A 68,833-nucleotide genomic window follows, 5' to 3' on the forward strand; every position below is an offset into this window, starting at 1 on the left:
TCTCAAGTTCTTTTGGGTAGATGCAATGTATCAAATCCCCGAAATTAGGATTGTGTAAAAATAATACGTCATCTTTACAGCGGAAACTGAGATTAAAGCTAAACGATATTCTTTCTTTCGGATCAGATCAGCTATAAAGTCAGTCAAACATACATTACTCTATATAGTATTTATATAGCATTACAGTTAAGCATATTTGAATTCGTAGCAACAGCTAGAAGCAGCATAGGGATAACATTTATTATAGAAACGATGATGATTGATGATAGGTAACTTAGGTCAGTAACTATGTAATACTAATAATATAATATCAAGTACCTGCCTAGGTTGTTGTTAAGAAATTGCTAGAAGCGTCTAGGGTCTGACTATCTTCATCGCTTATTTTTGTGTAGTCAAGAATAAAAATCGCAGGGTACAAACCCGAAATTGACAGCTCGATTTTCAGCTTGACCAAATAATCACTCCGCTAGAGGCGCTTATTCTGACGTGTCGGGGACGCCATGAAATAGATTTGATCACTGATCATACTACAGTTGTCACTAAAATTAGCATTATTGCAGGCTTTAAATTGCAATAAATCACAATGTCTGCTCAAGAGCAGATGCGAGCAATGTTAGATGAGTTAATGGGTACAGCAAGAGATGGTATGTGTGATGTTTTATGAGTTTTTGCACACGAAGAACGTTGGCCCGGAAGAAAGTCGAGTATTTTCCCATTATCCGTCCGGGTCGTTCATTAAAATAGATTATCATCATTTATCTCCACATGTAAAGAATTTAGTCAAATATACTTTTTGAAATTACTAATGACCACAACTTCCATCTTTTATTTAAAAAGGCGACCGGTCTTTTGAGTCTAGGAGGCCGTTTGTTTTTATTATTGACCTTGACCTTCTAGGGAATACCATTGTGAAAGTAAATCATGTCAATGAGTTATAGACCGTCTTCCAAATTTGGAATTGTACGGCCCTACTAAACACAAAACTGGTACTAAAATTACTCCTATAACAATTTTTTAAATGAAATGTGTATGAATAATCAATGATAATTTTCTGTTTGTAGAAAGTAAGACTGAAGAGCATTGTTAAGCTTTAGAAATCAATTTTCCCCATTAATATCTCCACTGCTCTTCACTTTGTGACCTGCCATTTTACCTCAATTAGTGGAGGAAAGTACAATGTATGAATTAACAAGTTGTTTTTTCCAAATTTGGAAGATCATCTATGAAATACACCAATTTTGTCTTATGCATCCTACATTTGTAATTTTAAAGTTTAAATGACTTTCAAATTCAAATTGTTCTTGTCAATCTTGGTGTGTGTAAATCGTGGCTTTAGTAATGTGGTTTGCATTATCCTAAAATATAAATCTTTTCCAATATTTCTGGTGTCTTATGCTAAACTCTTGCTTTTGTATTAGCTTACAGTGATTTTTTTTTACAGGTGTTTCAATGTGTAACTGTTAAATTTCACCATAGTTGCAATTTTACATTATCTTTAATTAATTTAATGATGCCACACACTCATTTTTATGAAGTGATAATACTCATAACTTAACTGAAAATTAGAATATAAATATAGTAGATTTTTTTTTGTTTTTATGCTTCTCAAATCAATTGTTCAAACTGAAATGAAATTATTAAAACGGTTACACATTAAAACTGAATATACATGGGTTTTAATTTTTTCCATCCCTATTTTTCAAGGGACCCTTTTCATGTGGTCAAGTGTTATCCAGTCAAATTTGCCAAGGGTTTTAAGGTGACGAAGTCCAAGCCGTGAGTTTACATATTCAATAGCTTTCATTGCAGAGAATTAATTCTTTGATTAATCATGTACATTTATGTTTCTTCTATTTGCACAAGTAGCAATATTCAAGTTATTCTTTCAAAGGTAAACAATTTACAAAAATGTAAACAGGTAAAGTAATACACATGATGCCTAACCGTAGAGTGAATAACTTACAGGTAAATTTTCAAGGTGATATTAATACTGTACTATATAGTTTGTTAAAGTAAGAGTGAGATCGTTTCTTTTAATGGTTACTCTTTTTAATTGCTGAGCATGTTGGCAGCTTTGAGGTGATATTTACTGTTGCAGGTTTGAGAGAGGTAGGAATCTAAAGCATGTCAATGACAGCAGATTTAACCAGGGATCGCAGTGTGTATCTCAATGTAATGTACAGCACAATATCATTGATTTACTTGTCAAAAAATTTGGTTTTCTTGTCAAAGATCAAAAGTGTGGATTTTAACTAAGTTTACATTCTGTTGCATAACAAAAGACCAACATCGTCTATTTTAATGACATAGAAACTAAATTTATTATTATTTTCATATTTTGCATACATTGTACCAAATTTTGATTGATATTCACATTTCTTTAGTACAATAAAGCAAGTGACAAGTAGGATTTTGGAAAATTTGGGTTGCATTTTATTATTGTTTTGTTCAATAGCTATGAAGAACTCCTGCAAACTGTAAGTACATTTTTGTTTGATGTCAAATATGTTTATACTATTCCTTTTATGTCTTCTGTTCCTGGCAATTATAACTGTTATGGGTCAAAATTATCAAAATACTTGCATGTAAGAAAGACACACTTGAAAACCAAATCTTTTGTCACTTTTATGCATATATGTTGCAAACTCTTTGAATGACAAACCATGTTTTTTTGGTAAATAACAAATTAACTTTTGTTTGTTTGATTTTTTTTTCAAAAACGGTACTGAATGTGAAAAAAATAACTTGTAAAAAACTCACTTTAGCATATTACAGTGTGTAGATTTGCAGCATGTATTGTCTGGATAAAATTATGTTTTTAAATCTTTATTTACATTGGATGATACAATTAGCTGGTATATTTGAAAGCTATATTGCTTCTTTCTAAGTTTCATAACTGATTTATATTCTATATGATTAACAAGTTCATCTAAATAATAAGGAAAATCATAATATACATGTATAAAGAACTTTTTCTTTAGTACAATTATAATGCTTCTCATATGCCAGCTATACTGACAGTCAGCTCAAAGGTATTAAAGTTTGGATTTGATTGATGCTATCTAACACATTTGTCAAATGTCTGTGATTTCCAGGAGACCGTTCCCGTTACAAGGTGAAGTTTGACGATCCTCGGGTATGTAAGAGTTTCCTGCTAGGCTGCTGTCCTCATGATATCTTGTCTAGCACGGTAAGTGTTTGTAGTCTGTATCTGATTAGCAGGGATGCTGGGTACGTACATTTCAGCAATACAATTCATGTTTAAAAAGTATTAAAGATTGTTTTTAAAGTGATGATAATGCTATTAAAAATTTTATAGTAAAAGTACACATATATGTAGTTTTATGCATCTATAAAACCGAAATGGTAGTGATGAAAACTTCATTTAAAAAGGTAACTGTTAAAACATTTATGTATTTTTTATAGTTTTAAAATGTATAAAGACACTTAAAGCAGTGTTCTCCCCATAATTTTTAAGTAACACAGGGCTTACTGGCATAGCACAGCTCTTATGGGGCCAAAAATTAAATATCCTTTGTTTCCCCAATCCAGCCCGACCCGAAAAAATTGTCTCGACCCAAATGATTTTATTGTCAATTTTGTGTAGAAATTATTTTTTTGTTGTTAAAATCCATGCTGTGGTGCTCCTATGAAATGGAGGAGTCAAATAAATAAGATTGGGACACTGTTCTTCAAAGCGCCTTTGTAATTGACATAGAAGAAAACGCCTCAGTGATGCAACTAGGGTTTCTCGGATCTTTACCATATCCTTTAGATTGTTCGTAAAATTAAATAAACACAGACGCCATTCTGTCGTTTTCTGTTGCCATTTTTTTTTATGGCTGGAATCTTTTAAGAAAATCTTGGTAACAAATGTGTTGCGGAGATTTTCAAAGAGGACCATCCTACACTAGTCTCGTAAAAGCAGACAGTTCATACTTCTCTCTTGGTAGTGGGTGGTAAAGGGTTATTTTCATGCACTGTCCCGTGAATTTTTTATCTTTCGTTCATGGTGACTAGCGTTGTTTATTTTTCCAATCTTGATAAACACGCATCTGCATATTAAGCCTGCCACTAAAATTAGCAAGAACACCACTTGCATCGGCATGGTTAGGGTCTAAAATGTGTAACCCCTTCCCGTATCAACTTTTCCCCGTACCCAAATATTGTTTTGCTAAAATATTCATTCTGACGGTATGTTAAGAATTGAAAATTGCATGTGATGTGGAAAAGTCCATTTCAATTTCTAATGAAGAAAATGATGTATATTTTTCTGACATTTCTTGTTTTATCGGTTTTCTGAAGTCAAAAGGTCTGAAATGTGTGATCGGAATTTACCGTAACGGTATCCAACTATTTTTTGACTGTTTCTCACTGTCCTGTCCAAAGTTTACATTTTTCTAACATTATTAAAGAGGTTCAAACTTCACCTTAAGACTATGGATAAAGTTTTGAAAGATTTGATATTGTTTTAAAAAAGAAGTGATTGAGTTTGAATTCTGTAATGTACATGTAATTAGCGTCAATCCACGTACCAGCAAAAAATGGATACAATCTTATCCAGAATGAAAAATAAAATCTCATAAACATAGTCTGATGGGATTTTAATTTATCATCAATGAAAGTGTTAATTATATTATGATGTTTTATTGTCAAATATGCAATACATTAGTACAGATAACAAAAATACCGGACTTTGATTTTGGGTACAGGAATTTCGGGTTACCCATTTTAGACCTTTTGAACACAGAAAATAAAAAAAAATCTATTTTTTCGATGAACATTTTAAAAATCATTGATTTAAGCCTAACCATCACGTCATTTTGCAAATGTGTACCAACTTGCAGCTAGAAATATCAAGTAATAATGAAGAAATTGGCAAAATAGTATTTGGGTACGGAGAAAAGTTGAAACGGGTTACACATTTTAGACCATACCATCAGCATGATAATTAAGTGTAATTCTTTCATAACATACTGATAAAACATATTTCAGATTGCTGGACACTGAGGACATACTATGTCAATTGTACTAGGTTTATCCTCGTTCATATTTTTCAGATACATTTTTTAATCGTGCATGTGACTTTCTAATTCCCAAGAACTAAGGGATTTATTCGCTTTTATTTTTCATGCACCATGGAATCAATTATTTGCTTATTTAGAGCACGATACCGCCTTTACCAATCACGTAGCATTTCAAAATTATTTGGATTTCAATTAAATTTCGTACATGTAGGAAAACATGTTATCCTGAGATGAATGGTGATTTTGAAAATTTGATTGGAGCAGCCATTTTCAAAATTGCTGTTATTTTCCCGTTATTTTTTATTTACATTTGATCGATTTTCAATAATATTTGGTTTTTGTAATAAACATGGTATCCTGTCAGAGTTGAATGATAATGGTGGATAGGTTAATTATAAACCTTGTTTTACTTCATTATCTGTTTTTTATTCTGAATTTTTGTGTAAAGCTTGCTATATAACTCGGTAATAAAAGAATAGTTTTCTCTGCGTTCTGTGCAGCTGTTGGGGCAACAAAGGACAAGGAGGCTCTTAAAACACATTGTTTTGTGTTACCAGTGTGCAGAGACTGCATTATTATTGGCAAAATATCACCTTAGAGAAATCCAATAATATAAATGATTTCAAAATATACATAGGGTTTTATTTGATATATCTGACATGAGGAAATGATAAATTGATACACCCTAGAACTTAAAATCCTGGTCTATAATGCTGGTTTACAAGTACCAAAAAACAAATTTCCAATAAAATAAAATATTTTACCTACCTACCTACCCACACCTGCCTTGATAGGGTCAGGTTTGGGGAAACAAACAATTATTTTTGGCTTGGCCTTCCTCCAAAATTATAGCACAGTGCCCAAAGGGCATTCTTACTAAAATTAATTACTGATAGCACAGTACTAAGAAATGATAGTGCTGCAAAGTACAGCACAATTATGGCCTGGGGAGAACACTGCTTATAGTTATTCAGAATTTTTTAATGTTGATAATTATCATTATGTATTTTTCTGTTCAACATTTTCCTGCAAAAGGTAGTGTACAAGTATAAGTGTTGTATCAATACAAACCTTCCACACGTTAAGTCTCATACTTTGTTAAACAGATTTTGCTGACTAGGTTGGGTTTTATGAATGAATTTCAAGTTTCTCTTTTGAAAATGATAATAACCTTTTTATTGATATTTTTTTTCAGAGAATGGATCTTGGTGAATGTCCTAAGATACATGATTTAGCCCTGAGAGCTGATTATGAACAGGCCTCAAAAAGGAAAGATTACTACTATGATATTGATGTAAGTATGGCTTGAATGTATTAAGGCATAACATATCTATTTCTGCCACAGAAATACTTATCTCTCACAATGTTGCACTATTTATCTGTATGACTGTATCTGTTACATGTCTAAGTAGGAAAACAAAAGTATATTGCTCATTATTTTGCTTTAAAGATGGTGTTTGCCTGTGAAAGTTGGAGAAACAACAAGAATTTATATCAAGTATGGTGACCCATGTACAGTTTGAGTGAAAATGAAGGTTTTTGAAAACAAAAGAAATAAATATCCAGATATTCATCGTCATTCTCCTGCAAATCTAGAGATAAAAAGCAGGCAAAGCATACTTTATTGTGTTCTAGTTTTAGAGGCTGTTTCTATTTTTAAAAGTATTATCCACTAGGATGAATATTTTTGAAGAGCCCCAACTTTTACCAGCTAACTGTCAACTTAAAGATCAGGAATTGTGTTATGTATGATTGTTATAGTCTTGTCATGGAAAGTGTTCTCTTTACAGGCAATGGAACATCTCCAAACATTCATCCAGGATTGTGACAGGAAGACAGAACTTGCAAAGAGAAGACTTAAAGAAACACAAGAAGAACTCAGTGAAGAAGCAAATTCCAAAGTAAATTTCTGGCTTACAATGGTTTTTATACACCCATTTTTATGATAGATATCTAATGGATCATCAATACAACTATTTGTTGTATGTTAAAGTTAATACACTTAGAATGATTTTAATATTTTGGGGGAATGAATGTTTATCATCCCTGAAGAAAGCTCTCATCTGTATTAGATTTTCATATGAAAATTATGGGACTTTAAACTAGAAAGACCTGTTATCAAGCAAATTTAAAAGGTATTTGTTGTTGAAAGGTGCAGAAGCTGTATTGCATGTTATGAGAAACAAAGAAGTTATTTATTTTATTACATTCTTCATATTATGTCTGAATAACATGTTTTCAGGCAGAATGTATTCACAAACTAGGTGAAGAGATGGGAACATTGCTGGCAAAAGCTGAAGTGCTTGGAGCTCAGGGAGAAGTAGAAGAATCTATGAAATACATGGAACAGATTGAAGAATTAAAGAAACAGAAAGCCATGGCAGAGGTCAGAAACAATAACTTTTTTTTTTTTTTTTTTAATTTGAAATATAAAATGATATTAACTGAGTAATAAAGTTCTGACTGCATTAAAATTTGGGTGCTGGGAGTAATCCCTAACAGGCATTTTTATACAGATTTGTTTTTTTCTTTGTTGACATGTACTTAAAACCAATTATTTCATTTACATGAAGTTAGGAGTTAGAATATATGTGTTGGAAGTTAGATGAAAAAAAAACCATTTGTATGAAGATGATCTGTATTACATGCAAGAATTGTGTTATCTACAAATCTTATTCTCTCCTTACATTTCAACTTTTCCTTGTTAAGGGTTAAAAAAATGAGAAAAAGAAAAGAAATTTTGAATATGCTTGTGTCGTCATGATGATTCTTTTTATAACCTTCATCCCTTTGAAATTACACTATCATTATTCAACTTTTGTTGTCCTCGGATGCATCGGAATTCCTGCTTACAATTTGTTTACCAGTGCAAGATTGTTTTGCCTAAGTCTGATATGCAAGTATGTTTCATTTTCATATCTTCCAATTTCAGACAGAATTCAGGAATTCTATGCCTGCATCTAGTTATCAGCAACAGAAGTTACGGGTGTGTGAAGTTTGTTCAGCTTATCTTGGTATCCATGACAATGACAGACGTTTAGCTGATCACTTTGGTGGAAAACTTCATCTGGGATTCATCACTATCAGAGAAAAACTGGAGGAGCTAAAAGTATGAAACTTATGTAATTTTGTATTTTAAATATAAGAATGTGAACAAGAATACATGCATTCTGTATTGTTTTTACCTATGTCACCAACTGTGAAAGCAAGTCTAGTAGCTGCTTCAACTCATCATTCTATCTCTTGGTCTATCATGCTTAGTGGGTAGCTATTACATGTCTGTTAGAAATGAACATTATTCAAACTTTTCACTGTTGTCACTGTATGTTGCTGACAGTACCTACTTCACATTATCCATTTTTCAAACTTTTTAATGGAAAAGTGTTGTTTTAATATTTTTTTTTAGGGAGTCAAGTGGTGTTTCTACTAGGTTTATGTACGAAAAAAACGATGATTCCATAAAAAGTGGGGTACTTCATTTAAAATCCTAAGGTTTTTGCTGTTGTTTTTTTTTTTTTTTTTTTTTCATTCAAAGCTACATGTATATTGTTTTTATTTGAATAGAAAATAGTGTCTGACAGAAGAGCTCAGAGAGAAAAAGAACGAGAGGAACAGAAATTAGTACGAGATGTTGAAGAAGAGCGACGACCCACTAGAAGTAGAAGTAGAAGCCGTGGGGACAGTAGAAGGAGGTCTAGAAGCAGGAGTAGAAGGTATAAATATGAATTCCTAGGCATTCCTAATAATATCCTGAAACATACCAGCCTGCTAATAACATTATATGAAATCACTTCACTTGATCTGAAGTCATTTTGTCCCTTTAAGTTTTGTAGCCAAATGATGATCAGGTGAGCATGTACTACTGCATTTCTTTGTATGAGAAATCACTGTCTCATTTGGTCTTCCTTGCTCCTATTTTTGTTGTTAAAAAATAAAAAAACTCAGATTGAAATTGGTGTCGTAGCTTTTTTATATAAAAAACTCATGTGATATACTGCACAAAGAAATCCTGCATACACACCAAGTTTAAACTTGACTTTTAACCTGTTTAAGAGTTCATGATATGATTTATAAAAATATCATCAGACATTATTTGGAACTTTCTGAGTCTGTTTTACCAAACATTTTGAACTTTTCACAGAATAATTTATAAAGTATTTACTTTGTTCAGGTCACGTTCCCGATCAAGGAAGAAGAAACACAGACATTCCTCTAGATCTAGGTCAAGAGAAAGGAGAAGGAAGAAGCACAGGTAGGTCAAAATCTTCAGGGTTTCACCCATTTAAATCTCATAAGTGCAACTTCTCCTGAACTGCTCAATGTATTTTGATGAATTATATTGGAAGGTTAGATAAATGAAGATGGGTATCGTCTGTTGCATGAAAAGGAAGATAATCCAGCTTAAGTGTTTCACTTATCAAATCCACCTGATGCAGGATTGAGCATGTGAGCTTGCTCTCAATATATCTAAGTTTATTTTATTCTTAAGACATGTCTAGAGAGCAAAATTATTTTATATTCTTTTGGTGTTTTAAGCCTTTGTGGTTTTTGCCTGACCCGTTATATCTTACCAGGGTAAGGTAATCTTAAAGGCTTTTACATACTGTAATGGTACCTATTTTCCTGTGATACTTATTTCCACCAATTTCACGGTTGTGCTCTATATGCCAAAATAGGTACATGTTCAAGAGAATTTCTACCATTATTCTTCATGCAAAAACTATTTCCGCAAAATAAGTACCCACATATCTGTTCATAGACCTATAATGGCAAAATTAAGTACAGTGACAGTAAATACATGACAGTTGTACTTAAGTTCATTGTTTTTGTACATATATGTACTCTGTCGGTTGAATGATTTTTGATTAAATCTTTTTTCCCCCATTCAGGAAAAATTTAGACAGAATTAAGTTCACAACAGCTGACATTTTAGAGTTGTTGAGAAATAAGAATTGAATTTTCTCTTAATAGCAGTACAAGTTATTTCTCCAACCAGGGTAGTAATTTGTTTTCTTATTTGAAGTTTGTAATTTTCAGAGTATTTTTTTTAAAACCTTGCAACTAATGTGTTTCTTATAGGAGATCAAGATCTAGATCAAGAAGATCCAGGAGTAGGTCAAGACGTTCTAGAAGTAGGTCGAGGTCAAGGTCTCACAAACGGAAAAGGTCAAAACGATCCAGAAGTAGGTCAAGATCTCGCAGTAAAAGTTTAAAAGATGAGAATGGTTCTACATCACCAGCACCTCCCCTTCCCCAGGAAAATAGGTGGGTTAATACAGCAAGTCCAAAGTTTGTTACTACTGTGAAATTTGTGGCAGTTTTATTTTCACTATTTTTGTGGTCCAATCTGTAGTGCAAAAACATGTTGCGAATATCTTCTTTAAAGAACATTACAGTATTATTTGAGGAATAATCACAAGTTTTAAACTGTATGAAAGTTTATTATTAGCAAAAAATATATGTAAAAAAAGTTAACCATTTTACAGTATTAAATGGAACATTCTTTATTATATATTATATGTATAATTAAAAGTCTAAAGGAGGGCGCTATTCAGCAAACTTAATCAGTATCAGATCGTTGAGTCATGACAAGGCACAAATAAAAATTTTATATTTCTAGAAGTTTTCCCAATGATACCGATCAAGATGTTACACTGTAAGAAAATATATAACAAACAAAATTTTCTTGTCAGCTATTGAACTTCTTTAGTGCTTTAAACAATTTGAATCAGTTTTAAAAATCTTGGCTCCTAATGTATGGGTTAATTTCAAATTTGGTTTGTTGCTTTTTATGGATGGGGCGGGATCAGGACAAAAGCCCCCCCGTGAGAAATTATTTTATCAATTATGAATAATGTTTCTATTAGTACTAAAAGTGTAAAATTTGTAATTTAATTTCTAAATTGTTAACATTTTTACTTTTTGTTTCTTTTGAAGACAATATTCTATCAATAAAATGATGACAATTGTCGAATATACACTCTTTATAAAGGAAATATATCTATAAACAGTCATTTTGTTTTCTTTTTAAAAAGTGTATTATTGGCAGCTTTTCTTATTTCATTGATGAAGTATCAAATGATTCTGATAATAAGGAATACAATATCAAATATAAAATGAATGTGCCCTGGAAAAAAAATACACAGAAACTGAACCATTTTATTACATGACAGAAACTTCCTAAAAATACTAATTAGAATTTAGAAAAAGTACACAAACAATAGAAACAAACAAAAATGAAAAAAAAAACATATACACTAACCATGTGGGATACCATTTTTTCCCAACTTGCCATTCAGGCTAGTGGAATATTGATCTTGATAGCCAAATAAAATTCAACTAGCCAAATTTTTTTGGTTTTTTTCTGTACTGTCATCTGTTTTCTCTTGGATTCATCTATCTCCTGCCTTTCTTTTTCTTTCTTATACTGTCTTTTCATTTGTTTTTAAATTTATCAGAAACTTTTTTGAATATTCCCTCCCATTGAAGTTTTTCATGTACTTTACAGTAACAAAATAAGTATTCCATTTCTGAACTCATATTTTAGAAACACAAACACAAATTGACAAGTGTAAGCTAATGAGAACTTGCCAAATTACACATCTACTGGTATTTAGTGAGCTGGCGAGTGGTGGTTTCCCACACTGATACAGAAATTGAACCATTTAATACAAACAAAAACTTCCTAAATACACTGAACATAATTAAAAAAAAAAAACAAAACACAAATTAAATGCATTACCAATATAAAAGGTTCTGTCTCAACAAATGAAAAATAAAAAATACACCCCCCCCAAAAAAAAACAATCAAAAGTAAACAAAAATAAATATATATTTTTACATTAACATTAAGCTTATTATAAGATGGGGCTTTTGTCCTAGACCTGGATGGGACATAGGTCGTAAGCAATTTTGGTTGCTGTCTGATAATAATGAGAATGGGTATGGTGAAGGGAAGTAATTTGTGAGACTTGGCCATTTCTTACTACTGTTATATGGTTTAAAATAGAAAGTTAAACCACAAATTTTGGCACAAAATGGTTGGAATGATTACACATTTGTGGCTTCCTTTCAACTGGGGGTATACCTAGCACTTTAACCTGTGCAACTTCATGTTTTTGAATGGTATTTTATATTTTGATTTTATTTTATAGGCTATTAGAAAGTGGAGAAATGTGAATACTGAACCAGAGTTAAATGAACTTTAAACCTGATCATGTGCTATGCTAACTAACTGAATTGTGTCATGTGATTTTTATGTCAGATTGATCTGACCACAGTATCAGAAATTAAAACATTCATCAGTGTTGTTTTGAAGTAGTTAATGAATTTCTACTACATGTACTTTAATGAGCCAATGCCAATATGGGTCAAAATAAAAATATGAATTATTGGAATTATGTACATCTAAATTGTGAAATTTTGCAACATTATGACTATCAAAGATTGAATAATATAAATTTGTGTGTTCAGGAATTATTTTTAAAATATATATGTTGCAGTTAAGAATGAAAATGTTGAAATGAAACATTGTTGCTGCTCTAGGATTATAATACAAACCTTGCAAATATGTTTTAAAAATAACTATATTTCCTTTCAAACAACTTGGACCATTTTTGTGGGATTTTTGAAGATTTAATATGAAAACAATTAGACTTTGTAAATTTATAGATAATGCACTTGCATATATGCAAAGAGTGTTAATGCCCAAGTTATACATATCAAGTAACATAAATTATTGTATAATATTGATAGGGTAAGGCTTAGGTTTATTAACTCACATCATTTAACATTCACTTAATAGCTTTAAAGTTGTTGTTTTTGTGTCTGTTAGTAAAAAATCTAGCTTTCTCAGAAAAATGATCTTTTTCCTAAGCTTACTGGTAATAAATCTGAAATGTGAAGTGTAGTAAGTTGGAGATTATTAAAATGATGCCAATTAACACTTGACTTGTAGGCCAACTTAAGCATATTTTAGGTTCCCAGGTCCTCTTTCGGTAGTACCTTGTTATCCTCGCTATTTTTTCTGGTAAAGCACTTTTGTCCCCTTAAGGTTTCAAAAAAAATAATGTGAGACCAAAGAACTATCTTTGAATGACCTTTAGTGTATTGATTTTCACCAGAATTTAATGTGATACAAGATCCAAACTCTTTTTAAGATCCATTTCTTATAGTACAATCTTGATGCAAGAAGCAGATAATCTTTCTATTGAGTCACTGATGAAAAGAGTTACATATATTTGGTCCTTGATTGTAGTCTGTTTGCATTGCATACTTTATGTGTTAGATGTATATGCATTTTACAAGTTGATTTAATGTACATTAAATGATTTTTATATAGGATTTATTTTATTTCCTTAATGCATCATCACAGGTCAGTGGTTTTTAGTCCCATTCCGGCAAATCAGTAATCCAGCACTTTGTATTGCTTGCAGATAATCATTTGATATTTGGTACATTACTTAACCTTGGGAAGTTTTTAGCTCACCTGGCGTGCTTCGTTGTTGTTAACAATTTTTCAAAACTCTTTTCCTCTGACACCACTTGACCAATTGGAACCAAACTTGGTATGAATTTTCTTTGGGGTATCCTGCATAGAACTGATTTGGCGATTTTTGATCCGTTGAAAAACATTGTCACTCTTACTAAAAATAGAACATAGGGATCAGACAGTAGTTTTTTGCCTCTTGGAACCTCTTGTTTGTTAATTAATTTTGCATGAATTTTGCATTTTATTCTCTTCAACATTAATTTCATATGGTAGGGGATTTGAATGCTGGTATTTTCTGACTGGCAATTTGACACACAAAACGAAAGGTTTTTTAGACATGGTCAAACTAAGAAATGAATATATAGGTTTATATAAAGGAACAGAGTCTTGTTCATATTCCTAGTGGAAATAATATAACACATCCCCACGTGGATGAATAATATCAGCTCCAGATCATCCAGTGGTCATCAGTGAACAATGAGGAAATCCTTGCAACATTATACACAGATACAGCAAAAAAGCTGGTAACAGACATGATTTTGCTCATTGACTAAGTAGGAATAAAGGGATATAAAGTTTTGAAAAGCAGCTTTCTGCCAGTTTGCTGAAATATCTGTTACATTTAATGCTGAAATATTTGATAAAATAATAGGAATTCTTATTTAAACAGAAAGAAAATCATGTCTGCACACAGCAAACATTAGTTTACTATACATCATGTATTTCTAAAAACACCAAATGGTATTGCACCCCTCGAGAGAAAGTTAATAGGAAGTTATTTCATGATGGGGATAGTCAAAGCAAATGATAAAGCATGCTTAAACTGAATATATGAAATTATGCAACATCAAGTAATTAAACTGTAGACTATTTACATGATTAATATTAAATACAATGAAAACTGTTGCATGTAATATCTGCATTATACAACATCAGAAAATATGTGATTGTATGTTATGCCCTTGTCCTTCCTGGGCAATGACAAGTTTAAGTGTATCCAGTACCCAAACTTAATCATGTTGGTTATAATTAGGGTCATTAATTAGAACTTAAGGCACAAGGCCACATCACATCCAATGTTAGGCATCCCACATAAAGCTTTTGTATATTTATCAGTTAGGTACAGAAAAAAAACAAGTGAGAAGTACAGACAGACAGATGAGGATAAAACAGTGACCCAAATCCTTCTGAGTGGGGGTATAAAAATGTACAACAACTAGTTAATAAATGTTTATATTTTATTAACAAAGTCAATATAAAATAAATAAGTAACAAGACAAATAAAATGGAAAAAAATCCAAGTAAAAGTGCTGGTAACAAAACAATACATGTGGCCTTCCCAACAAATAAAGCAAATCATAACAAAATAATTACTGGAAAAAATAAAAACTGCCCAACAGTTGGAAACAATATCAATATGTATGATGAACAATTTATGTTTAAGTGACAAATTAGTTAATTTATAATCATTTTTGCAGCAAATTGGCAGTTTCCTGTGAGTTATCACCCCTTACAAATGTTTCATGGTCTCCTGGTACCCTATGTATAGAAACTTTTTCCATGCAGACCTGAAATAATAAAGCATATGAATGAATTCATTTTTGCTACATGATAATTTTTTATTAAATCAAACTTTCTCTCATAAGTTTGAAATGTAAATAAAAACTGTTTACTGTTATCAATATGCTGACAATGTTTTTAATAGGGTTTGTAAGTTTCGTTCTAGTTTCCCTTCCAGAATTTCCGATGTACAAAATATTGAAATTCAAAGACCAATGTACATTTTACTGCTAATACTTCTAGGAAATCAAAACACTGCATCACAATTCCAAATCTTCTATTTTATGCTTTTCTCGACAGTTTTATCCTTTAGAACTAGATATTTGTAATTTCTTTATCAGTATTTCTACGCAAAAAGATATTTTGCTTTTAATATTGAACTGAATGCTAATGTTAATGATGCATCTTCATGCATTTGAATGGTAGACTAGGACACATTCTTATGAAACCATGGAGTCATGGGACAAGACTTGCATACCCTATACATGTACCACTGATTCTGATTTGTTTTGTCCTTTATATGACTGGATAACACTATGTGTAAACAGGACAACCAGAGAACACCAACTCTCCCTTTGTATGTTACATGCTTCAATTATATTTGGAATTCAATCATCATTATTTTTGTCTCTGTATATTTTAATCTTGTAATTTTTTTTTCGGCATTAGTGTATTTCTCAAACTTTTATGATTAAATATGAGTCAAGCCTTGGTTTTCAATAACGTGTGTTAAACTTTCAATTATGCTTTCACAAATAACTCTATGGAAGACAAGCATAGTGAATATTCTGCTTTTTACTAAGATCTGTATCTTCTTAGTTACTATTTGATTCATTGACATACACAAATATAAATTTTAACATTGAAATAAAAGGAAAGAACCCATAAAACCTAAACTTAACTGTTGTGAGTACAGAATAAATAAATATACTAGTAGACATATATAAGTTTATGTCCAGTAATCATTAGAATAAGGAGTACTATGGTTACTAACCTGATGCAGTCCATAGTCATCATTCTCTGATGTATCTGAGCTGGATTCAGCCTTAATTAGTGTCACCTCACATCTGATTTGATCTTGTGGTGTATATTTCTCAGACATCATCAGTCTCTGTAGAAAACCCTTTGCTGCCAACAATACATCATTCTGATCTCTAAATAAACCCGTTTCCATCAGAGTCTGGGATGTCAGAGTTAGTCTGGCCTCTAGGTCTGGCTGTGATTTAAGTGCTTGGGAAACCTGCAGAGATTAAAACATATGATAAATAAAAATTGTATCTTGAGTGCTCTACATTTCAGAAATAATCTGCTTTCTACGGGTAAGTTTGACAAGAAAATTTTACACAACAAAAATCGACCAAAATATACAAACTTAAACTGACAAACATGTGTTTCCAAGGGATGAATTTCACTTTACACAGGCAACAGAAATTGTTACATTGAAGTCAATGATCATATTACCAGTGATAAAGTCAACCCCATTAAAGAAATAAACACATGTCCATATGACAGAAAAAAATTATGAAAAAAAAAAAAAAGAATCAGAGTCGGTAAAAAAAGTTTAGACACTGACCAAAGTACATATGTCATATATGTATCGGCAAAAAGTTCAGAAGCATCAAACAGAAAGATGATTTAAAGACACCAGAACCCATAGACATAGAGTGAAAACAAGAAACTGGGACAGTCTACATACACAATGTATGGGAGATAATATTGCCCTCTACCTCTTCAAATCATAGTATTTCTATAGAGATACTTGATATGCTCATTTCCCATTTTTTTTTTAAGTTGGAAAGTACCAAATATGAGTAAACAATAGAAAACAAGAGAGCTATCACCTTGGCAAATAATCTGGTACCAAAAATTACTGGTATCTAAATATGTTATTTTTGAGTTTTTGTTTGAAGCAACGACTAACAGATGAAACAATTTACAACATGTCAAGTCAAAACATTTTCAAACTTAAACTCAGTTGGAGAATGTGAAAGTTGTATGAGAATTTTGAAATATCCTTCCCACTTTTCCCACTTAATATGTCTGATATTTTCCCCAAAAAGAGTGTACTATGAAAGTTCTTTAGTTCGTGAATAAGGGAAGAAACACAAGTTCATGGATTTTTGAATTCGTGGTTTGTGGTTTTCAGTATACACATCAATAGAAATCTCCTTTTCATCGGGAACCAATTTTATGGTTTGGCCTACCTATGAAAACCACAAAAATTGGCATCCCATGAACAGTAGATTTTGTAGAAACTTAAATCAGCATGCATTTAATAATACGTACAGACTGTGGATAACAAATAATGAAAGAAATTAATGCATAACTTGCCATATATGACTAAGGAAAACATCAGCTTTTAATGTACATATTATGTACAAGTTATGCATTAATTTCTTTAAGACCACCAGAGTTCTACAGAATAGTGCTCATGAACTGTACTGTTCATCTGATCTTTTTACATTTGTAAATGTGTGAAATTTAATTTTGACACCAAAATTCATACCATGATTTAAATGTGGATATATGCATGATAAAAGCCAGTAGTCTTATTATGTTCTCTTCAGCATGTGCTCTGATTTAACATTACAATTTAAAAAAACTAAATAACATTAATTAAGCTTAGGATCATCTTCAGATTATACTGAAGTTTAAATGAAATTAATGACAAAACTTTTGATTGACAATGGCTTAACAATTTTAGGATGCTTTCTACACAATAAAAACAGATAATTATTATAAAATATTTATTCTATGTCAAAACTTACGGATGTAGGACCTTGGACCACCACTAACTTAAACCCCTGAGTGTATTTATGCTTCTGCGGTCTTACAACGATGTATAATAAATGTAAATGTTGTAAGGACACCATGACCTCAGCAACATACAAAGTTGATGTGCTAAAAATAATAATAGCAATGCCACTTTGGAAAGGGAAGTAACTTGAAGCTAGCAGCCCTCCTAAACAGTTCAATTCACATCACCTACAGATATGTACAAAGGAATATGAATGGAGTCCAAAAATTATGAAAGGGTAATGATTTAACTTGTACACTAATGCACTCATCAATATTCCAAAGTTTGGACATCCATAAAGTTTTGATAGTTGGAGGCTGACATAGTGAGATCAGTAATATTTTTAGCTTATATTTTTCTTACTAAATTTCTGATTTTGCAATACACTAAAATCTCATCTGTTTTTAGATAAAAATACAATTCATAACTGAGATTTTACAAAGATATATGTGAAAAGTTTTCGAAGTTCCATAAATGTAAAATGTCAATGTTGAATGAGAATAATAAATCCTGATTTATAATTCTCCTTAACAGAGTGTCAATATTCCTCTTGTGTAATTTTTTATGAATGATATTGCCCTTGTTGAAAAGGTATGTGCCAACACAATAATCTGTTTTTCTATAGAAACTTTACTTAGCATGCATTTCAAAAAGACAACTGAGTGTTTGGACAGCAAAATAAAAAGAAGTATATAGCTACAATGTAGATGAAGAAAGAAAATTTCAGCTTAAAATTTTCAGGTTATCAGGACCAAAAATCCATGACAGCTATTGTCATCACTTCTTCCACTGTCTGTCATTAACTTTTCTTTAAAATCTTCTGCTATGAAACCTCTCAATGGATTATTATAAATTTTGGTTACCAGGATCTTTGGGGTAACTACTTAACAAGTACTATCTTTATAGTTTCTTTTTTTTTAAAATTTTTTCTGACCGACTCGGTGCTTTCCTGTTTAAAAAAAATAAAAGGTTACAGGGTATTGGCTATATCTTTAAGTCTTAATCTTTATTGTGCTAGAAAGTCATATCAGTTTTTATGGTAAATACCACGTTGTTCAAAGTTTGTTTTGAATACATTTTGTATTTTGAAGCGAAGAGATCTATAGGATACAAGAGTGCAATTATTCTCAATGCTATTTCCGTATTGGGGTCCTCTCTTCCACTAAAATCTAAAAATAGATCCCGATGAAATTTCTCTAATCTAACGCAATGTTGCTAAAATACACCCATATAGCTTTTTAATTTTGAAATAAAAACCACCATGTCATGCGGCATTTCTGCCCGTAAAATTAAGGTTCAAAAAGGGGGATACTTTTTCAAACATCAATTTCATAGTTTTCCTTTCCTCGTTTGTCTACCCCGTACTTAACTTTTTATGAGCAACTTGGCGGGTGTTTCTAGAAAAGCAGAGGAAGCTTACCCTACCGGTGCACCTGGTCCATGCTCCCAGTTTTTAGTGGAGTCCGAGTTGCTCATTTACTTTTGTTACTTTGTATGTATGATTTTAGTTACTTTATGTTCTTTGTTGTGCATGTCTGTTTTCCATGTCTGGTCTTTGTCTCTGGATTACATTCTTTTGATTACCGCTATAACCTTGGTTCCCTTGATTACTCTTTCAGTAGCCACCCTAAGCCTCAAGTGCTCCATAAAATAAACATATATGGACTGCTAGCTTTAAAATTCAATACTTTTGGTTCCTTACTGTTTGTACAATTTTTTCATGAAAATATCTTTTTTTATTATCCACCAATCATGAACTTTTCTGTATTTTCCACTGGGCTGCAAGTTGGGGTAAAGATCTGGCTGAATACAGAGGAGACATAATTATGCTACTGTAACCTGAAGGTAGAACGGTACTATTTATTTCCCATAGGCGACAATAGTGAAACTTTTGAAATATTCACACCTTAAAAACAATGACAGAGCTATAAAATGACTTTTTTCCAGTAATATCTTCATTTCTTTAACTAAAATTGCGATCAAAGTCATAGCAAAACTGTCTCAATTCTTTGGTATTTTAAGCAGATGATGTCTGGGGTCAAACTTCCTCCCTTTTTCTGCGAATGGCACATAAATTTTAAACATTCATAATATTTATATGGAATGGTTTTCAAAAAATACAATGCATTTTTTTTAAAAGTATAAAAATATTAGAGCCTGGAATTAATAAAACATTTTGAATGTCAGCACAATTTGTCCAATCACAGTGTCTGGAAGTATTTACTTAAGTAGGGTACACAAAAGGCCAACCTAAAATAATGAGAAATAGTACCGTTTTACCTGAACAGCGAGCACAGGAAAGATGCATTCATGGTTCTGCATTGTTGTACTTGATCCTGGTCTTAAAACAATTAAAAACAAATTTATAAAGGCCCAAACTGATTCTATGATAGGCCAGAATATATCTGACGAATTAGATCCGGATCTATTAATAGAAAAAATATACGGAAATAGTGCTTACATTCATGGACAGGGCCACAGTACGATACATTCCTCCACAGAAGTGGCAACTGATTTGCCTGTGGGAATGATGAGTGAAATGGGGTATAAATACCTATACATTTATTGTTTGAAAAATAATAAAAAAAATGTTCAACTCTATCTCTGTTTAATATTTAGAAAAAAGTGGAAAAAAAGAAGGCAGGTCCTAGAACCTTGTAGGCAGAATATCAACACATTATTTTAAAATGGTTGAAACAAAATCAGACAGAAAGAAAACAACACAATTTCAAATGCACAAACACAAATTCAACCTATTTTGTCTTAAAACCATATTAAATATGTTCAAAAAAGTATTTCTATTAACAAAATAAATAAATAAAAAAAAAAAATTCTAAAATGTCTTAAATTGTTGAAATTCTCCTTGTGTCAAGGCCTACGAAGGTCCCCGCAAGGTCAAGGTTGTGTGACAGCTCCTTATTATATCCCATTTGTAAAGTGGGGGATTATAGTGATGGGTGTGTCCATCCTTCTTTTGGTTAGGCACAGAGACCCATCTCTTATCTGTTACTCCTCCTATACCATTGAATGGAATGAATGGAATTAAACTTTCACAGACAACTATATAACATGTTACCATTGTCTATTTTAAATTTTAATCCAAATCAGTATGGAGGTCAAAAGGTGCAATGTTATCAAATGGGGGAAAGGGGTATCAAGTTAGTGTGCATTGATCACTATCTCTAGTTAGAATTACTGTTCTTGTAAGACAAAAAATAAAGAATTTTGTTGTGTTTATCTTATAACTTGAAAAATGCAACATTTATAAAGAAATAAGATTTCAATAGTAAAAAAAACCCTGATGGTAAAGTCTTCAAGGGTCTAAATTATATAACAACCATATTATATTTATTGCCCTTGAAAATGACATGCAAAATCATGGTTTTTGAAAACCATAAAAGATAGAAAGAAATTTTTAATTGAAGTATTTCTTAAGATAAGGCATAGAAGTCTCAATAGGGTCTCAGTTGTAGGACATCTTCTGTTTGAAAGGCATAATTTTTTTTTTTGCAATTTCTAGCTAAACATTTGAAACCACAATATAAAGAAATTTTCAATAAATGAAATGATCTTTTACAAAGGTCTCCATGGGTGACATCTTGTAAGAGTTCTTGCACTTCAAAGGGAAAAAAAAAAACTCAAAAAACAAAATCTTTTTTTTTAATATCTAGCCAACAGCTTTAATATAAAGAAAGAAACTTATTTTATGAAATAATTCTTATGATCAGGCTACAAAAGTCTACAAGGGTTGAAGTTGTAGGACACTTTGTTCTTAGAGTAATGGCCCTTGAAAGGCTTCAAATTATGTTGTCTTTTTGTTGTTGCAGTTAACTATCAGAAAAAACTTTCAGTTGTTAATTGATTCTGATGACAAGTCCTACAAAAGATTTACCTGAATTCTGGTAAGAAAACCATCCTTTTAGGAGGTACTGGCCTTGAAAGTAGAAATTTCTTTGAAAATAGTCACTTTAGCAGTTTTTGCATATACATTTGTATTTTATGAACAGTAGCAGATACTGATAAGTTTCAACTGCTAGAATATTCTTTTATTCCTGAGGTCAAATATTCACAAGGCGAAGAAATGATTTTCAGGAGAGCGATTCAGGCCATGTAAGACCTCTTATTATTTGCATACTTATAATTTGAAATAAGGAAGTTTATTACATCAAAAAGGTACTCATGATCCTTACATTTAACTGCAACTGAAATTCAAATCCATAAATTACCATTATTGCCTTGATAAATATGTGTATATATAAACATGAATAAGCCAAGAACAGGTTCCCTTAAGCGTGTTTTCAGTTAGCATTATAACCTCCAACTATTAAGGTTTAAAAATGGCTGCTGCTCTAATTCATTGTCAGTTGTGCAAAAGAACTAGTAATATTCAATTCAAGTGTATGGACTGCCAAATTCTTACGATAAAGGTAATCTCCATACTGCAGAAAATCATAGCATTTTTAGTTTAAATGAAATAAAAGACAAAACTTTTGACGGTAACAATTTAACAATTATAAGGTGCTTTATACACAATGGTGTAGAAACTACTGCATTCTGCAAATCCTGCAAGATAATGATATGCTCAAAATGTCTGAAAAAGGATCATAAAGATCACAACCTTATGGCTGAGAAGGATGTCAGGAAGGAAATTCTATAATTTGGTGACATGATACAAGTTGTGAAAGAGAAGGTTCATCATTTGGAAATGGCCCAAAAAGCTACTTATGAAGCTGAAGAAAAAGAAAATTCAAATTTCTGACATAGATACCCATAGAGTCTATAAAAGAATTTAACACCCACTTCTCCACTGAAGCAAAGAAAACATGGGACAAGATGATATCAATGCCAAAAGAGAAAATATCAAGTATCAGAGAATTAAGTCAACAGAACTACTGAATACATTGGAAAAGATAAGTGAAACAAAAAACATTGCAGAACTTTTAAACAAAACTAATGTGGGCTTGTTACAACTTAGTGAACTTGAATCTTGTAAAAACTTAATGATACCTAAAATGCCTAGCTTTAATACAAACACACCAAAAAAGGAAGACATGGGGTCATTCCAAACAAAAATGTTAATTTAAAGTACTGAACCAGTATCCGACAAATGAAGGCAAATTTAGAATCGATAGCCATATCTTCTGATGGAACCGTTTGGCTAGCCAACACCAAAACAGATCAATTATGTCAGATTTGAATCCAGTCATATTTTAGTTCTATGACGAACCCCAGCAAAAGTTGAATCTCTAGCAATTTCACCAACTGGTCATCCTTTATTTGTTAGCATGGATGTTTAAAGACTATTGACCATGCAACTGGAGATATTATCACTTCCGACTATGCATTACAAGAGATAAATGCAAAAGATTTTCCATTGTCTTCCATCAAAACAACGTCAGTTTATGTAACAAAAAACAAAGATGTGATATCAGGGGCAACATCTGAGGACCACAAGTATATAGTGACAAAAAAGGAATACAAGACACGTATAGGGAAAAGTCATGTTGGATCAGGACAAGCATCACTAGAAACCTCTGAGCTCAAAATGGAAATGAATTCTTTATAGCAGGAACAAAAACACTTTTGTAGTTATTGATAAAGATAAGGAACATTGAAGGCTATCACGGTCACTTTAGGTTTTGGAGCTATCATGGGGGAAATCCTCCACAAACAGTGACAACTGGCAGGGATGAAGTTTTTGCTGTCAAGAAATAATATTAAGTAAGATGTTTTGCCTGATGAAAATGGTTGCTGTTATTCATTTTTGATACTGACTGCAGGATATATGCATGTAACACAAATGTAATATGTATTTTTATACAAAAAAAGAAATCGGAACAACAAACCAAGAGAAAAAAGGCATAAATGATACTGTTCAGTGGATTGAAATACAACACCCTAAAGTATCAATAAACCTTAGTGAGCATACTCACAATACATTCCATCCACACACACATTTGTACTCTTTAGAAAAATCAATACCAGACAGAATTTAAATGCTTTTAACCATTAACATACCTTTGAATTAAATAGGTAAAAAAACAAGAGGCTTCCAGGAGGCTGAATCACTCACCTGGTTAAATTTTTGCCTTTCAAGGGCAATAACTCTAATAAGGAGTTGTCCGACAATTCTGACTCTATGAAGACTTTGGTAGAACTTATCATAAGGATCATTTCATTGACTGAAAGTTTCATTCTATTATTATACAGTCAAACCTCGGTAGTTCGAACTCCAAGGGACCACTGAAATGTGTTTGAGTTATCAGGAGTTCGAGAAATTGAAGTTTGTATATTTCCGGATTTTTTTTGTTACCGGTTCCAAGTTCAACTTTATCATTAGAAATTGCTTACTTCCTACGGAGTTTGAAAGTTTGTGGATCTCTTTCCTTCGCTTTCGGAAGATTATCTTGATTTGTGGACATTAAAATGCTATGTTTGTGCTTAAAAACGTACATTGTTGGAGTTCCTTGAACTGGTCAATAATACATTTTAACCTGATTTTCTTTGATGATTTCATCATAACGACTTCAGAACATTCTCGAACTTCAATCAGTACTATGTTTAGATCAAAACTATGTAATTAGTGATGACTTAAATGTTACCTGTAATTAACTCAAATGACACTGATTAATGACAGGGTTTCAGTTTTTCACACCTTTATTACCCAAGCTGACAAAATGGCTGACAAGTTCAAATTAGTGAGGGTTAATCTCTAAGACTAATTACCAAACGGACCTAGTCAGTTCCAGTGTTCGAGAAATCCAAGGTTATTTATAGTGATTATATAGGAGAAAATTTTTGTACTTTGAATTGTGTTAAAGAAATCTGGGGGGTTCAAGCAAGTGAAGTTGGACTGTAGTTTTCAAGATATTGGTTGAAACTGCTAAAATCATAATTTTTTTGCCTTTCAAGGGCAATAACTCTTACATGGAGTCGTCTGACAACTTTGATCCTTGGAAACTTTTTAAACCTTATAGCAAGAATAGTTTCAGCAATTAAAAGTCTCATTCCATCTATCACAGTTTTCAAGAAAAAAAAAAAAAAAAAAAAAAACTGTCATTTTTCTCTTCTCATGGGCAATAACTCTTACATGAAGTCATCTGACAACTTTAATCCCTTGGAGATTTTTGAAGACCTTATAATAAGGATCATTTCAGCAATTGAAAGATATTAGCTAAAACCTAAAGGTTTTGGAGTTTTTGCACAAAACTACTGTCTAAACCCTATGTTCTATTTTTAGTAATGACGGCAATGTTTTTAAACTGATAAAAAATCCAAATGGTCATTTTGTTTAGGATATCTTAAAAAACAAGAATACCAGTATTAACTTTCATTGAATTCTGTACAGTATTTTCTGAGAAGATATTTGAAAGTAATAACATCAAAAACAGCAAAAAACATCCAAAAAGGGCAATAACTCCAACATGGGTAAATAGATTTTCACCAAAATTTGACCACAGATATATCTCATCATGCTGAATACTTCTATCCGTGTCAAAATTTGGATAAACCTAAAGGTTTTGGAGATATATGCAAAAATCTGGTGTCTGACCCCTATGTCCTATTTTTAGTAATGGCGGCCATGTTTTTTAACTGATCAAAAATCCAAGAAGTCATTTTGTGCAAAATACTCTAAGAAACAATTTTTTATAAGTTTCATGCAAATCTATTCAGTAGTTTCAGAGGAGAAGATGTCTAAAGAAATTGTTAACGACGACAACGGACGCCAAGTGATTGCAATAGCTCCCATGGCCTACGGCCAGGTGAGCTATTTAAGACACTATCCTGGCAAACAGCCTAGATAAATATTTTTTTTCCTAAGTCCTTGTCTGTTAAAAGTGGTCCACTAAACAGATTTTTGTGAATATCAATCCCATCCAAGATTTTACTGCTACTAATCATTCAAACAAGTTTGAAGGAAATGGGCAAAAAAAATGAAGAGCTCTATTCAGGGGACAATTTGTGACATAGAATTAAATATCTATTTCATTAGGTAAAATCACAGTGTACAATCAACTTAAATGATGATGTGATCAGATAAACAAGAATATCAACCTCACAGATGACAGACCAAATGCCAAATATTGCCTAAAATTTGCTGAATGACATTTTAACAGAGAGACAGACACCATTAGGCAGAACTTTAACTATCATGTACATACCTGTAAGCCTATTCCAGGTATAAACATCATTATAAACGATATCAGTGCTTCAGTTTCTGCCATTGCATCATTATCTATGGTCTTGGCCTGACGCCTGGCACCAGTATGAGTTAATACAAATGTGTGGGAACCATCTAACAGATACAGATGTTCCACTTTCTGGGTCACCTCTAACTGTAAAGTCATCTCCATAGCAATCATGGCACCAAAAGAGTACCCTCCAATGCAATATGGTCCCTCTGCCTGTATTTTTTGGATTTTCTAAAAAAAAAATAGAAAAAAAATAGAAAACCGCATGAAAACCCAGTAGAATGTAATGATTCATTCCATCACAATTTCATACATATCACATATCTGATCGTCCAATTCACATTGTATTTTTACTGATAGGTCACACTTGTGTTGTTTCCAATAAATTTTAATGGATTTATAAAAATTACACAGACATGTCCATAGTTAATAAACAGAGTTTCTGCAAATGAAAAGTGTATTCATTAAAATGTTTCAGACAGAAAAAACAAATTTTCTATCTGTCTTTACTCTGTTTTTGATTTTCGGTTTAGCCAATTTAGGAATCCCATTAGAATCATAAAAAATGATATTGATTTCAGGGTTGTAACTAAAGAGATGAAGCAACCATGGATCATAACCCGTTGAAATACCAGAAAAATATAAAATATTTGTCTTAGACGTGAAAGCAATGGCCTTGACACAAACGACTTCACATGTACAACTTAAAATTTTCATTTTCATTTGATGAATTTTCGATCAATAATTTGCCAGATCTGATTTTTTATGGTGAATGGAAAACAGAAATTCATTAGGTTTAAGTAATAGAGGATAAATACTTCATAATGGTAATTTAAAATAATTAGATTCGACCTTTTAATTATTGACAGCCTGACATCATCTGCACATATTGTAATATCTGGACTGGAATTTCTGTTGTACAATTAATTCATATTTAAGTAATAAACTGTCACATTAGAGACATAAACCCCCTATATATCCATCATGCATTTTTATGCTAGTTTACTCCCCATGTTTTACAAATAAGGTTACCCTAACCTGTATATAATATGCCGCCATGCTACACACAGAATCATCTGGTACTTCTACTGAACACTGTAGACCATACACTGTACATGTCATGTGACTTACTATTTCTTGTAGACTTGTCAAATTTCCTAAAAATAAAAAAAAAGATCAGGAATTAACAGAAGATGGACACTGCCATAGGAATTTACTTTTTTTCATTGATGTTCAAATCCTAGTTCCCTTGATTTCCCTTATATAAATCAATGAACTCCCAAAAGCAGCTTATTTCCACACCTTGTAAAACATCAGTGGCCTTGAAGTTATTTATTTCATCAGAACAAAAAGTCGTTTTAACAAGTCCAGATATTATACAATCATCTGTTAATTAAAAAAATGAATGAAAACAGAACCAAAGTAGACATAACAATCAATACTGAAATCATAACAAATGATAAGTTTCAACTTCTACAATATTGACAAGAGGCATTTCTATAACAGTTTCACACTGAGAAGACAGAATCATAAGAAAACACAATAATCTTTAGTCCAAGACTTGTTTAAAGCTAATAATAATTTTGAAAAATAGTTTAAATTCTATAATGTACAGAAAGTACCTTCAATAGGATGAACCAAGAAAATAGTTTTGGAGTTATCTGCCCCTTCCTTCATTAAAATACAACTCTCCTTAGGAACCAAACATTGCATATCAAATCTGTGAATATAATTATTTTCTGTGTCTGTTGCTGTTGGACATTCCATTTTACTGCTTGGGCATTCCAAGTTCTTCAATTTGGTAAGAGTCAGCTGTCGAATTTCTCTCATGGACAATGAAATGTCGAAGTCTCTCTCGAGTGTTTGCTTGACTTCCACCCCCATTAATGAATCAAGGCCAAGGTCACCAAGGCTTGTGTCAGGTTTTATAGAAGTGGAATCTTTTACACCTATAAATGAAAAAAATAATTAAAGGGTGATCAATTTTCATTTCATTTTTATAAAGATAGCAGTGAGTTATTAAATGTTCCTCCATATAACACAAATTCTGTAATTTTACTCTTGACTTTTATAATACTTTACTCTTGTGACATATGCTTCATTTGACATCACTGTTGATTTGAAATGTCAATTACAGATTACAAAACTTGAAATATACATTGAAATACGAAAAAAATGTATATATAATGTATTAATATTTCTATACAAATGAGAAGCACTAATAGTTTAAAATCACAAACAGAATTTGACTTTATTTGACAGAATTTAAGTTTTTGATCAACTTGAAATAGTACTTCAAGTTTCCTTCATTCTAACTTTAGTAATAGTTTATACATGCCTGGTATTCAAATTATGCAACAACAAGAAAAGTTAGAAATAAGGTTACCAACCTCTAGTAACCATATGATCAAATATAAATAAAGTTGACAAACAGAAAGTTGATGACTCTTCAGTCTGAAATCAAATTCCCTATAAATATCAAATAAATGTGAGAAAAAGCTGTAGAGAAAATGTAATGAAAATGTTGTGGCTGGACTTGATTACTATATATATCTCCCTGTAAAGCAGGGATATAATAATAATCATACTACAAACCTAAAATATGACAAACAGCATCAACCAGACTGGCCAGAGAACTTCCAACTGATCTGTTGTTACTCTGTTTCTCTGCTGGAACATAACTAGATACAATCGAATGATGCTGGTTGAGAAACTGATCCAGTACATGTAAACAAGAGTTCATCCTCTGAGGAAGTGTACCACCAATTACTGTATCATTGGTTCCAATGGTTTCCAAGACAACACCAACATCTCCTATAGCTCCCCACTGTATTGCTAAACCTGAGTAAACAGATGAAAAGCTATAACTCACTGTTTGCCATTCAGTAAGACAGACATTAAAAAAGTATTGCTGCATTTTTATACATATATTAGTTTTCATGGAAGAAGTAGTATTAATGGAGAATTCAATTTGTTAAGTCAGGACTACCTAATGCAATGACTCAAATAAGTGTTAGTCCTGGTCCACAACCCAAAATACCGGAACTACCAAATTTCATTCATACAGGTACTGGACTATCAACCCTTTGTTATTATCCTCAAGTGGTCCTATGTTTCAAAACTTTAAAAAATCCAGGACATTCAACTCTTAAAATGAAATTTTAACCCTTGAAATGTAATACTAAAAAAAAAAAAAAAAAAAAATGAAAAAAAGTGTAAATCAGTCAGAGTACAAAAGCCTTATTTCATTTCAATCACCAAGAATGACAACTTTTGAAATATGAACATGTCAGACCAGAACAATGAACATACCAGGAAAGCCATGATCTTTCCTGCTTTCACATATTCTTTCCATCACAGAATTGGCATATCCATAATTTGATTGACCAGCATTGCCACGCCCACAGCTAACAGATGAGAAGACAACAAACCAATCAAGACTCTCCTTACATAACTGCCTGGTGATTGTATCTAAATTGAGGGTACCAGTTACTTTTGGTTTACAAACAGCATCAAAATTTTCCTTGGTCAAATTTTCAAGGAAGCCATCTTGTAATACCTGTGAAAAAGAAAGATTTCATATACTTCTTCATGTTAAAGTATTGTATGAATGTTAAATAAAAATGTAAAAATAACATAGCTCAATAAAGTATGGGTATAATAAGTTACGAAGACCATATCTTTTTTAAGAAAGAAGAGTAAAAACACAGGTTTGGGTTAAATATATTATAAAGAGTTACCTCCCATGCTCATTTTTGCACTCTAGGTGGCTTAAATATCCAAATATCAATTATAATGCAAATCAAATCATGCCTTTAGGGAAAAAATGTCTTCCAAATCATGTCAACCCTATTGGTGAAAAAAGTGACATTTTGCAAAAAAGGACATCTAAAGGGACACCAAAATGACATCCCTCAATGTTGTGTTGTATTTAATATCCATGGACACTACTAAAATACAAATCATCACATAGGAAGAACAAATCAATCTCAGACTCCATAATCTCAAAAGAACTAACTTTCCCCTGTTTCAAGTATTCCAGGAAAGATGAATCCAATTACTTGAAAAAAATAAAGTAATTTCACCTATTCATATTCCAAGAAAGGTGACTTCTATTCATCAAAAGATATTTGGGGGTGGGGCACGGGGTAAAGATAACTATGGTCCTAACTTTTGTGTAAATAATCCACTCTTACTGAAATTTGAAATCAATCGGTATTTCATGATACTCAGTATCTGTACAAAGTTTGAAAAGATCATTTGATATCTAGGAAAGTTATCATCAGGAAACTGTCAGGGGATGGACAGACAGACAAACGGACACTTAACTACAATATTTTTATTGGGAATCTCATAATACTTTGCTAACTGGTGTGACCAGATATAAAGATATATCAGGTCAACTGAATCACAACAGAATCTATGAGTCTTTCAAGTTGCATTTCAACCATCCAGTTGGTTTTCTCAATTCTGCAGATCAGCTCATAAAACAAAAATGGGAGAAACAAAAGTAAACACAATTAGTCTCCTACCCATTGTGGACAGAGACAATCATTTACTTACCATAGCAAGGTGAAAGAGTCCTCCTACTTGTCCCATCTGAGTTGTCTCCCTGATTAGTTCTTCTGTAGCCCTAATATCAACAATGTCGTGTTTTGAAACCAATACACTGATTCCCTGTCTTCTCCATTTCTCTACTTTCCTTGCCTGGTACCCTGTTCTAATACCTGACCTTGATGTGAGGGTCAAGAACTTTGCTCCTCTGTCAATCAACCACTGGGCCAGTTCTAGACCAAATCCGCCCAGACCTCCTGTGACTATATAGGATTTCATTGGATGACAATAACTCCTTGGTAAAGCTGGAATAGTTAGTGTAGAAGTTGACTGGATTTCACTCTGTACCTGAAGCGATAAATTGTTGGGATCAAAAACAAATAAATTACCAAAACTATAAAACAACTTCATGGTTAAATAGACCATCACAAACAACGTCAACTGTAAACTTGTATAAGAAAAATTGTTAAACCTTTATATTTTTCTGTTCTTCTAATTTGTAGACTATATTTTTGATTTATTCCCTTTTCACTTGGTCAAACTGACCAACAAACAAGTCAGTTTTAATGTCAATATGTACAATGTACAAGCTCTCATTTCTACTATACCTCAATCAGCACTTTTCCAACGTGTTTACCCTGGGCCATGAATCTGAAAGCCTCCTCCACTTGTGTATTATCAAACACTGTAGATTTCAAAGGTCTAACTGCACCAGACTGAATTCCTTGGGTCAATAATTTGGACACCTCTAACCAGTCATGGTTATCTTCCTCAAACAAAGCATCTAACAAGATACCATGGAAACTGATATTCTTCAGAAACACTGACATACCTGAAATAAAATACATGTATAATCTTATTGAATAAGCATTACCATATTTGTATAAAATTGACTGCAATTACTTGATAAATGCAAAATTGCTGCATTTTTTAAGTTGATAGTATAACATGGGGTCAAAACTATTTTATGGTCAAAATAATGTCAGAAAATGTAAATAGTGTAACTTAAGGAACAATTGTTAAAACTCTGATGTTTTCAAAAACCAATTGTTTTTCGGTTTATTGGTGATATCAAATATTTTCATTGGATATTGCAGATTACTTTTTTTACCACTGCAGTTGCCTGGCTGAGATTGTGAAAAAATATCAGTAAGAACAATATACAAATCATAAATTAACATTCACTCTAAAAGAATAAAAAAACTTCATGAACTTACCCAAAGGAGTGTTATTAGAAAGATCAAATTTGCCGATCTCCAAAAATCTTCCATGTTGGGCCAAGACCCTTACACTGGCCTGAAGTTTGTCTTCTGATAGAGAATTCAATACGACGTCTACACCTAAAAAGAATAAAGTATAGAATAGAAAATTGTATGTTTCATTAATTAAGTTCTTTCTTCTTGTAAAAAGGGAAAAATATATCTGGTTTTGGTTTAATGGTTTAATTCATGCAAAAATATATAGCAGTGAATTCAATAGTAAAATGCTTTCAAATTATTATGAAGAAATAACCTCAATCACATTGGTCCACAATAAATAGCCTGCATAGCAGGTAATTTCAAGAGTACAAAATGGGCATTGAAATAATTTCAAATAGGTAGTAAACAATACTACAACCATTCCTAACAATGTAAGTTTGAAAATTTAACAAAAAAATTATCAAAAATTTCGATGACATCATTGTCACATCGCAAAATTATATCTATGAGATGATAGGCAAAAATTATTGATCCAATCAGAAAACAAATCACTCCTGAAATTAAATTATTAGTCTATGGAAATGAAAATACCTTTCCCTTTCGTGACTTTCATAATGTGACAAGCAAACTCAGTTGATCTAGAATTACTAAAATGTCTATCTTTGAGCTGAGGGAACATGTTCTGTAGGTATTTCTTCTTCTCTACAGATCCAACTGTTGTATACACCTCACAGTCATAATGTAAAGCTATAGCTATTGCAGCCTGGCCAACTCCTCCACTTCCTGAATGTATCAGGACTCTGTCTCCAGGTTTTATCCTCCCCCTTATGACAAGGGCATAGTAGGCTGTGGTGTAAACGACTGGTACTGTCGCAGCTTCCTCCATTGTCCAGCTGTCAGGTACTGACCATAGGAACTTAGTACTGACATCTACTGTGGTGGCAAGACCCTGAAACAGAAAACAAACTGTCAGGTACTGACCATAGCAACTTATTACTGACATCTACTGTGGTGGCAAGACTCTGAAACAGTAAAACAAACTGTCAGGTACTGACCATAGCAACTTGTTACTGGCATCTACTGTGGTGGCAAGACTCTGAAACAGTAAAACAAACTGTCAGGTACTGACCATAGCAACTTATTACTGACATCTACTGTTTTACTTACATCGAATGTGGATGCGAGATTCTGAAACTTAAACAAATGTAAGGTTCACAACTTAAAAGTTTTGTTATGGTGGTATTGATTAATAACAAAAATTTGGACTGCCAAAATGAATCAAAATTTTTGCAGGCCCAAAATATTCTACAAATTGTGCTAAAAAATCCCTTTTCCCACAAACAATCCAAAAACAAATAACTTTCATACCCAGGAGAAATAATATGTATAATGTAAAGAAATCAATCAGATAACACTTTGCAAGACTATTTCTTATTTTATTCATGCAATTCCTACCTTTGCAGGAACAAGGCCCATAACTCTTTTTCCACTGGCATCAACGAGACCAGACACTTCCATTCCCAAAATGCAATCTTGTACAGCAAGGTCTCCTGGGATAGCATCAGCTGGAAGTCTACCTGTGGCTAACATCACATCTCTGAAGTTCAGTGCAGCATATTGGACATGACATAGTTCTTTATTGTCAGTACTAGTAAAGTTTTTTAAGGGAGATTCAACCCACATTAGGCTGGAAAGGTCTCCTTTAGTAATGACATTGATGTAGGCATGCTGACAGGATTTCTTCTGATACAATGAATCTAAATTACAAGTAAAAAATTCTGTTAATTCAAGGTTAACACATTTCTTAATATATTTTAGACCGATGCATAATTTTTTTTTTTACTATTTTCTTACAACTGACATCAAAACTATAGTAAGAAATTCAGGATTTTTATCTGAAAGTTCCTTGATATATGTATTTATAACTAAATATAAGGAACTACTTCTCATTTTGGAATACACAGAACACAGAATGCTAATTATTAACTGACCATATCGGTATATGTTTATGTCTCCATTACATGGAATTAACACTAATCAAAGTGCTCCAAACTGTCATTTTAGAAATAAAACTTGATACAATATTTTCAAAGAATTTTCACAAGAAATATTTTATTATAATAAAATGCTACAAACTTTTGTCAAGAGGAATATGTCTAAATGATCCCCATTTTCCATCTTTATAAACATTCATCAACAAGTCTCTGTCCAAAACATGTCTGAAGTCTTCACTTTCAATTGAAAGGCTTGGTCCCATGTCATCACAGTTGAAAATGCATCTGAAATATATCAACAATTTTAAATATTGTATAAACAAGTCAAATATTATCAAGGTACTGAACTCCATGGTCAGTGAGGGGAAACAAGTCAAATATTATCAAGGTACTGAACTCCATGGTCAGTGAGGGGAAACAAGTCAAATATTATCAAGGTATTGAACTCCATGGTTAGTGAGGGGAAACAAGTTATTCATATAAATAAGTGTTGATCATTCAGTTTGTTCTTTTACAATGGAGGCAGACAAGAACTTATCACTGCAATAAAAAAAAAACAAAAAAAACAATATAGTGAAACGCAACAAATGCACCAACACATAACCTGAATCCTAAGTATTTCAGAGGTCACTAAAAGGACTTAAACAAGTTACATCTTTAACTCTTAAAGGCCCTGACAACAAAAGTAAAAAAATCCATGGTAACAGAATGATGACACTTAACTCTACAAAATCAAACTAAAAATAATATAAAAACAAAAAGACACATTAAGTCAGGATTACCCATCATACGTCAAGACACATTAAGTCAGTATTACCCATCATATGTCAATAAAAAGACACATAAAGTCAGGATTACCCATCATACGTTAAGACACATTAAGTCAGTATTACCCATCATATGTCAATAAAAAGACACATAAAGTCAGGATTACCCATCATGTGTCAAGACACATTAAGTCAGGATTACCAATCATATGTCAATAAACTAGGAGTTGCCGCCATCTTTTTCACTACTTTTTCAATAATGGGAACAATAATATCTCTTCTTATAAATCTAAATTACAAGGAAGTTTAACAACTCAAAATATTTTCAAAATACATGTACAACATTTCTAACTCTGTTTATACCTCAACTTATCACCACCTGGCTCCTGTTTCAGACAATTGAACATTCCTAGAATTCCACTCTTGGGTTCTGAGTTCACAACAAGCCAGAGGATCTTCTCCTGGTTATTGATTACTTCCTGTTTTAACTGATCAAACCAAGAACCAGTCAAATCTTCTATAGGTAATAACGACCAAGACTTAACATCATTTCTGGCTTTTGAACGGATCAAAAACACTGTAGACAAATTGTCAGATCTTTTGTAAATAACATTGAACCCAGCTTCATTAAATATTTTGCACCATCTTTGTTCATCACAATAGCAAATACAAGTGCGCTCATCTTCTAGCACTAAATCTTCCTCCCATAGTCTATTTAAAGCTAATGCTGTTGGGAAATTTCTGGTAATTTCTTCTATCAGAAGGAAGCCATTGTCTTTCAAAGCAGATGACAAATTTACAAGTGTACTGGATATGTTAGTCTGCCTACAGAGAAAGTCTTTCAAGACTAAAATGTCAACATTTTTAACATCTGCAGGAGCATTCATCCCAAGATCCCACTCAATAATATCAAAATCTAATTTCCCACTTTCACTGGCACCAGGTTTATCACATGATATGTAAGAGACAGACATCATTGGCTGAGATTCAACCAATGGGATGATGTGATGGTGTAGCTGAGTTCTGCTAGAACCCATCTCCACAATTTTTAAGGACTGAGACAGCATGTTTTCTATAACAATGTCTAAACATGGTTTTAGAATTTGTGGATTGCACATCAATGATATAAAGTCGCTTATTTCATTTGAAGAATCACCTTTGCTACAATCATCAATGTTTTCAAACACATTTGTTAAGTAAGTAAATATAGCGCCATTCAAATGTTGAAAATCCTTCAACGAATTTCTCTGGCAGTCAAGGCATCTCAACTGCTCGTAGAACTTTTCCATTCTTTCAAATTTTGATTCTTTATCCTTATTATTGCACAAACCTTGAAGTTTCTGAACAGCAAAAGCTGAGCAGTAACATAAATATTCACTGAGATCACTGTCATATTGAATATCACAGATATATGGGACAAAACTATATTGTTCTAGTACAGGATTGGTCTGTTGATGGCGTCGTGGTGCCACAGTGGCATGCAGGCCTAGGATTTCAACTCCACCTGCTGTACAGGTGTCAAGGTCTTTGTCAATACTCACATAGGTTACTATAATTAGAAACATTAAAATCATATAGATTATAAAAAAAATAAGTAATATCAGTTGATCATCTGAGAAAAATGTTGAATTTAAAATTAAAAGTGAAAACCTTAAATATGTACATGAAAGTTTAGGAGTCACTCAATGCATGAGTATCAACATTTCTAACATAGGAAAGTGAATTAGACCAATTTATGTTGCTCACCATTTTGACCATCTTCTGTTGGGTAGATTCTTTCCTGGTGTACGGAAGGATCAACTGATAGTGATGTTATTCTTGTTGGAAGTCGTAGACATCCGTCTGACACACCCAGTATTGACATCTGTAGCATGGTATCAATGTATGGTACCCAGTTACCGTTCCATATTAATTCACCAGCATCGCCTGCAACATATTATATCAGTAATTACATATCTATTCCATTTAAAAGACTTAATAGTTAATTTATTGGTACATTAGATCAGATAACTTTTTTTTACAAAATAAGGAAGCTAGTCAATCAGACATGAAAAGCGGCCGTTGGTAAAATTAAAATTAAATATATATATGTACACATAAAACTGAAGACTGTGAAATCTGTCTGAATTGAATCCTGAAAAATTTGTAAACCTGTCTAAACTGAATCCTTAATAATCTAAATAATCTTGGAGCCAGATTAAACTGAACCTTTCATAATCTTAACTTCTCTGTATAAACCTAAAACATGTCCGAACCAGACTTCTGAGTTTTCAAAGCATTTCGAACATTATAAAACAGAACACCTGGACCATACCTTCAGTCCTATAGTTTGTTTAGATATGCCTCCCTCCTTTATTTGTTATCAAATTTTTGGGCAAAGTTCAAACTAAAATTGCAGAAATTAATTTCTGAAAAATGTTACCTTCTAAATTAGTTCTATGTATGCCTCTGAAGTCTGTTCCATAGTCATAACCCCTGAGTCTCAATTCTTTGTAGATATCAGATGACATTAGAGTGAAGTCCACCTGCTCTCTATTAACTGGGTAAATGGGTGTGGTTAATTGAGATATACACCCACTACAAGTCAAAGTGTTGCTCTCAGTAATCTCAAAGGTTCCTGTAGATTCCATGATGTTAACAGAAAACTTTACCTTTCCTAAAATGAGACAATCCATTCATATTGATTTCAATAGTGTATACAATTCCTATTCATAAATTAACTAGAAATACTGTGAGCAAGCTTAAAAAGAGAATACCCTCCCCCACCCCGGTTCTAATGGACATAAATGTAAATTGCTTGTTGGATTATCTCCCTTAGGAGTCCTCTGACAGTTAATATATTCCTTCATCCACATCTAACTGTGATTATCAATCAACAATACTTGCATGAATTAAGAAAAAGGTACATGGAGTTTGATATACTGTAGAGGTACTTTCATTCCCGAGTAAAGGACATGGACGATAATATACTGTGGCAGTACTTTCATTCCCGATTAAAGGACATGGACTATGATATACCGTGGCGGTACTTTCATTCTCGAGTAAAGGACATGGCAATGATATACTGTGGCGGTACTTTCATTCACGAGTAAAGGATATGGACTATGGTATACTATAGCGATACCGTATTTTGGTGTGTATAGTGCGCAGTGTAATTTTAAAGGTCTAAACGTGTGAAAAAAAGTTTTTTAGACTTAGGTTGCAGTAAAATTTTGTAAGACAAAAAAAAATTGATATTTTGAACTTAATCTGTCAATTTATTTACCTTGATACGGTAATTCCTATGAAAATGTGAAGGAAAGAAACTTCTATGCAGACTAAAACATCATGTAAACATCAGTAGCTACATAAATTGAATAATTTTAATTTTGAAGCATGATAAAATTGACACAGGATTTATGAAATGGCTTATAAAACAAAATTGAAGGTCGGGAAGATCAGACATTTCCGGTTTTGGTTATAACTCAAATATCACAATTTTTCATTGAAAAACATACTTTTAAGAAAGAAAATTGTGAGAAACAATCAAAATAAGTATCAGAATAATCATTTTCAGCTGTTAAAGCATTTGATAAGGAGGGTTTGACAAACAAGGAATTAGTTACTTTTTTGTTTTTAGTTGTTTCATATTAATTTTTAACAATGCTTTACAAGAAGGAAATATTGTACAACCTCTGTTTGAAATATGTTATTAAGTCATTTGAACATGATTTGAAGAAAATATCACTAACAAATTAATTCTTAAAGATGTATTTGATGATTAGATAAAAAAATTCTCAGTAACATTTCACTTCCGCTTTGTTTGTTTACATTACACAATGTCTAGAAAATTATTTAGGCATTCAATTTTCCGTACTAAGAACTCATTTCAAAAACAGTGCAAGAGAAATCAGCATTTGTCATGGCAAGTTTTACCTTCAGATGGAAGAATTGTTGCTCTAAAAATATTCACATTTTCAAACTTGACAGGCATTTCTTCATAAACATGCCCTTTCATTTTTGCCAGAGTTTTCCAAGCCAAAACAAGGTAACCAGTTGCAGGAAACAAGACACGCCCATCAATTGCATGACCAATCAGATAGTTTTCAGGTGAGTTGGCTGCCATTTCAATCTCATAGATAGCACCACCTTGAGAGCCTGAGGCACCAGTGGGAAAATCTTCAACTTTTGGAACATCCCAGGATACAGAATGGTCCCATCCTACTAATGGAGAAATCATTGGGGTTCCTCTAGGAACTGGAAATTTCACTGGTGAGCAGATTTTCATTGGATCCATGTTTACTCCTTTCAAGAAGCATCTAAAAATTAATTTCTATGAGTAACATTGCTCAAGGGACAGATGCTGGCAATTAGTCATTTCATAATTGATGAAGTTATCTGATGAGTACAAGACACAGAATCTACCCTTTGTCCTTATCAAAACACATACCTGTACATGTAGCTACATTTGAAGTATAACATATGTTGACTACAAATAAATCGCATTTTGCTATATACATGTATGTAGTTTAAATGGTTCTCTTTTCTCTAGAAGCCATTCTCATTACAAATTGAGTTACCACATCTCAAAATATAGCCAAACCTCAATAGCACAAACTCAAAGGGACCACTCAATGCATTTGAGTCAGTGAAATTCAACTATAACTTTAAAAACTTAAATCTATACAATCAGGTTTATTTTATAAGCATGGAGATCTTTAGAAATATGGGTTAATTTAACCCAAACCATCTTTAGAAAATTAAACTCAGTTAAAACTTACATTCCAAGACTGGACAAAAAGAACTCCACATTGTCCTGATGTCCTCTTTTCATCAGTCCAACAAATGTGCACTTTGACCCCAATGACCTTTTCAGTATAGCCTGCAGAAGACAATGTGGGGCTATCTCTATGACAACAGCATTGTTTGGGACATGTTTCAAGGCCTCTTGGAATAACACAGGACTAACCAAGTTGTTAACATGGTACTCAGCTGATGAATATTTAGCTAAATCTGTATGCCAGTTGCATTCTGGGATTGATGAACTAATCCATCTATTGCTTCTTGGTTTTGGTACAATAATCTAAAATGTATGATAATGATATTATACAAATATTTTGTATCTAAAACCTTTAAAAAGTTAGTAAGATAATATTGTTGACATAAACCTACATTTACTTGTAAGAGTTTAAAAAAGCAATCATTACAAATGCCATATCATGCTGACATTCTCAAATGAATGCATACATATATCTTAATTAAATTCCAAAATACTAAAATGTTTCGGAACTGAAACCAAGCAGGCCTAAAAGTTTTTAACACTTACATTTAAGAGAGCAGACTTGAGAGCAGGTGCTGTATCAGCCATGTATTGGGAATGGAATGCTACCCCAGAACTGTTGACTTCTTTAGCAAATATTTGTCTCCCCTTGAGTTCTTTGACAAATTCTGACACCAGGGTAGCTGGACCTGATACTGTGACAGTATCTTCAGAGTTGTGACAAGCAGGTACAACTCCTGGAGGACACAGTCTCTTGGCCTCTTCCCAAGACAGACCTGAAAAAAAAAAACCAACTGATATCAAAATTTTGTTATGTACCAGGCCAAATAATGCTACTTTATGATAAACTTATATTTTCAGTCATATTTTTATGAAAATGATTAGTAAAATCTTTATTTTTTGTTGTTCAAACAAGGGTATTATGAAGAGATCCACATTGAGCAAAAATATAGTAAACACCTCTGATGTACTATTTTAACAAAATTTCACTTCATGGCTAATAAATGAGAACTCTTGATTAATAATAAAAAAAATACCATATTTCCTCAAATAAAGCTGTTGTAATCAGAAATAGCTATGACTACCTTGCAGATAAGTTTCTTTGTTTTATATCATATTGAAGCAGTTTTTCATTCTGAAAAGCATTTTCAAAACATTAGATCAGTCCTTATAAGATAATTGCAATTTTGTTGACAAATGATTCATAATGATTTGCTTTTCTTGTTTCCATCTTATATCAAAACAATACAAATATTGTGAAGTTGATAAATAAAGGAAATTTCTTATACAACCACCGACCTACTGCAGCCATTCCTCCTGGAGGCAATTTTGCTTCCTTTATACACCTTCCTCTCCAGTATGCAGCCATTACTGTCTCCTCAGCAGTCAGTGACCCATCAGCATACCCACAACCTAGCTCTCCTACTGAATGTCCAACTATTCCATCAGGGTGAATACCCATAGCAAATAGAAGATCCACCAAAGCAACCTGAAAACAGATATACAATTGGCCTGGCCTGACTTAAAATCTATGAAATCACAGATTGTACTGATTGTGGTATCTATTTAGATTTCTCCACTGCAAAGTCAAATTGTATATAATGAAATATTGTTTCATTTTGAGATTAAACTGTATGTCACATTTTACATGTTTTTATGTTGAAATAACAATGACAGAATATACATTATACACTGTAAATGCACATTTTAAATTAAAGATGGATTGTAATGCTTTATTAAAGTTTCTAAGAATTTTCTTCCACATTGGCATCATCTTCAAAGAATTTGAAAAATCTTTGAATGAAAAAAAAAAAGAAAATGAAACATAAAACTTACTTGTATTGCAGCGATTCCTACGAATGAATTGATAGTATCATTGAAGGCCTCCTCTGAGCCATCTGTCAATAGTTTGTACAATTCTACACCATATGGACGGAGAACACCATCTGATTTCAGTATGGACTTCCTAAATCTAGGTAACGTTAGCATTTGTTTCCCCATACCACACCACTGTGTACCCATCCCAGCAAATACAAACCATACTGGCCTCTTTCCTCCTAGTGGCACTTGCTTTAATAATCATAGAATGAGACACATGTTTCATCAAAATATAAGTGTATTTTATTATTTTCCAAAATTTATCTTGAAAATTTATTTTTAATATTGCATGTATTCTGTGTGCACACTTGCTGAAAATTGACAAATCTTCTGTGCAAAAGTGATACAGTTTTATTGTGACAACAGTATACATTTACTCATTTACTTCTGTTACTTTGTCTGTATTATTTTAGTTATTTTATGTTCTTTGCAGTTTTTGTCTGTTTTCCATGTCTGGTCTTTGTCCCAGGATTACATTTTTTTGATTTCCACTAGAATCTTGGGTTCTCTTGATTACTCATGAATCGAACCGATACCATTTTCAAAATACATTTAAAATGGCTCTTGAGTGACTTCAATTGCTCTCTAAATAAAAATCTACCTTACATCATAAAAAAGTGTCCATATCAATAATAACTGAACACATGTGTGATCTTTCAATCTATTGGAGTTCGTGCCATTTAAATCAAAATTGCAATAAGCAAATTTCTCAATTTTGTCCAAGTATTTAAATGTTCATAAGTACAAGTAACATTTTTCCTTTGTTCTTATTTTCTGATTTTTTTTCAATCTGAGAATCCACTAGAGCTCATGACACATGTGTATGCCCCTTCTTCATGTTCAGTGTTATAAGTCCAATAACTGGGAACAAAGAATAACAAGACAGAGCTATCTTACATGAAGAATACACAAATTTATTATTGGAGAATTTTCTAAAGTGTTTACTGACCTGTATTTCTCTAATTTGGTCATTTGAATTCAACACAGTGAATCCTCTGTAGGTGTGATCATTACTACATGAACCATTCAACAAAGCATGAAAATTTATGTCTTCACATTTTTCTTCTGCAGCATTCAAAACCTTCTCTAATCCTTCTTGTGTCCTTGAACTATATAAACATAATCTCTTTGACAAATCAATACTTTTAGTTTGAATTTCCTGATTTGGTTTAAGAACAACATGAACATTTGAACCTCCAAAACCAAAAGAGTTCACAGCCATCAGTCCTCCATTGAACTCGGTTGCCTGGGTAATGACCTCTAACCTTCCATCTACCAATCCTGGTATATCTGGGTTGGGTGTATTGTAATGAAGATTTGCTGGTATGAGCTTGTCCTCCATACCAACAATGAGTTTGGTTACAGCTGCTAAACCTGAAATAATTGTTGGAATTTTATTAACAGCATGAATGATTCAAATCAGGGAGAAAGAATAGTCACAGACCACACTTCCAAAAGCAAATTACCTCATGACATAAATATGCAGAAAATAAAATTCGTAATAGTATCAATACATTATGAAAAGTGAATAATAATCCAGTCTGTAGTAGTTGTGCAACTTAATTTGGGGTAATACCATTATATATAAAAATATGGACCAACTGTACACAGATAAACAAAGTATATGGCTTCGACCCACTGCTGAAGAACTTTAAATCTTTTAATTCACAGTTACATTCCCAAATATGTTAGCAGATCTATTTAGTCAAATGTTCAACATTCCATAATACTGACTCTTATACATTTTATTTTCAGTTAACAATAATCTTGACTTTGTAATTCTTTACACTTCATTTATGGAGGTTTCTATTCAAAATTGCAACCTCTCTAGTGAAATTGGCAAAGTCTGTACTATTTATGGATAAAAGTAAACATCTCTGAGGCAGTATCACTGACAAACTTTGAATATCATGAAATTTCTTATTCCACAGCATGTCATAAAAACTTGAATATATGAACACCAACGATTGACACTATACTGTAAATGTACTCACCTGAAGCAGGTTCTGGATGTCCCATGTTTGACTTGACAGATCCAATTAGAAGAGGTGTTTCTCTGCCTTTACAGAATACATCAGTGATAGTATTCAGTTCCTGGGGGTCCCCTGCTTTAGTGCCTGTCCCATGGGCCTCGACATACTCCACTGTAGTAGGATCAATACAGGCCTCGGTGTATATTTCCTGTAATAATTGTTTCTGCACAGCCCCTGATGGAAATGTTATACCTGTAAAATATATATCAATGGAAATTCAAATTTATACATACAAAATTTCTACTAGAGGTGTAACCGAATCACCAATAAATTTTCATTATTGATGGTCGGTCAGAAGATACTTGTACTGTTTTGTTTGTCCAGAGGCATAATAAAATTTTGCTTATTTTCTTATTCTTTGCATGTTTTCTTGTTCTATCTCCAATTAAGTTTTCTGTTTTACTTGTGCCATAAAGCTATAAGTCATTGACATGCACAAAAGAGTGGCAATACAAATCATGAATGTCCTAACAAAATTTTGATCATGATTTTAAAAGAAGAAAATTAGCTTCCTAAATAAAGAATAAATACAGACGGACTGCTGTTTACACAAGGTATTTCTGGTCAATACTGTATGAAAATACATACATATCTATTGTATCACTACAAAGTACCATATGTATTGTATTGTGAACTCTCTTATGATACTTAGCTCTTATTTACACCTGAAAAACACTATAGATAAACAAGAAATAACCTTGATCCTGTGGTGCACACTAAATAACCTAAAACACAGCTAGGTTACTTTTAAGTGTTCACACCTGGCACTGAGGTCAGATAGACAACTGAGTTAGAAATAGCAGCCTGCCCACCAGTCCAAGACTGGCTATTTTTTGGCAGGGCTGGCTAATTTTAGTAAAAATATATATAGCCATATAGTAAATATATTGAAAAATTGTATTCAGGACTGGTTAGAATTTGAGTGAGTTTCCTTCCCTGTAGACAAAAAATTAATGTCTTACAATATAATTCAAGTATCAAATCTGAACAAAGCAAATCATCAAAAATGTAAATGACGTCACTTTCACATAGCAGTTATAAGATTATTAACAGGATTGTTTATCCAAAAAAAAAAAAAAATGTTACTCCAGAAATTTAAATGTACCAATACTTGAAACTATACAATTGCTACTCTACATTGTTCTTCACAGCCATCTGAATTTGTCTTCGAGTATACAACTAATCAGAGTCTGTCTTTGAGTGTTAACTGAACAACAGATACTCTACCTTGTTCTTTACAGCCATCTGAATTTGTCTTTGAGTGTACAACTGTGCAATAGATACGTATAGCATCACTTTCTCTCTGTAAAAAAATGGCAACAACACCTTCACTTCTACAGTATCCATCACCTAAAAATAGAAACATCCATATGATGTTAAATCTGGGTCAAAGTGATGAAAATGGCCATCCCATATTGAACAAGTAGTTCATGTTGTTAATCATAAAACTTCTGAAATTATATCCATTTTAGCAATATCCTTGAACAACAATACTGATCCAGCTCATTATTAATAATACATATTTTAACTTTTGGACTTGATTTAATTTACAAGACTACTTAACAATTAATTGGAAAAATGAAAACTAATTTATAATCATGAGTTCTGAAGAAAGCTTAGATTTAACTTGTTCTGTGCATGAGGTAAATCTCCAGCGTTCTCAGCACAAGTATCATACTTTGTTATTCACCTATTTATCATATATTTTTTCATAATGCTTCCATGCTATTTTCAAATGTATTTTAATTTTGCGATTGGCAGACAGACATTCCAAATCATCATTGACATCAAAGTTAACATTACAAGAGAAAAGTGTTAACATTTTTGTGGGACAATGTCAGAGAGTGAAAAAAAAAGCATTTATTTTGTATGTGAAATACAAAAATTTATTACACAAGGAAAACAAGATAATTCACTGCTACCCAAATAATGACACAGGATCTATTCCCCAGTTTTAGAAGACTTGAAAATGTTCAAGAAATTTTAATAAGAGCCTCATGTTATGAGGTTACAAAAAAGTCATTTTAATTTTTAAACACAGCTATAAAATTTTAGTTGTCAAGAATAAATAAGAAATGTTTGTTTTTGTCAAACATGCATGTAAATGGTACTGAAAAAATAAATATAGCAAACCTGAAGCATCAAATGATTTACAAGTTCCATCTTTAGACAACATGCCAAGTTTAAGGAACTGAAGGGAAGTTGTTGGTTTGAGACAGAGGTTACATCCACCAACTATAGCCGAATCACAATGTCCTTGTCTTATACTGTGTAAAGCTTGATCCATTGCTAATAAACTTGAAGAACAAGCTGTGTCAATTGCAAAACTTGGTCCTAAAAATCAGATGAAAGATAAATTTTTTTTTGTTAGTTACAACTTAAACATAAAATAAATCCATTGGTACTTGAAATGATTCACAAGGCTAAACTTTTTAATTGAAAAAAAAATTATCATGTATTGTGTATACCAACATAATCTATGCCATAATAAATCTTATTTCCCGTTAATCATAAAAGATGTATTTTCACAAATGTCATAGCATATCATTTTTTTCTTATACTGTACCTCACATTTTAGCAAGTGGAATATTTTGGTAGTCGCTAAAATTAGCTAGTTGAGATATTTCTTAAATTCAACCCCTGCATAAATAGATAAAAAAGTCCTAATTCTCTCACCTTTAAAGTCAAAGAAGTAAGAGAGTCGGTTGGCAAACATAGATCTTGTACATCCAGTCATACTGTATCCTACAGTTTTCTCTGGATCATATGACCAGGCATCGTGTGCTTCTGAAGCGCTACACCCAATAAACACTCCTGTTTTGGATCCTTTAATTTTGTCTGGATTAACACCTAAAGTTAACATAAAAATAAATCTTTACATTTAGAACACTATCAACTTTCCGAGAGGGTACACTGGCACAATGGCTAAACACAGCTGCAAAACAAGTTTAACCAAAAAAATACATAAATTCTTTTAAATTAAGATATGTTTTAATTCATATTGATAACCATATCATGATTAAGAAAATAATTCTTTTTAAGTGTTTGGATTTGAGATGACATGTGATTTGTTAAGACCATATTCAAGCTATTGGTTTTGCCCAGTTTTACTATTTATAGATATGAGTAACAAATTTAACATTCAATTTTTTTTTTTGGAATAATTTTTTTAACATTTTATACGACAATGAATAATAACATTGTGCATTTTACACACATACCAGCATCAACTATTGCCTCATAAGTCACCTCCAACATTAATCTTAACTGTGGATCCATACTGTTGGCTTGTTTTGGGTGAACACCAAAGAAAGAGGCATCAAATTTACTGATATCTTTTAATTTACCATTCCTCGTTGGTAGCCCATATAATCCTACAAATAAAAAACAATACATTCCAGTAATTAGAAGAGGGATTGTGCATAATTTATCTCATTCCATTAATTCAAAACAAAATATAAATATTGAAAAGACCCATTTGAAATGCAAATTAGAAAGTGTTTAAGTAGCTTTCTTTGAAAGAATCATGCAAAATCTGAAAAATGTGATACACCCAAAAAAAGGCTACATAATTTTATTTTTGTAATCAAGTTGTTTATGGGTTTATATTATGAAATGTGCTATTATTTATTCAAATCTGCCTGCTCTTAGGAGATAATCAACATTGAAAATCCAATAAATTCTATTGTTTTTGAGTGTCATTTACAGAGTTATCTCCCTTACTTTTGAATTCTACAGTGCATTCTATACAATTTTTATCTCCTATGAGCACGGGTTATATGAAAAACCAAATGTTAATTACTGTTTACTAAAGCATTTCAAACAAGATATCAAAAATAAAAATATGTAGGCTTCCAACCATGCATCACATTTTGCACGATTCTTATGTGGAGTGCTACTTAAAACTGATAAACTCTGTGTATTGATAGCATCTATTTAAGAATAAATTATATTACAAACTTGAAGGTTGTTTTTTAATTTACAAGAATTCAGGGCTCTTTAATCCCCATTGCAAATTACATGGGCCATTCCCGAAGACAAATTTATCCAAGGTAGAGTTACATGAACAAGAAGTTTATAATATTTGCTGGATATTTTCTGTTGCAAAAATGAAAATCATGCAGTACTTTGAAGAGGAAAGAAAAGACAATAAAAAAAAAAATATGGACACTGATTTGCAGTAGATTATATACCTTGTGGCCATCTTCTATCATCATCAGTTACCATGTCATCTCTGTTCATTAAATGTTGTCTGAACTCTTCAACATTATCTGATTCTGGAAGGCGACACGAAACTCCACTGATCACTACTTCTCCAACTGTTGTTTCTGCTCCAAAGCCATTGGTAGTTAGGGAGGCATAATCTTTTTCTGTTGCTCTTTCAATGTCAGGTGCATCCTCTGGTATCCTGGCCGGCATTTTGTTGTTTTCAATAAATTAAAATCTGTACCAGGAAAAGTAAATATGTTAAAACCTGTTTCAAGTGACCCTCTAAGGAAGAGCAAAATTATAATCACATTAAAAGATAGGGGCAGCAAGACCACTAGTTTTTTTTAAAATACAAATGATAAAATTTTTTTTTTTTAAATTATGGGGATGTTGTATGTTCAAAGGACACTTGTAATGGTTATATCTGTCTACAACTAAGGACTTTGGTCACCAGTTGGATGTCCCAGACTAGTAATTTTCTTTGACCAATGGTCCAATTGGACTAGTAGAAAAAAAATATCCCAGGCCCATTTTTTTAAAATTCTAACACCGCCTTTTAGCTTTCATGGACAGATAGTAATCAGTAATTTATCCTCTTAAACTTGTAAACGATCTTTGAGTTTTCACAAGACTTTTTGGTAGAATAAATAAAATTATAAACCTCTCAAATATAATTTTGTTTTGGACTTGCAAATCAGTTTTTAGACTAGTGAAATATTTTGATTTCTATTCCTTTAGTTGCTTTAAAAGTATCGGTGCAGACTGTTATATGTTTTGAACATGCTGGTCTTAACTTAATCAGAAAAATTAATTTCATGTTTGATGTTAATAAATAGATTCTCAAATATTTAATTTGACACATTTTGGAAATGAGTGGAATGGAAGACCAGAAATTCAAAATTAATGGGCATGCTGCGATGTTCTTTGTACATCATAAAAGCAAATTAAGAAACTAAAATTTATAGATTAAATTTTCTTTTATTTTCAGTGAAAAAGTATTGACAAAAATTTCTTTATTTATAGGGCCAAATCAACGAATTAACTGAGAATTGATCATCAATGGTGCAGATACTGAGGACAGAATGGAATGAGATGTTTACAATACATTAACTAGGAGTACCATATACATGTACATGTACAATTGTAATATTGACAGCAATTTGACAATTCATCATAATTAACCAACAAGATCTCTTTTGATATAGTTACTTAGAAAATGAAAACAGAAGTCAGAATTTTCTCAAAAAGAAAAGAGTTGCAGTGTTAATATGGTGACATTATCCACAACTATCTTTTTCAGCATACAAATCTGAAATTTGAAAGTTTGCTTAAACACAGTAAAATATTGATGTGTAAGGCCAAAAAAAGTCTTTTTGTTACCTGCTACAACCTATCCTATTTGTTCCCAACATACACAATGATATTCCATATTTTTACCAAACCTACTCTATTTTTTTTTGCCAACTCTAAACATTTTATGGTGGTTCTGGCTCAAGCACCATTATTTAAAGTCAAGCTGTATTATTTGCTCTTTAACTCAATGCAAAATGTTTATGAAATATTACATAATTACTCTACGTAGATACCTACCCCTCTTTAGCATCATTTTGATTTTAATGCATTAATAAATGAACAGCTTTCCAATGTCCCCAACCAGAGTTGGAAATAGTAGCCTACCCATCAGTCCAAGACTGGCTATTTTTAGCAAAAATCAATATAAAAATAAATATATGTATTGAAAAATTGTTTTCAGGACTGACTAGCATTTGAGTGAGCTTTCTACCCTGCCCCAATGTAAAAAAATACATTTCAACCAACTAATTGCCTTCTTTTTTGGTGTCAATGTAATGTTACAATAACACTAAACTAGGCTATACATAAATATTTAAAAAAACAAAAACAAAAAAAAACATGATGTTTTGCTAACATTCTGTTACACAAAAAAGTAATTTATTACATAAAGTGGTAAAAGCATTACAAATAAAGTGTGGAAAACTTCAACTTTAAATTCACTAAAATTTTCTAAGTCCAAGAGCTGTAACTTCTGGAAAAATCATTCAACCATAACTAAAATGAAACTTAAACTGTAATTTCTCATACAATATAGTAAAACTGCATACAAAAGATAAAATCAAAGTGCGGAAAACTTTAAATTCACTGAAATTTTCTTATTCCACGGGCTGTAACTTCTGGGAAAATCATTCAACTATAACCAAAGTTACATGTAATCTTAATCTGTAACTCTTCATAATAAGGTTGCATACCAAAAATCAACTTATTTGGTAGGAGCATTAGAAAAAAGTATGGAAAACACGGACAAATGGATGGACTGACACCTGGCATTTCCATGTCCCCTCGCAATGCATCGCAGCAAACAAAAAGCAAAACTATGCAGATTTTCTGAACACCTGCACATGATTACATTATTCATCCTTGAATGCAAGCATACATGTACTTATGTATGTGTAAGTGTCAAGTCTATTCATAAATAAACAAGTGAATAAAAATCTCTTGGAAGGAAATTCTTTTATACAAATATAGTCCAGGTTTGAGTTGTATATATGTACATGTACATGTAAATCAATCAAGTCAAAGCAAATAATTTTATAGGATAACTTAAGATAAGAGCACAGTTCATAATACATGTAATGTGTAGTCCATGTAAAAAGGAGCATGATAAATATATACATATAGAGGAAAGGGTTTAGAAACAAAGAACGATATCCATAAAAATAATAATGTATTCAGCATCATTTACCAGTATGTGGCAGGTATATTAATAGACCTTTTGAAAGCTTTTTGAGTGTCTGCCTCATGATATTCTTTTAGTAAACTCTCTGCATATGGCTTATCATCTAAATCTGCGAAATTACTGAAAAATTATTTAACAGGCAGTAACCAGCAAATCAACCTGCAGGGAGTAGTCAGTGACTGGGCAGTTGCCTGACATCACTAAGGGTGTGCCTCAAGGTTCTATACTCATTCCTTCCTTTTTAACATACTTTTAAATGATATATATTGTTTATTGAACAGGGTACCTTATATAGTTATGCTGATGATAACACCTTGTCTAATGCTGATTATGACTGATTAATTAATGTCTGTTAAGCGCATTGTCTGCTACCTCTTCAAATTAAATAAACTTACCATATTTCCCACTTATTTTTTATAACTTTAATTTTTGTCCTTTGGCATGACATTTTTGCACTAAAAGTAATACTTCTAAATTGGAAAATATACAAGAGAGCCTTGCAGTTTATATATGAAGACCATGAGAGTACACATGACGAACTATTAGATCGAGCTAAAGTACCATTGCTTAAGATTAGAAGGATGCCTGGATGCGTTACATTTTGCTAAATACTGTTAAAATTTTAAACAAACTGTCACCAAAATGTTTCCATACAAATACAAATACTTTATTGGCACAAACTCAATTACAGTGCATGGCCTATTACAACAATAAAGGTATATTACAGTGAAACATGATAATTTAAGATATAACATTATAATTGGTTAATATTTCTGTCAAATTCAATATTATTGGAGACTTGTATCTCTAATTTTAAAGCAATTCAGTATAAATGTGGATGACCTTGTTGCTTTTAAAAACTTAAATTATAATTTTAGATATTCAAATATTGTATATATACCAAGAGTACAACTACCTACTGTAAGAACTCTTTTAAATATGCTGTAGCTGCTTCATGGAATGATCTACCTGATGGTTTTAGAAAAATGTCAAATTTAATCAATTTAAAAGCATTATATCTTGGGATGGAAAAACACTGTAAATGCACAGCATGCACTGACTACATCTAAGTCATTCTGAGTATTTATATATATCTAACATGGCTTTAACGCTTTAGTATTGCTTTTATTACCTTAGTTTTAGCAGATTTTAGTTCTAATGCTATTTATTCATCTGTTTTTATTTTGCTGTGTTTGCCAGCTCTTAACATAAATTTGTCTCTTGTGTTGTCCATTATTTATTTGCATGCTTTGTTATCAAAAGCTCAATATGACAATAGGGCTCATGTTTATTATGTATTTCATGACAACTCTAAATAACTTATTTATATTTATTTATCATATTTAAATCTGATCTTTATATCCTAGGGAAGCAACTAAGCAATAAAATAATAAGCCTCCAAAGACCGCAGATACTCATTTTTATAGTAAAGTATACAAGTGATGGTAATGACTGCACCCTCCCCCCACTACGACACTAGCTGCAAAAGCATAGCTCTTGATCTATTTCTTTTTTTTCTGATTTTAGCAATCCACTGTTTCAAACAAAAAATATTTAGAACTACATTTCGCCATGGATCATTAGACTCAAAATTGAACTCCTTGATTTCGCTGCTCACACGCACTAATAGAATGTGCTGTAAAAATTTCACGAAAAATCAAATGCGGATCAGAATATGGATTTTAGGTGTTAGTTCCTTATACAGCATGTTTTCTTTCACTTGGTTAGTATATTTAAATAAATGTCATATTAGCAAACTTACCGTCTGACAGAGCGCAAGAAGATGATTCAAAAATCAAAATATTTTTCATTTTGTTTATGTACGGCCAGAAGACGGTCACGGCCAATCCATGCAACTTCCGATAGAACCACGTTTTAACAACCAATCAAAACGCGTCTAACAGAACCGCGCCACGAAATAAACAAATGTTTGACATCTGATTTTTTTCTCGAATTATTATAAATAAACGCTCATGTTAACACCATCATTGAAATGCAAATTCGATAGTAGCATGTCACGCGTTTTACATGTGGTTAGATTTATGGTCTGTTCACTTTCCAATCAAACTAAAAGCAGATCAAGATAGAAGTCAGTGGAAAAGGGGGAAGAGGGTGTTAAGTACATGTTTGATTCATTTTCCAGATCAGACGTAGAATGTTGACATCTTGGGATTGTCGGTGCCTATAATTTCAGTGGCCGATCCAGACACTCAGAAAAAAGGGGGCGCTAGGACATTATGTGCCATTTTTTTTGGGTAAATTTTACATACGAAAATGAAAAAAATTCCAAAATAAAGGGGGTGCTAACCCCCTTTTGCACCTCATCTGGATCCGTGACTAAAGTGACTAAAATCATACATACAAAGTAACAAAAGCAATTGAGCAACTCGGACTCCACTAAAAACTGGGAGCATGGACCAGGTGCACCGGTAGGGTAAGCGTCCTCTTACATGACCTGCAATGACTTGGAGTTTTCTTACACGTAGTAAAATCTATATGCACGACTAACTTTGCATGCTTTCACCAGCGAAAAGTTGTAGTTTTACGGGTACTAACTTTTCACTATTACTCTTGGTTATACTGTCTTGGTATAAGGTCGTTGTATTATTACACGGCTGTTGTATTTTCAGGTATTTATACTATTTTATTCTATTTGACTCTCGGAGGTTGTTATTTCAATTTGGATAAATATTTAATTACGGTCAGTTATATTTACGGTCTGGTCATACTATTCATATTGTCGTTTCTGTAATATTCGGCGTGGAAAATTGTATTTGCAGGTGTTTGAATGATTCTACCTGTTGTTTATGAATTGAAAATAAAAGTATATGATTATCCTATCAAGACTTATAGCAGTTGTATGGCCATTTTGTCAATTCAACACCTGGTCCCAAATACAATGCGACATATACTTAGGGGGCGACCATTTGATTTTATGTCGGGGGGTCTGAAAAAGTTGAAAATCATATTCTGACATACACATCTTAGAAAATAAGTAAATATTCTGACATCAGTGCAGATACTCCATACCTAGAACGTAAACATAGCCACGGGAGGGGGGGGGGGCTACATGAGTATAGTATACATACAAAGAGGAAAAGTTCGTTAGAAAAGTAAAATAATACAGTTATGTTATACATTGCTGCAAATAAATTTTCCAACTTCACTAAGTATTTTCTGGTTTTAATTTTTCAGAAGTAAGAAGATAAATAAATTTGTGTTCATTATATAAAGAAAAACTAAATTTGATACTTCATTTTCAACCAACTCAAAAAGAACCTTTCTATCATTAGAAGAATTTTCACACACTATCAAAAAATGAGTTTCATTTCCTACAGCATTTACCTGACATTTGTTACAAAAACGTTCATTTCTAGAATCATAAGTTAATGAGCTAAAATACGTAATTTGATAATAGATTTTCTTAGTTCAAAGTTTTTAATTTCAGGTAGATATTTCTCAAAACCAAAATACTGTTTTAACTTGAAGTATGTGCATAATTTGTCATTTTCAAATTAAGCTTTTGTGGAGTACCAACTGTCTGTGTTAATCAAGTTGTTCTTTAATATCTTTTTAAATTTAAATTGACCGAAGTCTTTAAATTTTTGGTCAAATATGGTCCTTCTGGTCACGTCGTTACGGGAGATTTAACCATTATCGAAAACGAATCTCTGCGTCCCAAGTACCGTGAACCACGCTCCATAAATTGGAATTATAACTTTAAAGTTCTTATGGATGCCGTCGAGGACTATGCAAGAAAATGGATAAAACGAGAACAAGAAGACATTGATTCTCTGTCAGAGTGGTTAAAGGCCATGAGGTCTTTAATTTTGAAACGAATGAAAGTTTTAAGTAGGTCAATGAGTGCCAAGGCTACATCAGTTTTCAAAGACCCCGATGTAGCAAAAACATTGTCTACTATACATGACAAATATGTTGTAGTACTAGCAGACAAAGCCAAAAACAACATTGTTTTTGTCTACAAAACGTTTTATATCCAATGTTTATTATCAGAGGTAGACGTAGAAAGTAATAGCAGTGATAAGACCTACACTGCTACCACTCTCTCCAAAGAAGAAATTGTGGAAAACCATAAATCTGTGCTATCCTCTTTTGGTCTCTCTACCAAGGGCAATGATTGTGATTTACCGTCTATGTAGTGGATTTCTAAACTTCACAATGATCCATACAAACAACGTTTCATAGCTGGATCTGCAAAATGTACCACCAAAGCTCTTTCAAAACTTTTAACTTCTATACTCACAACTGTCAAAGAGGGTCTACAGTCCTACCACAACACTTGTTACTCCCGTAGTGGTATTAATTCAATGTGGATCCTGAAAAATTCGAAAGATCTTTTGGAGACAATCAGTTCAAGACTATTATCTGAATATAATAGCATTAAAACCTATGGTTTTTCAACACTGTATACTTCTATTCCCCATACTCAGTTAAAATCCCGTCTTAAAAACATTATACATCGTTGTTTTTCAAAAAAAGATGGTACACCTAGATACAAATATATAGTTCTTGGTAGAGATTCCTCATACTTTGTAAGAAATAATTCCAAATCATCTTCCAAAAATACAGAGGAAGATGTTTACAAAATGCTGGAATTTTTAATTGACAACATATTTGTCCAATGTGGTGGACGTGTTTTTCAACAAACGGTCGGTATACCAATGGCAACAAATTGTGTTCCTTTACTCGCTGACCTATTCCTTCACTCTTATGAGGCTGACTTTATAGCTGATCTGATCAGAAAGAAAGAATATCGTTTGGCTAGATCCTTCAATCTCAGTTTCCGCTATATAAATAACGTATTATCTTTAAACAATCCTAATTTCGGGGATTTGATACATCGCATCTACCCAAAAGAACTTGAGATGAAGGATACTACAGACACTGTGAATTCAGCCTCATATCTTGACCTACATTTAGAAATCGATGGTAAAGGAAAACTATTGACCAAACTCTACGACAAACGTGATGACTTTTCATTCAGAATTGTCAACTTTCCTTTCATCTGTGGCAACATCCCTTCGGCTCCTGCGTATGGAGTGTTCATATCACAACTCATACGTTATGCCAGAGACTTTTTGTATCGCGCTAGAACTCTAACAAATAGGCTTCTGGAACAGGGTTATGTTGCTACAAGATTGAAGTCATCACATCGTGGATCGTTGTGGTGTATCCATCAGCACCATGAAAACTGATTTATTCAACGGGTCATAGTTTTCCTTTCCTCGTTTGTCTACCCCGGACTTGACTTTTTATGAGCAACTCGGCGGGTGTTTCTAGAAAAGCAGAGGACGTTTACCCTACCGGTGCACCTGGTCCATGCTCCCAGTTTTTAGTGGAGTCCGAGTTGCTCATTTACTTTTGTTACTTTGTGTGTATGATTTTAGTTACTTTATGTTCTTTGTTGTGTATGTCTGTTTCCCATTTCTGGTCTTTGTCTCTGGATTACATTCTTTTGATTACCGCTATGGCCTTGGTTCCCTTGATTACTCTTAGATATTCTCTTATTTTAATTACCATACAATACCATGACAATTTGTTGCTATGATGAATAGATTTACAGCACAAATAAGCATCCCTCAAAAGTTCAAAATCAGTAAAGTTTTCTAGTCGATACCAATAACTTATCAATGATTTTAAAACATCATATAGTGAAGAGGAAATCTACCAAGTACTGATAAATAGTAAAATTGACACCTTTTATGCACACCAAGAACACATTTAGAAAACTTAAGGTGGAGCTTCTCACACTTAAGTCTTGAAAAAGTCATCTGGATCAAATTGAGTATAACATATATTAGTTTTTTTAATGAAATATTGTAACTTCTCCAAATTTCTGAGTTATATAAAAGTATAGGTTTTATTGTATGATCAAACAGATGCATACTTGTTTTGATTCAAGGTCTAATATTTAAGAAGTCTTTCTTCAGTTTATAAAAGGCTTTGAGTGCCTTATTACCTTTAGTCATTTTTTGCAATAATAAAGCTTCCTGGTGCTGAAAAATGTGTACCAAGATATTTGTAAGAAGATACACACTCAACCTCCTTGTTCTGAAATGTAAACTTTGCCTGAATTTTTCTTCCTGCCTTGTTAAATATAATAACTTAGGACATCTTTATATTCACCTTTAAACACCAAATTGAGCAACTAGTCTTTGTTGAAGACCTTTTACTGATGTAGACATTAATACTATATCATCAGCATACATTAGACAGTTTACTGATGTAGACATGAATACTATATCATCAGCATACATTAGACAGTTTACTGATGTAGCATACATTAGACAGTTTACTGATGTAGACATGAATACTATATAATCAGCATACATTAGACAGTTTAGTTCTTTATTGATGTAGACATTAATACTATATCATCAGCATACATTAGACAGTTTACTGATGTAGACATTGATACTATATCATCAACATACAGTAGACAGTTTACTGATGTAGACATTAATACTATATCATCAACATACAGTAGACAGTGTACTGATGTAGACATTAATACTATATCATCAACATACAGTAGACAGTGTACTGATGTAGACATTAATACTATATCATCAGCATACATTAGACAGTTTACTGATGTAGACATTAATACTATATCATCAGCATACAATAGACAGTTTACTGATGTAGACATTAATACTATATCATCAACATACATTAGACAGTTTACTGATGTAGACATTAATACTATATCATCAGCATACATTAGACAGTTTACTGACTTAGACATGAATACTATATCATCAGCATACAGTAGACAGTTTACTGATGTAGACATTAATACATATCATCAGCATACAATAGACAGTTTACTGATGTAGACATTAATACTATATCATCAACATACATTAGACAGTTTACTGATGTAGACATTAATACTATATCATCAGCATACATTAGACAGTTTACTGATGTAGACATGAATACTATATCATCAGCATACATTAGACAGTTTACTGACGTAGACATGAATACTATATCATCAGCATATAGTAGACAGTTTACTGACTTAGACATTAATACTATATCATCTGCATACATTAGACAGTTTACTGACGTAGACATTGATACTATATCATCAGCATACATTAGACAGTTTACTGATGTAGGCATTAATACTATATCATCAGCATACATTAGACAGTTCACTGATGTAGACATTAATACTATATCATCAACATACAATAGACAGTTTACTGATGTAGACATTAATACTATATCATCAGCATACATTAGACAGTTTACTGATGTAGACATGAATACTATATCATCAGCATACATTAGACAGTTTACTGATGTAGACATGAATACTATATCATCAGCATACATTAGACAGTTTACTGATGTAGACATTGATATTATATCATCAGCATACATTAGACAGTTTACTGATGTAGACATGAATACTATATCATCAGCATACATTAGACAGTTTACTGATGTAGACATGAATACTATATCATCAGCATACATTAGACAGTTTACTGATGTAGACATGAATACTATATCATCAGCATACATTAGACAGTTTAGTTCTATACTGATGTAGACATGAATACTATATCATCAGCATACATTAGACAATGCACTGATGTAGACATGAATACTATATCATCAGCATACATTAGACAGTTTACTGATGTAGACATTAATACTATATCATCAACATACATTAGACAGTTTACTGATGTAGACATTAATACTATATCATCAGCATACATTAGACAGTTTACTGATGTAGACATGAATACTATATCATCAGCATACATTAGACAGTTTACTGATGTAGACATGAATACTATATCATCAGCATACATTAGACAGTTTACTGATGTAGACATTAATACATATCATCAGCATACATTAGACAGTTTATTGATGTAGACATGAATACTATATAATCAGCATACATTAGACAGTTTACTGATGTAGACATGAATACTATATCATCAGCATACATTAGACAGTTTAGTTCTATACTGATGTAGACATGAATACTATATCATCAGCATACATTAGACAATGCACTGATGTAGACATGAATACTACATCATCAGCATACAATAGACAGTTTACTGATGTAGACATTAATACTATATCATCAGCATACATTAGACAGTTTACTGATGTAGCATACATTAGACAGTTTACTGATGTAGACATGAATACTATATCATCAGCATACATTAGACAGTTTACTGATGTAGACATGAATACTATATCATCAGCATACATTAGACAGTTTACTGATGTAGACATTGATATTATATCATCAGCATACATTAGACAGTTTACTGATGTAGACATGAATACTATATCATCAGCATACATTAGACAGTTTACTGATGTAGACATGAATACTATATCATCAGCATACATTAGACAGTTTACTGATGTAGACATTAATACATATCATCAGCATACATTAGACAGTTTACTGATGTAGACATGAATACTATATCATCAGCATCCATTAGACAGTGCACTGATGTAGACATGAATACTCTATCATCAGCATACATTAGACAGTTTGCTGATGTAGACATTGATATTATATCATCAGCATACATTAGACAGTTTACTGATGTAGACATGAATACTCTATCATCAGCATATATTAGACAGTTTAGTTCTATACTGATGTAGACATTAATACTATATCATCAGCATACAATAGACAGTTTACTGATGTAGACATTAATACTATATCATCAGCATACATTAGACAGTTTAGTTCTATACTGATGTAGACATTAATACTATATCATCAGCATAGCATACATTAGACAGTTTAGTTCTTTACTGATGTAGACATTAATACTATATCATCAGCATATATTAGACAGTTTAGTTCTATACTGATGTAGACATTAATACTATATCATCAGCATAGCATACATTAGACAGTTTAGTTCTTTACTGATGTAGACATTAATACTATATCATCAGCATACATTAGACAGTTTAGTTCTATACTGATGTAGACATTAATACTATATCATCAGCATAGCATACATTAGACAGTTTAGTTCTTTACTGATGTAGACATTAATACTATATCATCAGCATAGCATACATTAGACAGTTTAGTTCTTTAGCTCATAAAGATACAGTGTTTTCACAACCACGAACATATGCTGGAAAGTCATTCATAAATATTTTAAGGAGGCAAGATACAGTGAAATGGAAACAAATTACCTTGCCCAGTGTGGTAGAAAATTTTCTGACCCGCAAAAAATAAAAATAAATATTTTGACTCACAGGATTGGACAGCCCTCCCCAAAGAATTACTCATACAACATAAGAGGTTGGAATTCCGTTCGGGCACCATGTACGAAAATAGCATGCCAGTCCCCTAAGAATGAAATAGTCGTGCCCTCACTTCAACTAGAGACATACATGTAGATATTTATTTTCCCACATTTTTATTGCTTTTTATGGGAAAGTATCCTATTATCGTGAAATCTTTGCTTCTTGATTATTAGATTTTTTTTCATTGAATACCTAACTGATATACACTTGTATCTTATATACACTCCTTGGGACGTTAAACTTTCATAAGCCTGTCATCAAGTAGATGACGCCCTTTGTTGGACCGCGCTTGTATTCCTGGAATTCCTATGGTAATTTGTTTAACAAAGAAGGATGCATGGTCATCTGTTTCGTAGAGCTCTTCTTGGACAAACTGACAAAAAGATGGTCAAATGATCTTTTTTTTTTTTGACTCTCATACTTTTTGAGATTTACCTTGAAATAAGTGACTTACAGCCTATGATCTCTTCATATATGCCCATATAAAATTGTCCAAAGATCAATAGATTCCTATACTTGAGCCAAGATAAAATATCGAGCTATCTTATTTTTTCGAGTTTTGATAAATTCAAGTCTTTTCACGAGTGGAGCACAGGAAATGATAACTGGGGATGGGTTGATTATTTCTTGCAGTCATTGTTTTGAAGTTATCACTGGCCTGATACGTCACGATGACCTAAATAAATGCAAGTCATAGCTCGCATTGAGAAAAAAAAGAATCAAATACTCGTTTTTCTCATGCAAGATTGTGAAACCTCAGACACCCTTTGATGAGATGTAATAGTTCTCTAACTCGGTGGAGCTTCGTTAGAGAACGCTCGGGTGTCTGAGATTTTCCTATCTTGCACTCGTACAGGTGTTAGATTCTTAATGCCTCAGTAAACGTCAGTACCACTTGCGGGATAACAACAATAAACATGAAGTCATTAAAAGCTGGGAGCATGGACCAGGTGCACCGGTAGGGTAAGCGTCCTCTGCTTTTCTAGAATCACTCGCCGAGTTGCTCACAAAAATTCAAGTCCGGGGTAGACGAAAGAGGAAAGGAAAACTTTGACATATTGAACAATTCAGTTTTCATGACGCAAATGAATACACTGTAACGATTCACGAGTTCATGATGACGACCATAAAATTTGTGTAGTGATAACTTCTATCTTGTAGCAACATAACCTTGCTCCAGACGCCTATTTGTTAGAATTCTAGCGCGATACAAAAAGTCTGCCTAGTATCGGCCAGCTCTGGCATAACGTATGAGTTGTGATGTGAACACTCCACACGCAGGTGCTGAAGGGATGTGGCCAGATGAAAGGAAAGTTGACAATTTTGAATGAAAAGTCATCACGTTTGTCGTAAAGTTTGGTCAATAGTTTTCCTTTACCATCGATTTCTAAGTGTAGGTCAAGATATGTGGCTGACTTCACAGTGTCTGTAGTATCCTTCATCTCAAGTTCTTTTGGGTAGATGCGATGTATCAAATCCCCGAAATTAGGATTGTTTAAAGATAATACGTCATCTATATAGCAGAAACCGAGATTAAAGGATCTAGCTAAACGATATTCTTTCTTTCAGATCAGATCAGTCTCATGAGAGTGAAAGAATAGGTCAGCAAGTAGAGGAGCACAATTTGTTCCCATTGGAATGCCGACCGTTTGTTGAAAAACGCATCCACCACACTGGACAAATATGTTGTCGATTAAAAATTCCAGCATTTTGTAAACAACTTCTTAGAATGGCTTCCGTTTATTTATCCACCAAAACTAGCAATTAAAGAGACTACGGACACCGCGTTCTCCGCGTTATTTGTAGATCTTAACCTCGAAGTTGACGACAGTAATCATTGCAGTACCAAAATATATGACAAACGAAATGATTTGATTTTAAAATTATAATTTTTTCTTTTTTTTTGTACAGTAAATTACCAGCTGACCCTGCATGCGTATTGTTTTAATATTTCTCAGTTGTAAAGGTATGTCAGAGCTAACAGTGACTATTCTGACTTAATTCTTTTAAAAGACGCCACATTTGCCTAAGAGATAGGCTTTTTGACCAAGGTTATAAGAAAATCCGCACAATAGGACACCCATATGTTATTTAAAATGCTCTTTTCTGACAAACAGGTTATAGATAATTGATTTTCATAATGTCTACAGATTAATTTACTTGTGTATTGTTATTATTTCAACTTAAATTTGTTGCAACTTCCACACAAAAATCAAGACTTTCTGAAACTCGTGGATTAACATTATGTTTATTGTATTTAGTTCCTTTTATTTTCACTTTATTGTTTATATCTCCTGTACTTTTTTTACTACTGATTTTAGTAAAATGGGTTTAGAGTGTAATACGAGTGGAATTATATGTGTGGTGATATATTTTTTTCAAGGATTCTAATTCTTATTCTTTAAACATTCTTTTTTATTTTCCTTAATTATTTTTTTGCTTCTTTTGTGTGTGTATGTGTTTGTATGTTTTGTTCTGTTTTGTTTGTATGTTCTTTAAGAAAAAAAGCACGCGAACACAAAATAAAAACAACAGAAGTCCAGGAAATATCCTTAGATTTTTTTTTGTATCATGATGATATCCTTTTGCAAGAGTTCGGCCAAAACAACCATTTTCTCCATTTATTCACTGAAATAAAGGAAATAATACATTATAATATATCTTCCTGGAATCTAAAATAAATTTCCATCAAAAGCAGATCGAAACTACTGTAACGAACTTCAATACATTATTTTCATTTTTTGCATTTACTAATTTATTATTTTGCCCATAGTTTGAAATAGATAATGTAGTTCACAAATATCTTGGCATTTTTTTTAAGGTAAGTAATACCCGTTCAATGATTTTCCCGCCAAACAGGTGCGTATAAGCACGGGTGATTTATACAGGTAAAGCGGTTAGGCAGAGCACATTTAGATTTGAAGTGACTGGACGTGTTGTGTCCAAGTTTGCAATTCACATATTTGGTGAGGTCTCAGAATTGTCAGTTCAGGACATGGAGTTTCACAGGAAAATATGTTGAATCTGCTCAGGTAAGCGTTTTATTTCTGTTTGTGACCGTGTAGATATTTCTGTCGTTGTATGGCGTGTCGGACAGGCCTTTAGTTTAAATTCTCACGAGGCGGGTCAGTTTATCATTTAAATTCCATTTTTGAGTAAACATTTAATTATTTTAGGTTAATTTATTTGTTTCAGGGGTTTTTCCTATCCAGTTTTGTGCTCCGTTTTGAAGGAAACAACGTAAATATTGTCAACTGCTATCGTCCTAGTTTTTGACACAGATCTACCTAAATACCGTATGTTAATGTCAGTTTTGTACGGTGAACAACGACCCATATTTCCGTAATTTAGCGGATGGTGTAATATTTATAGTCGGCGATAGTTGGTGTTAATTTAGCTGGGATGTTGCATTAATATATTCTACAGTTCCATTTGTTACACAGTGAAATTTGCTGAATTTAGTTTTCCGTCGGTGTATATGGTGAAATGTTGAAATATTGGGTGGACGTTCAGCACGAGAATTGTGTTAATTATTTCTGAAATTTATATTGGTCAATTTGAATGATAAATTGGGTTGATTTATATGAGAAATGAAAATTATAGTGTGCCATGAGAATCAGAAATGAATATATATTGGAATGGTGAAATTTAGTTTGAATTTATATTGAAAGTCTACAGAAATCGTTGCGTCCTAGATCTTGACCATCCATTATGGTGTACCGTAGAAGCTATGGTGAGAGATGATGATTGAATAATCTATTAGATTTTACTACACCAATTTTTAGTTTGTTTACTGTGTGTGAACTGTGACATTTGTTTGCTTACATACTTTCATTTGCATGCCCATTTACTTATGTTCATTTGCATGTTGTATATATATGTTTAGTTTTGTTTGATTTGTTCAGTTTATTTAGTTTCAGTAAAATATTATTTTTTGCTTTTGTCTCTATGAATGCTGGCCAACTGACAATCCGACTATCCTACGTCTTTACAACTACAATAAAAGCGTTATTTCCAGGTACAAAGTCAATACTTAGAAAACAGTATAAAATTGAAAACTCGGAAACCATTGTATGCACTTTTTATTATGTGTCGCTTACATTTCTTTTTAGGTGTTTGTTTTGTTTTGCCATTAGTTTTGTTTTATTTATTTTTGTTTGTTTGTTTATAGTTGGTTTTTGTGGTTTCTTGGGATTTTTTTTATATCTGTGAAGCTATTAAATTTTAAAAATAAAAGAAGATAGAAAATACTGTTTATAAAATAATCTGTTTCATATTGATTCATATATAGTTTTACTGCATGAATCAACAAGATTAAGTAAAATTTGTTGCTACACCTGAAATAAAATCAAATGTTTTAATAATCGTTATACATGTTTTAGAGATTTGTACCGTCCATGAGATCGTGGCCATTTGGATATTTCTTCCTCCCTTAAGTTTCTTATCATGCATGTCACCATTTGCGTGTCCAAAAACGAATGTTATTAGAACAAGCAACATTATCCTATAAATCGTGAATATTTGGATATTGCAAAAACCTGGAAAAAAAATTATCAAATTCAACAATTTAGGTCGAAGCGATTGGTATCTTATACTTGGATTCCTTATCTAACCCAAATGTAAAATCCTTTAATTATATTACAATTGTTACAAGTATGACATTTGCACAACAGTTGATAAAACATGTTAAACATTGTATCATTGGCACAAAGCCAATATTGACTAAAGTTTGCATAAAACAATTGTTTTTCCTAATGAAACTTCAGTATTTCAGGTATAAACAAATATTTTACAGTTCACAGTATTTCCTGTAATTAAATATTGAATACACTGACTATCCCGGAAGAGGTTGCATAGAATGATTCATCATTACTACAAATCTCTTCTGCCTTCAAAAATAAATTATATCTAAGACCAGGGTAAAAATAACATGCTTTTAAAACATGTTTTTCATCTCTAATAGATTTATTTTTGCAATATTTAAACTTGGAATGGAACTTTTGACCTAGCTTTTCTTCCTTTTCCTATTTCAAGCGGTAGTATTTCATATCTAAGACTATTGGTCCACCGAGAACTAGTAATATGAACAACAACAATCTAACATTAATAAGATGTGGGAATCATGTACACAAATTAAACTATTACAACTACAAATAGTGATCAGAAAAAAAAAATTCTGCTCATGACTACTGACGTCAGGGTCGGGATTAATTACTTGAAAATGTAAATACCGACAAAAAAAAGTACCGAAGCGTCTGCAGTGGGATAATTCAAATACGTAAAAATAAAAAGAAATGGCCTAAACGTGAACACATGAAATAGAGACATAAAAAATGGAGATAAAGGAAACAAGAACTAAAGCACAAGCAATATAAACCGCCACAAAAACCCGGGAGTGACATCAGGTGCCCCGGAAGGGTAACAAAGCTGCAATTTCTATATTGCAAGTGAGTATAAACACTATTGACATAAGGAAGTAATCATTCATTCTTTATGGCAAGCCAAAGTGCACAAAAATAAGTGTTTTCTAATATTCAAAAATGAGTTTATAATATTACAAACATTCATTTTCCAACATTACAACTTAGATTTCTAATATCACAAAACTATCAAAAATCATATTACAAATTAGATTTCCAATATCACAAAACACTTTATATTAAAAAATCATTTTAAATATCAAAAATTCAATTGAATAACTAATATTAAAAAATAAAAAAAAGACGATTTTTTAATTATAGAAATGGATTTTCGAATATTAGAAAATGGATTTGTTGTAATCAATGTCGCAATATTGCAACATTTGCAATACTAGAAAATGAATTTGTAATACATGTATTAGAAAACCATTTTGTAAGATTAAAAAATGTGACTGATTTTGCAATATTGCAAAATGATATTTTTAATATTACAAATTAATTTTTTTAATATTACAAATTTAATTTGTAATATTACAAAATAAATCTTTAATATTACAAACTGATTTTCTAATATTAAAAAAATGATTTTGGAATATTAAAACAAATCATTTTCTAATAATTCAAAATATTGATTTTTGGCGAAGCCCATTGAAGCTCCTTGGGTTTTGGAAACATAGACGATGTTTGTAATTGAAAGCTTGTTTGCTTGTTGGGGTTTAACGTCCGAGCAGCAATATTTCAGCTATATTCAGACAATGAACATGAAATGGGTGATAAAATGAACATGAAATGAAAAAAAAAAGGATGGGAAGCAAAGACAATAGGGTCGACAAACTTTGATTGCCACTAGAAAAAGGCAAGGTCAGGCAATTTGCATATGCAAAGCAAAATCCTATATCTTTTGGAAAACGTTTTAGAGTATCCTGTCGTAAACCCTTCTGTTTCTGAGAAATGCATGACCATTAAAAAATATTCACAAATTTTCCTCTATGGTCGATTTGCAGACTTTTCAGAAGTTTAATCCAAATTAAAAAGCCACATGAAATTGTTATGGCTTAAATTATCAGTTAATTAACTTTTGCATCATGTTGTCATGAAATCATAAAAACGGTCATTGATTTTGTGATAAATATTTTAACACCAATAGATCAATGATACAATATTGGAGAATAATCAATAAAACATATTCCAGTAAAATTATGTTTGTGTAAAAAAAAACTATTTTCAATGAGTGTTTTCTCGATAGGCGACAAAAATTTAGTAAATTAACTCCGATGTTTTACCTTTTTTTCTCATCGCATAAAGACACTTCATTTTTTAAATGAAAATGATATTTTTAAACACCAGTTACATCCGATGTTAATACTGAAGATAAAACTGCTTTTTTCATGACAGTAACTTTGTTGTCTTTGATATTAGATAAGCTTTAGATTTTCTGGGTAATTTTGATCCTATAAAGTATTCCTATTTCAATCTATCCAGATTCGTGTTGTTATTTTGTATTTGGCATGGGTGTAGATCAGCTTAAATCGATGTGTCGCGTACCATGACTGTGACCTTCGACCTCAAGGTCACTATAATAATGAGTTTTGCATCATTATTTTGTGTCTCAGTTGTATTGAGTTTTGGGTGATTAATTGAGTTATGCGCACGGCAGATGTTATAAAGCTGATTGATTTGTGCTGTGAAAAAAATGCTGCAAATGTGAACTTGTTCCTTTTTAAATTATTGATCATCTTATTTGTAAAGCTGGAGTCATTACAATGACGGGTTATATGATAAATTATGCTTTCAGTTATTTTTTTCCACCTGTGTTATATCTGCATACTGTGGTCAAATAGGTATAGTCTATGCGTATTTTATTAAAACACATATCCATAATATTTCAGATGTTTCCATAGTGATCAAGATGGTTTTGTCGTTATATACCCTTAGTCCCATAGACGGGAACTTAGTCCTTGTTTTTGTATTTATGTAATAAGCTTAGATTGATTATCTTACATTTAGTTATTCATGTTTGTATTTACTATGAAAGTACAATTGTTGGTGGAGTACCAATTTTTGTGGTTTTCGTGGGAAGGCCAAACCACTAACTTTAATTCCCATTGAAAAGGAAATTACCTTTGATGTGTATACTGAAAATCTCAATACCACGAATTCGTAAATCCACGAACTTGCGTTTTTTCATAATCCACGAAAATGGTATCCACGAATCAAAGTACTTTCACAGTATTTGATAATGGTCAAAGTCATGGTTCGCACATTTACGCTGCTTAACATTATTCATTTTTATCATTGATACTCAGGTTATGAATTCTATACCATTATAGTAGTTTAATAGAGTAATCAATGGAACGAAGATTCCAGCGGAAATCAAAAGAACCAAAATTGAACGTACAAAGCAACAAAAGTAAATGTGCAACTCGGACTACACTAAAACTTGGAAGCATGGACCAGGTGCACCGGTAGGGTAAGCGTCCTCTGCTTTTCTAGAAACATCCGCCGAATTGCTCATAAAAAAGTTAATTAATGCTGCGGCCCGCTAAGAATTTTTCGAACTTTAATGGGCCTAGAGGGTATACGGCTATATCATATGCCAATGGAAAGATAAATTAATGTAGTTTTTGAATGTCATTGTTTTTTAACTGAAAAGTGGTAAAGTTTTCTGCTATTTTGCATTAATTAGAGAGGAGGGGTCAAAGATCAATCGACCCCAATACAGGCTGATACGTGATCTAAGTGAAATCGTTCATTGTAGGTAACGGAAAATAAGTAACATGTAAAGATCATATGTATAGCATTTCAAAAATGTAAAAAAGAACTTTTTTCCGACAAAAGTTGACTATTTAATCACAGAACAAAAATGCCTCAAAAATTAGTTCCATTTTAGTGCATTTTCATTGATTAAGAGATAAGACACCGTAGAGTATTGTAATGTATATCTAAGTATTCTTTACTGAATAACGAATAAAATAAACACTAAGTACTCGATTCGATTCAACATGTGTTTTTCAAAATGAGTTTGAAGTTGCAAATTTTCACATATTTAAACTATTAGTTGTACTAAAATTGTATAATACGGAATCGTTTCCTTGCAATTTGTCTAGTTTCCGGACTGTTTTATAAACAGACACATATAAAGCATCGAGTCTGAATTACATTTGATGGAAATACTTAAGGTTTTGAGATTTATTTTTGTACATACAAATATCATACATATTTTTTTGTTGCAATTGTCTTTATATGCTTGGACTTATAAAATAAAACCTTAAAGATTTAACCACGAATCAGGGATTCTCAAACAAAAATGCGACTCGGAGGTTCATGATAAGGCTGGATTTCGTAATAAATTTGACAATACATGAATTGTGAACTTTGAACTTTGCATGGAAGCATGTGCAAATATCTACATGCATGTTGTCACAACATTTACTGTCATATGATGTTTAACTGTGCGCGGATCCACACTGTAAAAAGGAGGGTGCCAGCCGGGGTTCCGCAGAAAAGGGTGTGTGTGCTAGGATATTATTTACTATTTTTGTCAATTTTACACATGAAAATGACAAATTTTCCAATAAAAAGGGGGAAGCCAATCCCATGCAACACCTTCTGGATCCGCCGCTGCTCTGAACGGATTATACTAAACTAGATGATAAAAACAAACCAGATTCCTTGTAATAATATTAATTCTAACGCAAAAAAAAGTAAGAAGTTTAGACGCAATGAAAATTTCTAAGATTTTTGCTCTCAAAATATGACTTCAGTATTAGTAGCCGTATGAATAGGACAAAATGGTATCATAATTTTTATAGAATATTAGGTCAAAGAAAACATCATTGTCCAGGCCAGG

General features: G+C 32.3%; 2 protein-coding genes across 5 annotated transcripts; one reads left to right on the forward strand and one right to left on the reverse strand.

Moving 5' to 3' along the window:
- Positions 1-465: 465 nt before the first annotated feature.
- Positions 466-13,370, forward strand: LOC148620512 (putative RNA-binding protein Luc7-like 2). 3 transcript variants are annotated; one of them, XM_088581428.1, is made up of 11 exons: positions 483-644; positions 1,705-1,776; positions 3,096-3,190; positions 6,223-6,321; positions 6,818-6,928; positions 7,270-7,413; positions 7,960-8,136; positions 8,592-8,740; positions 9,199-9,279; positions 10,107-10,292; positions 12,182-13,370. In XM_088581428.1, exons 4-11 carry the CDS (start codon positions 6,226-6,228, stop codon positions 12,204-12,206), a joined length of 969 nt encoding a protein of 322 aa, XP_088437554.1. In that variant the 5' UTR covers positions 483-644; positions 1,705-1,776; positions 3,096-3,190; positions 6,223-6,225; the 3' UTR covers positions 12,207-13,370. The 3 variants fall into 3 exon arrangements, with proteins under 3 accessions (XP_088437552.1, XP_088437554.1, XP_088437553.1); XM_088581426.1 differs by lacking the exon at positions 1,705-1,776 and having other exon boundaries at positions 466-644; XM_088581427.1 differs by having other exon boundaries at positions 492-644; positions 1,705-3,190.
- A 1,372-nt stretch (positions 13,371-14,742) lies between these two features.
- Positions 14,743-52,093, reverse strand: LOC148620513 (fatty acid synthase-like). 2 transcript variants are annotated; one of them, XM_088581424.1, is made up of 29 exons: positions 51,975-52,093; positions 47,445-47,695; positions 46,473-46,625; positions 45,928-46,101; positions 45,385-45,585; positions 44,479-44,601; positions 43,213-43,443; positions 42,168-42,592; positions 41,177-41,410; positions 40,640-40,829; positions 39,887-40,116; positions 39,342-39,643; positions 38,497-38,879; positions 37,004-37,237; positions 36,328-36,507; positions 34,945-36,130; positions 33,957-34,099; positions 33,276-33,577; positions 32,412-32,769; positions 31,839-31,961; positions 31,230-31,453; positions 30,631-30,969; positions 29,380-29,626; positions 28,663-28,908; positions 27,690-28,016; positions 27,106-27,224; positions 26,038-26,298; positions 16,073-16,318; positions 14,743-15,086 (listed from the first exon to the last, which is right to left on the reverse strand). In XM_088581424.1, exons 2-29 carry the CDS (start codon positions 47,668-47,670, stop codon positions 14,985-14,987), a joined length of 7,509 nt encoding a protein of 2,502 aa, XP_088437550.1. In that variant the 5' UTR covers positions 47,671-47,695; positions 51,975-52,093; the 3' UTR covers positions 14,743-14,984. The 2 variants fall into 2 exon arrangements, with proteins under 2 accessions (XP_088437550.1, XP_088437551.1); XM_088581425.1 differs by lacking the exon at positions 51,975-52,093 and adding an exon at positions 51,133-51,165.
- Positions 52,094-68,833: the final 16,740 nt, after the last annotated feature.

Source organism: Perna viridis, chromosome 4 (assembly GCF_037379345.1).
Source record: "Perna viridis isolate PV_CMFRI_1.1 ecotype Kerala chromosome 4, ASM3737934v1, whole genome shotgun sequence".
Taxonomy (NCBI): Eukaryota; Metazoa; Mollusca; class Bivalvia; order Mytilida; family Mytilidae; genus Perna; species Perna viridis.

What these genes read in the sequence shown, in the direction of transcription:
- LOC148620513 (XM_088581424.1), bottom strand. Translation starts at nt 47,670, where the DNA reads ATGCCGGCCAGGATACCAGAGGATGCACCTGACATTGAAAGAGCAACA. An exon ending in TTACTTCTTTGACTTTAAAG is followed by an intron (nt 45,586 to 45,927) that starts GTGAGAGAATTA and finishes TCTGATTTTTAG; the next exon opens with GACCAAGTTTTGCAATTGAC. An exon ending in GAAAGATCATGGCTTTCCTG is followed by an intron (nt 28,909 to 29,379) that starts GTATGTTCATTG and finishes CTGTTTACTCAG; the next exon opens with GTTTAGCAATACAGTGGGGA.
- LOC148620512 (XM_088581426.1), top strand. Translation starts at nt 584, where the DNA reads ATGTCTGCTCAAGAGCAGATGCGAGCAATGTTAGATGAGTTAATGGGT. An exon ending in AACAGAAAGCCATGGCAGAG is followed by an intron (nt 7,414 to 7,959) that starts GTCAGAAACAAT and finishes TTCCAATTTCAG; the next exon opens with ACAGAATTCAGGAATTCTAT. An exon ending in CCCCTTCCCCAGGAAAATAG is followed by an intron (nt 10,293 to 12,181) that starts GTGGGTTAATAC and finishes TTTATTTTATAG; the next exon opens with GCTATTAGAAAGTGGAGAAA.